The sequence below is a fragment of the Heptranchias perlo genome, chromosome 29 (genome assembly GCF_035084215.1).
Source record: "Heptranchias perlo isolate sHepPer1 chromosome 29, sHepPer1.hap1, whole genome shotgun sequence".
Taxonomy (NCBI): Eukaryota; Metazoa; Chordata; class Chondrichthyes; order Hexanchiformes; family Hexanchidae; genus Heptranchias; species Heptranchias perlo.
Window position 1 is genome coordinate 9420825 of NC_090353.1, and position 72089 is coordinate 9492913.

Below are 72089 nucleotides of genomic sequence, written 5' to 3' on the forward strand. Positions count from 1 at the left end.
CTTCACAAAATGCCATGAAGAATCCTTAAGAATAATAGTTTGTTTGGTAGAAGGAATAAGCACAATGGATCTAAACTAACGCTGCTGTGGAATTCTTCCTAGTTGATAAAATGGATCCAGTCCATCATTATTGGGGTCTTTGTCACCATCAGGAAAATGGACCCAGCTCAGAATTGGCCCGATTCTTCTCACAGCTTCCAAAGTGGGAGTCTGTGGAAAATATAGAACTGGAAGAGGGGCATCACAGTCATTGCTCAGCAAGGCAGAAGCAGCCTCTTCTCAACCCATAGGATTAGACATGAGGGGGGTTAAATTGGATAAGGCCCAATATCGGGTGCGGGAGTCGCTGTGCGCGGTGCACGGTTAACCAGCGCCTGGTGTTACCGATGCAGGCAGCATGCAAGACGTTGCAGAGTAAGCGAGCTTGCTGGTGCTTTGGATATGGGGCTTGAGCAAAAGGCTGAGGATGGAATATAGGGATTCACGCAGGGTGACGCGGAAAAGAGGAAGGAGAAGCCATTGCTGAAAATGTGCTGGTTACATTGGAACAGGTTGGATTGGAACCACGCAAACCCGTCCTGTGGGGATGGAGCTCAGAAGAGAAGGTTATCATGATCAACTGTGTCAAAGGCCTTGCAGAGGTCAAAGATGACAAATAGGGATAATGTGCTGTGGTCACAGTCATGAAGGATATTATTAGTGACTTTGACCAGGGTGTTCTCTGTGCTTTGAGAATGGCAGAAGCTAAACTGAAGAGAATCAAAGAATTTGGGAGAGTTGAGCATGGAGTTTGGAGGCAACAAAATATTCAATGTTTTGGAGTTAAAATGGAGGTTAGAGATGAGGAAGTAGTTGGGGAGGACAGAAATTTTGAGGGTGAGATTTTTGAGGTGAGATAGTGGCAGCAGTTTTGAAGGGAAGGTCAATCGGCATCTGATAGAAAAAGCTCGATTAAAATGGGGCCTTTTATCAATACATGGTGAAAATTACTCCAGAAACACCTTCTCTTTCTGATCTGCTGAACAGTTAAGACATTATTCATTAACAGGAAGTTAAAATGAAAATAAAAACAGAATACTTTCTTTAACAAAGGTCACAACTATAATCTGACAGGATCTTTGTAAGGACAGAAGTCAAAGGCTATTTCAAGGTCCTTGTGTTGGACCAGCTCAGACCATTTTTATCTCCATCCTACCTTCATAAACCCAATATATTGTGGATCTACAATGATCTCACTTTATAACACTGGCTTCCATATTACACGCCAATCTACAAAACTAGCAAAAACTGACCAGCAGCTTCAAAAAAGCTGATAGAGCACCAAAAACTTGACAACTCGAAAGCATATGAAAAAAATCATTCCACTGAGAGTACAACAGGACATGGACATACAGCTATAGCTTTACCCAATGTTCTTTTACTCCAACTAGGAGGGGGAGCAATAAATACATGTAAGGCTGAGGGTGACTCAAGTGTTGAAGGAACAAGATTTATTTTCTGAGATGATCTGGGTGCAACCTTCCCGTAGCAAATTGTGATAAAGAGAAAATAGTTAGAAGCAGCCATCATGGATTTCAAAAGGGACGATCATAACTGGCAAATCTCATAGAATTTTTTGAGGATGTAACAGACATGATGGATGGGGGAAGTGCAGTGGAATTAGTGTAGGTGGGTCTAGAAATCCAATCGCGACCGGAAACGGGCCCGCTGGGGGTGGGGCGCACACTGCACGCACCTGCTACTGTTGACTCAGGCAGCACATAATATTCATGCCTGCACTACCAGTGCTACTCATTGTCTGTATGCCTATTGGGGGAGCCGGATATCAGGCATCTCTGACCCCACTTAAAGGCAGCCAGCACCTCTTAAAGGGGAGCTGCACTCTGTCAACATTCATCGGGAAAACACTTGTAAGGAGGGAAATGGATGAAACAAGCATTGAGAGAGCACAAAGGTTCTCTGATGCTGCCTTGGAGTCCTTGGTGTAGGCAGTGGACAGGAGGAAGGACAACCGTTTCTCCCTCGGGGGTAGAAAGGCCTCCAGGCATCAACTCCCCCAACAGTAGGAGGAGATCACAGAGCATGTCAGTCCAAGGAGTTTAGCAGCCAGGACATGACTGCCATGCTGTAAGAAGTTCAATGACCTCACCAAAGTTGTCAAGGTAACAATCCTGCTCTCTTACTCTGTGCTCACATCTCCAACATGTCCAGCCTCACTACTCACAGGATTCCACTCCCAGGCTACCTTTCATTCTCCTACTATCACTGCAATACACCACTGCACCTCCTTTTCTTCACACTCACACACTTTTATCGCTATTCTAACCCTCATTTCTAGGGTTAATGGTTGAGTCAGAAACTAAGGCTTCGATATTAATCCCCCCCTTGACATGTGGAAGGAGGTCGGGGTGGAGGGGTTCAATCCTAAAAATCAGGGAACGTAGCCCAACCCGACGTGTATGCATTCATTGCCATTTTTACGGCAGTGGATAGTGAGACGTGCGAGTGTCCTGTCTTGGAGAAGCAGGACACTTCATTATCATATTTAAATCAGGCTGCCATAGTGCAATTGGGAGCCTGATTTAAATTTAACAGCTGCCGCGCGGGTCTCCCAGGATCTAGCAAACCCGGCAGCAAAAGCGAGGCGGGAGCTGAGGGCTCCAGAGGGTAAGTGCTTTTTATAGCACTCCTTGGTGGGCCTGGAGGAGCAGGAGTGCTCCCTTCGGCCCCTCAAGGTAGCCCTCAGCCTTCCATCTGCTGATCACAGTCTTTCTCTCGCCCTTGTGACCTCCCTCACTCCAGCCCTGATCTGCAGCCTGCCCCACGCTGACGATTGCCGTCTCCAGGGCCTCCTGCTGCTGGTTGTCCCGTCCAGCAGCCAGCCAGCCTGTCTATTTGGCCGGCTGCCGGTCGGCAAATGGAAGAAAAAGATTATAATGTAGTCCTGCCATTAAATTCGGAAGGACCTCCATGTCTCCGGCCTCTCCGGATGTCTCCCGCGCTCCCCCTCAACCTCTCTGCCTCCCTCCAACTATCGGAGCCTATCTCAACACTCAATATTAGATCGGATAGGCGGATGAAGGAAAAGGGGATGAAGAGATATGGGAACTGGGAGTTAATGTGATTAGGACAATATGCTCACGGTAAACGCCGGAGGGTAAATGCTGACATGGACTGGTTGGGCCAAATGGCCTGTTTCCGTGTTGTACCCTCTATGTATTTTGTTCTATTTCTAAATATTTATCAGTTTATTTGATGCATTTTCCAATATTTTGTCATCAGCGATGACTATGAGCATGGCACTGTTTCTCCTCCTGAAAAGGAGGGGACATTTTGTAGAAAATTGGACCCCGAAATTCCTCGGGGGCTCTGCTGGACTCCAACCATAACTCTGGTGGGAGACCTGTGGAACCCATTGGAAGAAGGCAGGGTTTCTGACATTTGCAGGATTTTCTGGGCAGCCTTGTTAAGGGGCTGATCATCTGCCCAGCCCTTACGAGGCAAATGGTGTTGGGGCACCCCCCACATCAGGACTTCCTGCTTCCCCCGCTCAGTCAGGACCCAGTGTTGAACAGGATGCTATTACGCTAAGTAAGATGAGGCAATCCAGCATCCAGATGAGTGGAAGTGGGCCCCACCTTTGGAGGACCCAGGGCCTGGGAGCCTGCCTGGACCCCCAGAGGCTGTCCAATTAAAAAAAATATCGGGATTGGGCCCCAGAGGCTGAGGGGATATTCCATTAGACCGGGGTGAGGGGCATGGAGGTGCCAAATTTTCTGCCTAAATGGGGCAGGTGGATTTTTTTTTTATTCGTTCATGGGATGTGGGCGTCGCTGGCGAGGCCAGCATTTATTGCCCATCCCTAATTGCCTTGAGAAGGTGGTGGTGAGCTGCCTTCTTGAACCGCTGCAGTCCTGTGGTGACGGTTCTCCCACAGTGCTGTTAGGAAGAGAGTGCCAGGATTTTGACCCAGCGACGATGAAGGAACGGCGATATATTTCCAAGTCGGGATGGTGTGTGACTTGGAGGGGAACATGCAGGTGGTGTTGCTCCCATGTGCCTGCTGCTCTTGTCCTTCTAGGTGGTAGAGGTTGTGGGTTTGGGAGGTGCTGTCGAAGAAGCCTTGGCGAGTTGCTGCAATGCATCCTGTGGATGGTACACACTGCAGCCACAGTGCGCCGGTGGTGAAGGGAGTGAATGTTTAGGGTGGTGGATGGGGTGCCAATCAAGCGGGCTGCTTTGTCCTGGATGGTGTCGAGCTTCTTGGGTGTTTTTAGAGCTGCACTCATCCAAGCATGTGGAGAGTATTGTTGACTGCAGGCACTGTTGGAGATGGTGAAGTGGGAGGGCCTGTGGCAGCTGCAGGTTTGTCAGGCCCACAAGGACCTTTAACGATGACTTGTGGACCAGAGCACCCATCCAAGAAACCTGACCGGTCTTGTGCAAATGCAGCCGATGAGATTTCCAGTAAACAGCCCAATTTCTAATATTTTTTCCTTTGTTTTCCCCCTTAGATGAGTCACGGCACGATGCAGTTGAGGAGCAGGAGGAGGAGGTGGAAGACATCAAAGGAGGACCGCACCCTTTTACCTCTGCCCTAACAACCCTCTCATCACTCACCCATTCGTTCACCCTTTCTCCCTCACTCCCCAACCCAGAGAAATCCATCCAGGATGAGCGAGATAGTTGGGAGGAGGGTTTGTCACTGGGTCAGTCATAGAACTAGAGGGAACTGGAGGAATCTGATAGTGGGGAGTGGAGATATCACAGAACTCAGCCCCTGGATCCAGTGCCTCAGCACTCAGATCTCAGGTGTCCTGCTCTAAAAAGAAGATTGTTGGATGAGCAATGCACCGTATGGAAGCTCCATTCCCATTGTAGTCCTCCCAGTTAATTCCTAGTAAATTAAAGACCCCTATGACCATTGCATTTGTGATCAAATATACCTCCCTAATCTGTTTGTACATTTCAGCATCTGTAACCTCTGTCTGACTCAATGACCTTTAACACCTCCCAACAACTGGCATCTTATCTCAATCCATAATAGCAGATTTAATTATTTCCTTTACCATCAAATCTTCTTTCATATTAAAAGCAAACCCCCTCCCCCCCACCCCGGCCTATCCCCACTGTTCTTGCATATGAATCTATATCCTTTGAGTTGCGTCCCCTCATTCTACGTCCTTATTTATCCATGATCCTGTAGTATGTACAAGATCATAATCCTCGTGATCAGCATTGAGCTCCAGATTTCCTGATTTATTCTTGATAGCGCTGTGCCATGTCTGGACTCAGGTGTGATAACGCTGTGCATTATCTGGACTCACAAATGTTAGTGCTGTGCCTTGGTCTGAACTCAGGAGTTTTGCTGCTGTGCTGTGCTGTGCAGCTGCCTGCCAGTGACTGGATCAAATTATACATGTCCCCCTTGTCTGAACTCGCTCTTGCAGCGAACTTGCCAGTCTACAGCCAGACTGGATCAAATTACACAATCGAGGAGGGGTGCTGGGTGAGCACTGTCCAATTAAATCTTACACTTCCCGGTGGTGCCAAGAGACTCCACCCTCTGGCATCTGATGGAGATACAAGTCCTCTGGATGCCGTTTACATTCAGAATAGCCCACATCTTACATTCCACATACATCCTGTGGGCCGCCTGCCCCTCCATTTCTAATGTTATGAACTCAACTTATTGACTTACTCTCAACCAAACCCCTCAAGAATAATTTTAAGCCAATTGATCTCCGAAAGTAACTCTAAATGGGCCATTATGTGGGACTTTTCCAAATTAGGCCCAATTTGTAGAAAGACAGACTTACTTAGAATGACAAATGTTCCTTTTATGCACATGTGTCACCTGCCATCTGGTCATTTCAAATTAAACTAGACAATTCAAGCTGGAAAAAATTCATGCATTAGATTCCTTTGGAATAAAAAAGACTCTCAAAGTGATCGCTGGTAGCGTTTATTGTATTGCTCGGCATTACAGGTCTCTACACGTGTTAGATAATGTAGTCACTCAGATCATTAGTACATTACTGTGACTACATAGATCAAATACACAATAGGATTGGCCTTTATGCTAAACCATAGATATACGTAGAATTTATTATCATTCCACTGCCCACACTTTAAAAATTGCAGCAGACAGTTAAAGCAATGGTGTAGAATGAGTAAGCGTCAGCAGAAGCATTTCCACCATTCTTTTGGGTGGAGTTCCAGGAAGCTCTGGTTGAACACGTGAGCCCTTACACTATTGGAAAGACTGAGTAGCTGGCAATTCCACAGTGATTCCTCATGTCCTTAGCCATGTTGATGTAACCGTTTAAGCCCCAACGTCTTCCCCAACTGAAAAAAAACAAAAATATGATGTTAACATCACAGTTCAGTTCAAGTGACAGGCTTGGAGAACTGGGGCTTTTTATTCTGGAAAATAATGATAGTATGAAAAGCGAAGATTTCGAGAGGATATGATTGAGATCTTTAAAATAATGGAGGGATTGGATTCTGTCCAAGCACATGGGTTATTTGAGCTAGTTCGCTGGGCAGAACTAGACTACATCAGTACGAGTTGTGAAAACATAAAGTAAGGTTAGGTGACAGGAAGTACTTCTTTTCTTTTTGACCTCTGAAATAAGTTGCCAGTCTGTGCGGTGAGTGTGGATTCACTACAGGCCTTCAAAAGGGAGTTGGATGAGATCCTGTGAGAGGAGGACATCTTGAGCAATGGAAGGTAGGTGGGTTAGTGGGGACTCGTGATTTCAGTCACCGTGGTGTCCTGGAGCTTGCCTAATTGCCTTATGGGGAGAAGAATTTCCCAGAGTTTTTACTGACATCGTCCTAAGATTGCCTCTCGAAGGAGATTGTGTGACTGTGGAGGGAGTTGATGGTGCATGTAGGTTACATCATGTCAGGATGGGACAGGTTTAATGGACCAGCTGGTCTTATCCTGTCCTTTTTTGTATGCTTGTATCCTGCCCTCTTAGGATGTTACATCCTAACGACTTGCTTCCAAATGTTATCAGAGTTCTACAGCCCAAAGCATTGAGTAATTGCAAGAACAGCTCGTAATTTTCCTCTTCAAAAATGATAGGTGGTATGAAGTGCTACAACATGGTTTGGTGCTGTGTCAGATCTCTGCCAATAACTTTCTTGTACCCATTATTGAAAGGTGTATGGGAGTTGGTTAGGGTTACTTTAATTCAATAGGGTGCCGACAGAGAAATCATCTCCTCTGGGAGGGAATCCAGAATAAGAGGGCATCACCTTAAAATTAGAGTTAGGCCATTTAGGAGGGAAATCAGGAAGCATTTTTCACACAAAGGGTAGTGGAAATCTGGAACTTGCTCCCCAAAGGACTGTGGATACTGAGTCAATTGAAATTTTCAAGACAGAGATTGATAGATTTTTGTTGGGTAAGGGTATCTAGGCGGGTAAATGGAGTTGAGGTACAGATCAGTCACGATCTAAATTCAGCTCGAGGGGCAGAATGGCATGCTCCTGTTCCTACGTTTCTATATTTGTACCCTGATTTTCCCCTCTGTAAGTAGAAGGGGGTGTCTGGCTTCTTTCTAGAATTTCTTTCCTTGGGGCACGGAGACTTCCTGTCTTTGATGCAAAATGGATGTGGCCCCACGCTCCAGCAATCCATGTATTGTTGGGTTCTGACGTAAGGGCATCGACTTAAAACATTAACTCTACCTTCCGCTCCCCACAGATGCTGCCTAATCCCCTGAGGGTTTCCAGAATTTTCAGTTTTCATTTCAGATTTCCAGCATCTACAGCACTTAGCCATTTTCCCCATCCATTTCAGTGTTTGTTTAAAAATCTGTTTTATCCATTACAACTCCATGTTCTACCCACCCTGGCACCACCCCATCGAACCCTGATATTATCCACCTCACCCAACCATTCTGATTACATGGAATTTACAGCACAGAAGCAGGCCATTCGACCCAACTGGTCTATGCAGGTGATTATGCTGAACATGAGCCTCCTCCTCCCTACTTCATCCAACCCGAACAGCATATCCTTCTATTCCTTTCTCCCTCATGTCATAGAGTCATAGAGTTATACAGCACGGATAGAGGCCCTTCGGCCCATCGTGTCCGCGCCGGCCATCAAGCCCTGTCTACTCTAATCCCATATTCCAGCATTTGGTCCGTAGCCTTGTATGCTATGGCATTTCAAGTGCTCATCCAAATGCTTCTTGAATGTTGTGAGGGTTCCTGCCTCCACAACCCTTTCAGGCAGTGAGTTCCAGACTCCAACCACCCTCTGAGTGAAAAAGTTCTTTCTCAAATCCCCTCTAAGCCTCCCGCCTTTTACCTTGAATCTATGTCCCCTTGTTATAGAACCCTCAACGAAGGGAAAAAGCACCTTCGTATCCATCCTATCTGTGCCCCTCATAATTTTGTACACCTCAATCATGTCCCCCCTCAGCCTCCTCTGCTCCAAGGAAAACAAACCCAATCTTCCCAGTCTCTCTTCATAGCTGAAGCGCTCCAGCCCTGGTAACATCCTGGTGAATCTCCTCTGCACCCTCTCCAAAGCGATCACATCCTTCCTGTAGTGTGGAGACCAGAACTGCACAAGGTACTCCAGCTGTGGCCTAACCAGTGTTTTATACAGCTCCATCACAACCTCCTTGCTCTTATATTCTATGCCTCGGCTAATAAAGGCAAGTATCCCATATGCCTTCTTTACCACCTTATCTCTCTTTAATGCATCTATGCTAGTCGCCTCAACTACTCCTTGCGGTAGTGAGTTCCACATTCTAACCACTCTCTGGGTAAAGAATTTTCTCCTGAATTCCCTATTGGATTTATTAGTGACTATCTTATATTTATGGTCCCAAGTTCTGGTCTCCTCCGCACATGGAAACAGCTTCTCTACGTCTACCTTATCAAACCATTTCATAATCTTAAAGACCTCTATCTGGTCACCCCTCAGTCTTCTCTTTTCTAGAGAAAAGAGCCTCAGCGAGCTCAATCTTTCCTGATAGGTATAACCTCTCAGTTCTGGTATCATCCGATTAAATCTCTTTTGTACCTTCTCCAGTGCCGCCATATCCTTTCTATAATATGGAGAACAGAACTGTTCACAGCACTCCAATTGTGGTCTAACCAAGGTTCTATAGAAGTTCAACATAACTTCTCTGCTTTTCAATTCTATCCCTCCGGAAATGAACCCCAGTGCTTGGATTGCTTTTTTAACCTGTGTCGCTACTTTTAGTGATTTGTGTATCTGTACCCCCAGATCCCTATGTTCCTCTACCCGACTTGACTTTTATGCAAGCAGTATGTGGACTCTTATTCTTCCTTCCAAAATGTACTACTTATCTATATTGAAATTGATTTGCCAATTACACGCCAATTCTGCGAGTTTATTGATGTCGTCCTGTATTTTCTCGCAGTCCTCCTCAGTATTAAATATACCCCCAATTTGGTATAGTTCGCAAATTCTACTTCCGATTCCCGAGTCCAAATCGTTTATGTAAATGGTGAACAACAGTGGTCTCAGCACCGATCCTTGTGGAACACCACTTCGCAACATTTGCCAGTCTGAGTAACTACCTTTAACCCCTACTCTTTGTTTTCTGTTTTGTAGCCAGCTTGCTATCTATTCTGCCATTTGTCCCTGTCTCCACATGCTCTGACCTTAGGCATGTGTCTGATATGCGATACCCTATCAAAGGCCTTTTGAAAATCCAAATATATTACATGTGCCATTCTACCACCTCAGCGAACCCTGATCTCATCCACCTCACCCAACTCTGCCATCAACCCTTCACATCCACACAAACACATTTCCAGTTGTTAGTTACATAGATACATAGATGCAATGGGCATGATTTTAGCCCGGAGCCAGGAACCCAGCGCATCCGTAGATATTCGTGTGGCGAACCCGGAAGCCAAATGAATGTGTTGCAATCTGCGATCGCAACTCAAATGCAGGTAGGTACTTGTGCTTCTGGGTTTCCCAGGCAGCCAGATTGACAGGCTGGCTGCCTGTCGGGAGGGAAAGGAGCCACAAATCAGAGAGGTGGGTGGGAGGGAGCGAGAGATTGTGAGCCATGGAAGAAATTGGAGGGGTGGTGGGGTGAGGTGGGGGACCGTGGATGACAGTGAGTGGTCCTTGGAGAAGATCGGGGGGTCCACCATTGGGGGGTGTCCAGCGTTGGTGGGGGGGTTCCAGCATTGGTGGTGGGGGGGTCCAGCATCGGGCGGGGGGTGGGGTTTCAGCATTGGGAGGGGTCCAAAATCAGTGAGGCGATCCAACATTGAGAGGGGTGTCCACCATGGGGGATGGGTCCACTATTGGAGGGGAATGAGGTTCAGCCGATCATGGGGTCCTGTCGCGCCAGGTGAGCTTGTTGGGCCTGGAAGAAGCATTCCTGCTCCTCCGGGCCCACAAGCAGTGCAATAAAGGCACTCTCTCACCTCATGGATCTGGCCCTACCTGCCTGCTTTTACCTGATGTGAATCAGAAGCAATAGGAAACCCGAACAGAAAAGGTTAAATTTGTTTGACATTTCTAATACACAAAAAATTAAGTGCCTCACCTATCATGATGAGATACATTGCCCCTTTAAGTTTTGGCACACCGGTTTTAAGTGGGGATGGGGCTTCCGGGTTTCTGTTGTAAGTGCGCATCCAAACGTGCCTGGGTTAAACTCGGAAGTGGGTGCAATCTCGCTCCAAAAATCAACTATTTTTACTGCCCACCCACCCCCAACCCACATAAAGTCTACAGCACAGAAACAGGCCATTCAGCCCAACTGGTCTATGTCAATGTTTATGTACACAGAAGCCTCCTCCCACCTTCTATTCCTTTCTTTCTCATGAGCTGATCTAGCTTCCCCTTAACCACAACAAAACAACTGGAATTTATATCGCACCTTTAACATAGTAAAAAGTCCCAAGGTATTTCACAGGAGTGTTATGAAGCAAAATTTGACACTGAGCCACACATTAGGACAGATGACCAAAAGCTTGGTCAAAGAGGTAAGTTTTAAGGAGCGTCTTAAATGAGGAGAGAGAGGTAGAGAGATGGTAAGGTTTCAGGAGGGAATTCCAGAGCTTAGGACCTAGGCAGCTGATGGCACGGCTGCCAATGGTGGAGCGATTAACATCGGGGATGGGCAAGAGGCCAGAAATGGAAATGCACCTATGCTATTCACCTCAGCTGCTCTTTGTGGTAGCGCGTTTCACATTCTTACCACTCTTTGAGTAAAGAAGTTTCTCGTGAATTCCATATTGAATTTATTAACAACCATCTTATATTTGTGACCTCTAGTTTTGGACTTCCCCACAAGTGGAAACATTTTCTCTACATCTACTCTATCAAACTCATTCATAACCTTAATGACCTCTATCAGATCACCCCTCAACCTTCGTCTTTCCAGAGAAAGGAGCACCAGCCTGTTCAACCTTTTCTGATAAGTATATCCTCTCAGTTCTGGTTTCATCCTTGTGAATCTTTTATGCACCTTCTCCAGTGCCTCTGGATAGTAATCAGCAGTGGGAATTTTGGCAGATTTGTCCTCCTACCCCAGGAACACCGAGACCAAATGCAATGTCCCTGCCATTGCCCCAGCTGTGATCAGTTGTAATTCATTTTTTAAAGTACGTACCTGTTTTTAACAATCCAATAATTACGTCTACCACTACGTCCATATCCAACCACCAGCACTGCATGGTTCAGCCTCCGACGGTTGCAATTTTGGTCGTAGTAGATTCCTGTAAGCAGACACTTATTCTTAATATGATATAATTGTAAAATGTACAATTAACGTCACCATTAGTCCCTTCCCACAGATATTTGCTCTGTCATTTTTCTCGCTCCAATTATCTTCCAGTCTACGGTCTTGTTTACAAACCCTGTTGTCATATTTTTGTCACTTTTGTTGACTTTTTCTGTGAAAATCCCAATGTCCATCTTGATAATGGAAAATGTCCATATAAACTGGTCGTGCTGTAATTACACCCTCCCACCAGCAGTGGTGCGGCAGCACCTCAGGTTTGCATCTCCCAGCCCCTCGGCCTGTGCTGTGGAGAAAGTCCTGCTCTCCAACCAACTCTAATTTCAAAATTGCTCAAACTTTGCTAATTAACTACAAATAATAGTATAAAATCAAAGTATCAAACAAAGTTAAGAACAGCATAGACAACTTTAACCCCACTTCAACTGAAGACTACACTTAGACTCGATTCACCATGTTTATTGACTGGTATATTAAAAATCATGTGTAGGGTGCACACTTCCTGTTGTCATAATTTTTAGTCATAATTTTGTGTCAATATTTACGATTGCCCACATTTCCCATTCAGATTTGCAGTCAACCATCACAATGTAGTTGCGAGCTCTGGCCAATAGGTGGTTTGGTGGAGCAACTTCCTGAAACTCTCAACTCCATCACATCTCAGAAAAAAAGAAACTTCTGTTCTTCAACTGACCATGGACAGTACCAAGGACAATTTACTAGAAATCTGTTAAAACTCCTGCACATAGCATGCACTTCCTGTAAATTCATGCGACAATAACCAAGCTTTCTGTTTTTTAAAAATTATTTTTTGGATTCTTTGGTCAATATCAGTTTCTACAAGTTACATTACACGCTGGAATGCAAAAGGGCCACTCAATGCATTGTTCAATAAAGCATTTCTTGACATCTTTCTGCTTAGATGTCATTCTATTCACTTTGGTCAGCCTGACATGTTGGTCAAATTCAGACAGACAGACTGAGAGGTGTCTTCGAACCGACCTGTAATGGCAGATGTATTTTTGTAAATGAACATTCTGTGTAATTGGTAATCCGTGAATGGTTGTTTACCTAATGTAATTATGGGAGATACAGTTGTCTAATGCCCTTTGTTCATTATATCTACAAAAGGATGTTGAATGATACATTTGAGACTGACTTTACCTTTAGCTACATCATTAAATAAATTTAAAATGGAAATCGACAGTTTCCTAGAAGTAAAGGGAATTAGGGGTTATGGGGAGCGGGCAAGAAATTGGACATGAATTTAGATTTGAGGTTAGGATCAGATCAGCCATGATCTTATTGAATGGCGGAGCAGGCTCGAGGGGCCGATTGGCCTACTCCTGCTCCTATTTCTTATGTTCTTATGTTCTTATGTAAAAGTCAGTCAGGAAGTTAGAAGGCAACAGGGAGACTGAGCTTGATCCGAAGTGTTAGTGTTTCACCACTTAAGAAGTGAGCTATTGTGTTTCTAGGATCACAGGGACACAGATTGGAACCACAATACTTCGATGTTTGTACTCAATACTGTACATTTACCTGTTTAATGTTCAATTAATTTTGATTGTGATTTATATCCTAAGCTTTGGTTTGATAAAATATGTAGTCATCATCTTACTGAAGATTGTTACCATATATTAATTGATGTACATAGTTAATTTTATCTCTTACCTTCAAATCCTGGAATACAGAAGACAGTAGGAAGATGTTCCAGGGTACAGGTAGATTACAGGTCCTGCACATAGTCCCACTGGGGGGAATCGAGGTGTGGGAGGAATGGGAGTAGGGCAGGGTAAGACAATAGTGACAGGAGGGTCTCGAACTCAGGTAGAAGTGGGATGGCAGTGGTTTGTTGTAGGAGTAGAGCGGGGTTTCTGTGTTGTGGCAGTGCTGGGAAGGTGATGTTGGGTTGTGATGTTGGCATCAGGGTGCTGGTCCTGAGTGTGAGAACACTGGGCAGTCAAGGTGTGGGACAATTGAGAGTGTGGGTCATGGGGTATGGGAATATCAGGGAGGGTGGGGGAGATGCTGAGACCTATGTGGGGGTGGGGGTGGGGATCTTGTGGGATATGGGATCACTGGGATGGAGTTGTGGTGTTTGACAGCACTGGAAAGCATGTGCCAGGGTGTGGTAGGACTTGGAGGAGGTGTAGTTGTGTGGCAGTTTCTATTATCGATGTTGAAAAAGAATTGATAATGAAAAAAAAGTTGACAGAGGAAGTGTGCGCAGATGTAAAATTTTTAATATTTTATATAGAATAGGTTGATAGGCTTATTTATGCATATCATCCATAGCTTCTGTGTCTTACCATTTCGATAAAGCTGGAAGGACCTGTGACCTGCGTCAATGGCAACAGCTATGGGTCCAATATATTTCACTGCTCTTGCTAAACAAGGTTCGCAGTTTCTTCGGACAAATCGGTAACTCGTGCAGGTGGCAGCAACACTATTCCCCTTAAACCTGCAGCGTCCGTCCTAAGTGATAAAGAAAATGTTAAAAGTTAAAGTTCATTAATACCATGTGATGCTTTTCCAATTACCAGCGATATCTTTGCGGGGTCTTTAACAGCCCCTTGGACCTTAAAGATGCTGCATTGATGAAATAACCATTGTTACCATGTTCAAATGGAAAGGGAACAACTATGAACATAGAAACTATTGAAGCATCTCCTTCTTGCCCACTGGTGGGAAGATTTTGGCCAGTGTGCTTCTCAGTTTCCTTCTCACCAGTTGGTGTAGCTCCTAAAGCACAGAGTGGATTCAAAGCAAAGGGAAGCGCAATCAACAGATTATTGATGCATGTTATATATAGAGAGGCGATTGCTCTCATTCAGTTGCTTCTTAGGCAGATGAAAGGGTGAGTCAGGGGACAGCACAGTGCGAGGTAGCACGCTGATCTCAAAGTCTGCCTTGTAGTTGTGGTCTCAGGTCTCCTCTCCAACAGTGGCAGCAGACAGAAACAGCATCAGCACCAAAGGCAATTTACACAAATAATCACCTAAGAATAGTTTTAAAACAAGTAGGTTCTCAATCCCAACCCAATATTCAAAACTTTGAACTTATCAAGTTGCAGCTTAAATTGCATTCCTAAAGTGTATATTTCTCTATCAAATGATCATACTTTCACATAGGCTGTCCTTTCAAACAGCTGACACCCCAAATTTGAACCTTCCCACCAAACATTAATATCTTGCACACAGGCCACGCCACAGACTTAAACTGTTTCTTTCGTGCTTTAAAAGACGCTACCTATATTTGAGTAACTGACCAGCCAAATGGACTGGATGGGAGAGCCAGACGGACGAAAAGAATCTTTTCTAGTCCTGATCTTCCAGTCCTCTACATCCCTATGTTGCTGTGGTAACCGTTGTACTGGGTGATGTTGAAAGTTCCACAGATCAAGCATAGAACATGGCAGATGATGTGTTGTCTCAGCTCACTGGCACACCAACACTCTGGGTCACAGAATGATGAGCAATAGGGTAATATATATGAACTTAAACGCTCTCAACTCCTCATCCGAATTGTATGACAGAGGGAGGTGTTGAGTTGAGATTTGATAAACCCATACAATATAAGGGGGGAAATGAAAGGGAGAGCTAGCCCCTTCCTGAAAGGCAACACTTTCGCACTCTTCCAAGTGCTGGTTGTACAGTTGTAAGGAATCTTACAACACCAAGTTATAGTCCAACAATTTTATTTTAAAATCACAAGCTTTCGGAGATTATCCCCTTATCATGAAGGGGATTATCACGAAGGGGATAATCTCCGAAAGCTTGTGATTTTAAAATAAAATTGTTGGACTATAACCTGGTGTTGCAAGATTCCTTACATTTGTCCACCCCAGTCCATCACCGGCATCTTCACATCCTGGTTGTACAGTGGCATTGGCAGAAGCCTGGGAGCAGATTCCCAAGGGAAGAATTGATCCAAAGTAGGGCGTCAGCTGATATTCTTTTTTTTTATTTGTTCATGGGATGTGGGCATCGCTGGCAAGGTCAGCATTTATTGCCCATCCCTAATTGCCCTTGAGAAGATGGTGATGAGCTGCCTTCTTGAACCGCTGCAGTCTGTGTGTTGAAGGTTCTCCCACAGTGCTGTTAGGTAGGGAGTTCCAGGATCTTGAACCAGTGACGATGAAGGAATGGCAATATATTTCCAAGTCGGGATGGTGTGTGACTTGGAGGGGAACGTGCAGGTGGTGTTGTTCCAATGTGCCTGCTGCCCTTGTCCTTCTAGGTGGTAGAGGTCATGGGTTTGGGAGGTGCTGTCGATGAAGTCTTGGTGAGTTGCTGCATTGCATCCTGTGGATAGTACACACTGCAGCCACTGTGCGCCGGTGGTGAAGGGAGTGAATGTTTAGGGTGGTGGATGGAGTGCCAATCAAGCGGGCTGCTTTGTCCTGGATGGTGTCGAGCTTCTTGAGTGTTGTTGGAGCTGCACTCATCCAGGCAAGTGGAAAGTATTCCATCACACTCCTGACTTGTGCCTTGTAGATGGTGGAAAGGCTTTGGGGAGTCAGGAGGTGAGTCACTCGCCGCAGAATACCCGGCCTCTGACCTGCTCTTTTAGCCACAGTATTTATATGGCTGGTCCAGTTAAGTTTCTGGTCAATGGTGACCCCCAAGATATTGATGGTGGGGGATTCGGCGATGGTAATGCCGTTGAATGTCAAGGGGAGGTGGTTAGACTCTCTCTTGTTGGAGATGGTCATTGCCTGGCACTTGTCTGCTGCGAATGTTACTTGCCACTTATCAGCCCAAGCCTGGATGTTGTCCAAGTTTTGCTGCATGCGGGCTCGGACTGCTTCATTTTCTGAGGGGTTGTGAATGGAACTGAACAATGTGCAATCATCAGCGAACATCCCCATTTCTGACCTTATGATGGAGGGAAGGTCATTGATGAAGCAGCTGAGGACGGTTGGGCCGAGAAGACTGCCCTGAGGAACTCCGGCAGCAATGTCCTGGGGCTGAGATGATTGGCCTCCAACAACCACCACCATCTTCCTTTGTGCTAGGTATGATTCCAGCCATTGGAGAGTTTTCCCCCTGATTCCCATTAACTTCAATTTTACTAGGGCTCGTTGGTGTCACACTCAGTCAAATGCTGCCTTGATGTCAAGGGCAGTCTCTTTCACCTAACCTCAGGAATTCAGCTCTTTTGTCCATGTTTGGACCACGGCTGTAATGAGGTCTAGAGCTGAGTGGTGCTGGCGGAACCCAAACTGAGCATCGGTGAGCAGGTTATTGGTGAGTAAGTGCCGCTTGATAGCACTGTCGACAACACCTTCCGTCATTTTGCTGATGATTGAGAGTAGACAGAAGGGGCAGTAATTGGCCGGATTGGATTTATCCTGCTTTTTGCGGACAGGACATACCTGGGCAATTTTCCACATTGTCGGGTAGATGCCAGTGTTGTAGCTATCCTGGAACAGCTTGGCTAGAGGCGCGGCTAGTTCTGGAGCACAAGTCTTCAGCACTACAGCTGGGATGTTGTCGTGGCCCATAGCCTTTGTTGTATCCAGTGCACTCAGCCGTTTCTTGATATCAGGTGGAGTGAATCGAATTGGCTGAAGACTGACTTCTGTGATGGTGGGGATATCGGGAGCAGGCCGAGATGGATCATCCATTTTATGGACTGGGCTCTGCTGACTAATGCCGTGAATGCTGTGAAGATATTCGGCTGGTTATTAACTCCGAGGCGGAAAGGGAATGGGGCGGGGTGGGGGCTAGGATTTGTGGATGGAAAACTCGGAATTAAGGGTTTCCCTCAAGTCCTGACAATTTTGACGGTAGGATCTATTTAAAATTTTTTCAACAGGTTTCATGCCTGATAACCAGCCAGATTGACAGGCTGGCTGTCTGTCAGGCGGGAAAGCAGTCGGGGAGAGATCAGGATCTTCGGTGTTTGGATCACAGGGGTCGGGGAATGTTGGTGAACTTCGGGGTTTTGATAGCAGGGGGGGAATCGGACATTGCGGCGGGGGGAAGTCGGACATTGAGGGGGGAAGTCGGAAATCGCGGGCGGGAGTAGGACATCACGGGGGGACATCGGACATTGCAGGCGGGGAGTCGGACATCGCGGGGGGGGTCGGACAGTGCAAGGGGGAGTCGGACTTCACGGGGGGAAGTCGGATATCACGGGGGGAGGATGGACATTGCAGTGGGGGAAGTCGGACATCGCAGTGGAGGATGTCAGACATTGCATGGGGGTATGTCGGACATGGCGAGGGGGGATGTCAGACAATGCCGGGGTGGGGGGCGGAGTCGGACATTGCTGTGGGGTGCCGGCTGATCCAGGGGCGATTCGGCCGATCGCGGGGGTCCCATCACAGGGTGTTTAAAAGGTACATTTGGTGGGCCAGGGGGATGCACTCCTGCTCCTCCTCGCCCACTACCATCGCAGTAAAGGCACTTGCCTCATGGATCCGGCCCTTCCAGCCTCCTTTCATCTTCCGGGAATCCCGGACCCCAGGAGTTAAATATATAACTTGAGTTAAAATGGAGGCACGCAGCCTCCTTAAAATATTTTAGTGACCGACCTGCTTACTGAGAGGGGTTGGTCACTCACGCCCATCCCCCACCAACCCTCCTCCCTTTAAACCGGAAATGGGCAGGTTGGAGGTGTGTTTCCTGTTTTATTTTTTTTTAACGTCCCACCTGCTTCCTCCCCCACCCGCCCTGGTGGGTTAAAATTACCCCCATTGTACCTGGTCAACTTGGAAACAAGTTTAAAAGAGATTTACCCGTCCAGTGTATGGATAAGTTGCAGCAGAGTTTATGCCTCTGTTTCTCATCACATATCTGTAGGCTAGATGCATCCATCCACCCCTACATCCATAGGTTCCATATCTTCGGCTACAATCAACCAGGTTCTGTTCACTCAGAGAAACCAGTTTTCTTGTTCTCCTAAACATTTGTCCTTCGAGGGCACCATTCGCACTAAAAGCCCAGCACGAGCCACAGCGTCCCTGATAATTACAGAAATACAATCATATTAAAAACATTCTGATATAAAAATAAAATCTTCTTTCCATCTCTTATAAGGTGTACAGATTTACACTGATGTTATTCCATCTTCTTTGGTGAGGTGTATAGGACACACACGAGAACAATGAGTGTCTGTGTGCCACAGCTGGGAGGGCCGTGCTTGTGCTCTTGCTTCTTAGAGCTGAGACATGATTCACTGCAGAATAATTTAAATAAGAAGGACTAGGTATGGAGCCAGGGGCACAGTAGGTTAGCATGCTGGTTGTGACCCAGGTTTAAATCCAGCTCAGACTGATAGGGTGATAATCTCTCTGCGGGCTATAAGGGTCATACATGAAATTGGGCAGTCTCCACCCACTTCTTAAGAAGCATGAGATCAAGGTGCAAAAATGCTCACAAATTGGCGCTAAATTAGCAATCTCACTCACAGAGTCAAAAAGGATGGTTGGGGTGGGAAATGGAAATGTCACACTGGTGCAGGAGGAGGTGTTCACCTGAGAGTAGAGTTAAAGTATTTTGTTGGGGAAGAATACAGGAAGCTTCAACGTGCATCAAACCAATGCAGTTCCTGACCGGGGAGTGCTTGACGCCGACACTAGGTTCAAAAAGTAGAAAAGACAGACACGGGGAAGGTTGGTGTGAGAAATGGAAATGTCAAACTGGTGTAGCTGAGGGTGTTCATTGGAGGGTGTTGCTAAGCCCACTGAGGGCAGAGTAGAGGGAGCTTTACTCTCCTGCAGTTGAACCTGACCTGGGAGTGCTTGGCAGTGGGTGGCTGAATTAGAAAAGTGTTCTGTCCTCAGTACTAACACCCTTCACCTCAATCAACACAAATTAACTGAAAATATTAAAGCAAAGAAACACATGAAAAAGAATTATATTAAAATCGTTGAAATTATTAGACACTTATAGTGAGAGCAAGTCAAGCAAATCTGTGTATTTTGTCAGAAACTGTAAAGGAAGAGGTTTAAATACTGTTAATAATTTTATACCTGTTAGGTTGTTTGAGCTTAAGAGCTAATTGCATTTTATAGATGAATTAAACCAGTGTCTTTATGAGTTCTTCATTAGTGTCCTACAATCGAACTAATAATTGTTGGAGAGTGAGGCATTAAATCTTTAAATGGATAATAAATGGAAAAAATTGCATACAGCTGTGATATAAACACTGTGGATGGCCAGGGCAGGGGGAACATTTTGAGTACAGACAAGTACCATGTGCAAAATATCACAGGTTGTGTCCCCTTCAACCCTCCAAACCTTTTTCTCTCTGCTCAGATCTCCAGTCTCTCTCCTTCCCCTCACTTTCCTTTTTACCTCTATCTTCAACTTAAAATTGTTCCAGTTTCCCCCTTATTCTCTTTGTCCATTTTCCTTTAATTCCTCTTTGGTGATTGTTCCATTTTATTTCAAACTAGATTTTTTTCTGGGAACTTGCTTTGCATCTCACTTCTGTTTTCGCTATTTTCTGGTCTTGTATTTTCTTCTTTACTTCCAGCTCTGTTTTAAATATCCCATGTCTATTATTCATGCCTAGCCATAACCAGCGAACGTGAACAGCTGCGCTGAGTTACGAGGAGAGACAGTTTCAGGCAAATACGAGCTAAAGCCAAAGCTGCATCTTCCTTACAGGTTCCTACAAGCCTGTCATAACTTCAATATTTCCTCAGAACCTTACACTTAATAATCACTGGAAAGATTCCTTCCTATTTTTACCTGGTTCTTTACTGGAGTAACATAGCCTTTCGTGCGCCAGTCGACATTTACACCCTGTACACCATCATTACTTTCATCATCTGCATCATCTTCATCATCTCCATCAACTACATCATCTCCATCAACTACATCATCTTCAATATATAAATCATCTTTATCATATTCATCATCTTTGTCAACTTCTTCTTCAGTCGAGTTATCAGCTTCGACTTGGAGGAATCCATTCATGAGTTTATTGAACTCTTCAGTGGTCTAGAAAGTCAAGTACATGGACATTCATTAATAAAGTGACTGATTATTAACGAGCAGGAGGAGGGTTGATAGCCTCCAAGGGCTACATTTTCATCCATTCACTGAGTTTATCAAAAAAGAGCGATATGAGTATCAAGCACTGCTCACACTCCATACTCATGTCTAATCTTGGATTGAAATGAAGAAATGCAGCAAAACACGGCCCATAGTGGAATGAGTCCATCCATTTCCTCACAGTCCAATAAAAAGGGGGGTGGGCAGCTTGAAGCTGATAAAGCATCTCTCTGGTCCACAGTACAACAATCAAAATGGCAGCAGTTATTACCCATGCCCCTTATTTTAGGTGAAACCATTTGATAATCTTCTACGGTAATTGTAATCTTATAGAGCACCCTCACTAGTGAGGAGAATGGGTAATAAGCTGCCATTCCCCCTTGATGACTGAGTTGATTGAGTCTCAGGTTTCATCACCAGCCTGTGCTTAATTAACTGATCTCAGCTGGGGCTGCAGTTGGGGGCTACGATCGGCCTCAGTGCCGTTGGACTTAGAGGAGAAGGTCAGGCAGGATTCTCATTTCTGATCACAATTCAGTGCACTGGCAAATGGCTGTTGCACAAGGATCAGGTTTGGCTTTGATGCCCCCCCATTGTCAATTACCCTGCCCACACTAACTGTTGAGGCTCACACATAAAGACTGAGACAACCAAGGGTGTCTGTGGACCTAGCTCCCATGAGTCATTGCCCTCATGGGGTGGGTGGGGAGAAGCTGCCATTTTCAACTGTGATCCAACATTCCACATTCAGACTTTATTTCACTTTCACAATCCAATTTGTTTCTCACCAATTTTCCAACAGTTGAATTGATTTTAATGATAAAAAATAATGACATTGAGTCTAAATTTCCATTGATCTCAGTGTTGGGTTTTAGTCCATCACCGTGGGGAGGGTAGGGCCAAGGAAAGCCCCCCAAATTATACATTTTGTACACACCAGGTCTCCAAACTGATTCATTCCCACAGTAAATGTGTGCTTCCCCATTGAGTGTTCCAGGTTGTGCTGTTCGATGTATCTCATGTTGTCTTCCCAAATTATTCTCCTGTGGGTGTCCTCATCCTGTAAAATGACATTAAGGCAAAGTCAAGCTCCAGCGCCTTTCATCAGTAGCTTTAGAAATCCCTGTGCAAAAGGTGAAATGATATTTTACAGTCAGGTTTCCATCCCTCATCGATATCAGAGAGGGTTTACTCATTCCTCTTCCCACACACAAACACAACTCAAAACCAGATTGAACTCTCAGTCTGAGAGATCAACACTAAAGGTACAGTAGGAACAACTGTGCAAGATCTTTATTCCTGGACATAATATTTTGGAGTGAGCAACAGAGAAATGGGATAATAGAGGAACGACATAGGAACATAAGAACAGGAGTAGGCCATTTAGCCTCATGAGCCTGTTCCGCCATTCAATGAGATTATGGCTGATCTGTGACCTAACTCCATATACCCGCCTAAGCCCCATATCCCTAAATACCTTTGGTTAATAAAAATCTATCAATCTCCGATTTATTAACAACTGAGCTAGCATCAACTGCCGTTTGCAGAAGAGAGTTCCAAACTTCTACCAACCTTTGCGCCTTGAAGTGTTTCCTAACTTCACTCCTGAAAGTCCTGGCTCTAATTTTTAGGCGATGTCCACTAGTCCTAGACTCCTCAACCAGCAGAAATAGCTTCTCTCTACCTACCCTATCAGTTCCCTTTAATATCTTGAAAACTTTGATTAAATTACCCCTTAATCTTCTAAATTCCAGGGATTACAATCCTAATTCGTGCAATCTCTCCTCGTAATTTAACCCTTGGAGTCTAGGTATCATTCTAGTAAATCTATGCTGCAATCCCTCCAAGGCCAATATATCTTTCCTAAGGTGCGGTGCCCAGAACAGAACATAGTACTGCAGGTGTGGTCTAACCAGGGCTTTCTATAGCTGTAGCATAACTTCTGTCCCCTTGTATTCTAGTCCTCTCGATATAAAGGCCAGCATTCCATTAGCCTTTTTGATTATTTTCTGTACCTGGCCATGACATTTTAATGATCTATGTACATGGACCCCTAAGTCTCTTTGGACCTCCACTGTTTCAAGCTTTTCACCATTTAGAAAGCAGACTGTTCTATCATTTTTAGGTCCAAAGTGGATGACCTCACACTTGCCTACATTGAAATCCATTTATCACAGTTTTACCCATTCACTTAATCTATTAATGTCCCTCTGTAATTTTATGCTTCCATCTACACTGCTTACAATTCTGCCTATTTTTTTGTCATCAGCAAACTTGGATATGTGGCTCACTATCCCATCATCTAAGTCGTTAATAAATACAGTGAATACTTCATTTAACCCGATCAGCATACCCTTCTATTCCTTTCTTCCTCATGTGCTTATTTAACTTCCCCTCAAATGCATCAATGCATTTTGCCTCAACTACTCCTTGTGGTAATGAATTCCATGTTCTTACCACTCGTTGGGTAAAGACATTACTCCTGAATTCCCTCTTGGGTTTATTAGCGACTATTTTATATTTATGACCTTTAGTTTTGGACTCCCCCACAAGTGGAAACATTTTTTCTAACCTATCAAATCCTTTCATTATCTTAAAGACAGGTCACCCCTCAGCCTTCTCTTTGATAGAGAAAAGAGCTCCATCCTGTTCTGCCTTTCCTGATAAGTATATCCTCTCAGCTCTGGTATCATCCTTGTGAATCTTTTTTGCAACTTCTCCAATACCTCTATTTCCTTTCCAGCACTCCATGTGTGGTCTAACCAAAGTTCTATACAAATTTAACATAACTTCTCTGTTTTTCAATTCTATCCCTCTAAAAATGAACCCCAGTGCTTCATTTGTCTTTTTCAAGGCCCTATTAATCTGCGTCATTGCTTTTAGTGATTCGTGTATCTGTACCCCTAGATACCTTTGCTCCTACATCGTATTTAGATTCTTATTATCCAAGCAGTATGTGGCCTCCTTATTCTTCCTACCAAAATGCACCACCTCACATTTATCTATATTGAAATTCATTTGCCAATTATATGCCAATTCTGCAAGTGTTAACTACATCCCCCAATTTGCAATTCCCAAATTCAAATCATTAACGTAAATTGTGAGCAGCAGTGGTCCCAACACCAATCCCTATGGAATGCCACTTCCCACCTTTTGCCAATCTGAGTAGCTACACTTAACCCCTACTCTTTGTTTTCTGTTTTGTAGGCGACTTGTTATCCACTCTGCTACCTGTCCCCTGACTTCACATGCTCTGACCTTAGTCATGAGACTGCATTGAAGTACCTTATGAAAGGCCATTTGAAAATCCAAATATATTACATCTACTACATTACCCCTTTTTGTTACTTCTTAAGTATTCCATTAATGGGGGAAGATATGTTCTGATTGCTGTGTGTGGTGACAATGTTGATATATTTCAAAAAAAGTGAAGCTTTGCTAGGGGTTTTTATGATCTCTGTGGTAACTTCAGCAGGAGACCAGCAGAACCCGCAGTAAACTGAGTTACACCAAGTCTCTGCTGTTTCCCTGTGAGTTCTGCCAGTCTCCTACTGGAGTTACAGAGTCTGGGAGAAGTCCCATGGAATTTCAGTGCCAATGTATTTTCAATTTCACCTCACATAGCCATTCCACACAACAGGGAATTCACTGTTCCCGTGTTAAATCGAAGTGGGAATTCTCAATAATTTAGCAAGTGTGTGGAAATTCTTTCCACTCCTGAGTGAGGTGAACGTTTGGAGCAGGTTCTGTACTAGAACAAATTCCCTTTTACCTCCGTGTACTGCTTCTCATGCTCTGATTTCCAGTTCTTCCAGTCATCATCCAGTGTTGAATCAAATGTGGAGCCTGAGGCTACAACCAGAACAGACACCACCACACAGCCCACAAACAAAGAGAACTTCATGATGGACAATCTAATGGAGCAAAACCAATGGCATTAAACATAGAGTGGACAGTATTAATAGATTACTATGAAAATAGTTAAGAACATAAGAAATAGAAGCAGGAATAGGCTATACGGTCCTCGAGCCTGCTCTGCCATTCAATAAGATCATCGCTGATCTTCTACCTCAACTCCACTTTCCCGCCCCATCCCCATATCCCTTGATTCTCTTAGTGTCCAAATATCCATCGATCTCAGTCTTGAATATACTCAACGACTGAGATCACAACCCTCTGAGTGAAGACATTTTTCCTCATCTCGGTCCCAAATGGCCGACCCCTTATCTTGAGACTGATTTGTTGTGTAAAGTTACTCTACATGGAGAGAAAGATACACAGATATTATTCTGCTCAATCATCTTTCAATTCCTCTCACTTTTTTGCATCTTGGCTTCACTGAACAGAAAAGTACTTCACGATCATAATCTGTGGATTGGAATCCTCCTGCCCATTAAGTCTATTTAAATAATATTGCTCAAAATCCCAATACTGAATTTAAAAGTGCCTCACTCCAGACAAGGACAAAGAGGAGAGTTCCGTTCTCTAAATCCTGGGTTGACATTCAATGGGATACTTGCAACCAATGGGAACAGAGTCCTCCAGCCCCACCCCAATCATACCCCAGTGTGTCGAACAGAACTCCAGCCTCTGAATACTCGATTGTGCTGTTTCACCATAAATGTATTACAATTGGTCTGTTCTGATTATTATATATATAAATATATGCACTGACATGTACACATTCTATACAATGTAAATACTTACACATAATTACACACAATGTACACATATTTATTGTAGACATTGTACTATTATGGTCAGTCTCTCCTCGATCTTCCCCTTTGTTCCTCCTAAGTTCCAAATACACTACCCTACACACAACTCCTCCTCTGCCACTGTCTGAAATCAATGGATAGAAATTACAGTTGTTGATGTTATTGAATGGATACTGAGTGCACTGATACCCAATCCCTTTCTCTGCTGCTTTGCAATAAATGGCTTAATGTCTTTCAAAATATGGTGGAGTCAAGAATTTGTTGTGAGTTCATTCAATGTTTGTACAATAACATCGGCAATGGTTATTTCTACCCTTAGGATTCATCACCATCTCCTCCTCCACTTCATTTTTTACCAGTGTCTCAAAACTGTTGAACTCCTTACCTCCCTTGGGCTTCCCTTCCCCCTACAATCTTCAGGATCGTCTAATCCAAGCTTGGCATCACCCAACCACTCCTTGATTTAGCTTCCCTTTCCTCCTATTCTTTTTCAAACTTGTGGTCCGATGTGAATTGTCCCTTCACCTTGGTTCCTGAATTTAAAAATAAAACCCCTCCTTATGCTCGCACATGCCCATTTACAGTGTACACCATTGACCAGAAGCTGGACTGGACCAACTATATCAACACCTTGTCTACAAGTACAGGGCAGAAGCTGGGTACTCTGAGACAAGTGCCTCACCTCTTCACCCCTCAGAGCCTGTCCAAAATCTACAAGGTTCAAATCAGGTGTGATGGAATAATCACCACTCGCCTGGATGTGTGCAGCCGCAACAACATTCAAGCAGTTCAACATCATTCAGGACAGAGCATTTCACTCGATTGGTGCCACTGCTACTAGACTCAGTATCCACCACCCCCCTCCAACACCGGTGCACTATGGCTGCAGCATTTAGTATCTACAGGATGCATTGTAGTAAATTACCAAAGTTATTCTCTGCCCTGCAACCTCTACCCCACAAAAGGACTAGAGCAGCAATGTCTTGGGTACACCACCAACTCCAACATCCCCTCCAAGTCATACACATATATGTCCTGAACATATTTCGCCATTCCCTTGTCATTGGGTCAATATCTTGGAACTCCCCAGCTAACACCATTGTGGCAGCACCTTCACCATAAGATCTGCAGCAGTTCAAATAGAAGCCCACCACCACCTTTTCAAGGTAGCCAAGGATGGGCGATAAATGCCAGCCTTGCCAGCGTCACCCACATCCTGAGAACAAATATTAAAAACACACAGAAGGGGAGAAGTTCATTAACCTGGTGATTTGAAACAAGTAAACTATCTTGCTAAAATACTGAAACTAAAAATACTATGGAATTTGTACCTTGTTTCATCTGGACCTACATACAAAATGTGTACAGATCCCATGCCATTGCATCTTATCCCATCCCATCCCATCCCATCCCATCCCATCCCATCCCATCCCATCCCATCCCATCCCAATCCATCAATGAACATCAGAAGGAATGAGACAGAGGCCTTGCATTTGCAAACTCACCTCAGAGTGATTTTGCCCTCTGAATGCAGCTCCACCAAACAGTTGGTGTCCTCCCACTTTATATACACACACAGCCTTCCAGGACCCACCCCTCAAGTCCTTTGGCAACATCATTGATTGGGAAATGGAAGAAAGTAATGAACTAATTAATTGGGATTGTTCAATGTCTTTGGGATTGTTCAATGTCTTTCAGGGTGTTGCTTAAGAATCAAATTCCTCTTTGACAAGGATACAAAGAAACAATGGTTTGAAATGTATTATTCACATTACATCCTCTTTATATTATTTCAAAAAATTTTTGACTAATTTTCTTTTTATCTTGATGTCAGCACTAGGTGCTTTTAAGGTTGGTTCAGAGTCTTTAAGGGCTACTGATGCCAGATAGCCTGCCCATTAACCTTGCTGTGCTCTTAATACATCATGCGCTGTGCAACGGGGCATCTCGCTTTCTAACCAGTATTCAATTCCGAATATTGGTGAGGGAAAAGGCTCCCATGGGGAGTGCAGCCAGAGCCAAGACCACAGCACCATGTGTGGCTCAGCTGTACAGAGGAGAGGAGAAAGGTCAGGAGAGCAGTAGTGATAGGGGATTCTATAGTTAGGGGAATAGACAGGCGTTTCTGCAGCTGCAGACGTGATTCCAGGATGGTACGTTGCCTCCCTGGTGCCAGGGTCAAGGATGTCACTGTGTGGCTGCAGAACATTCTGGAGGGGGAGGGTGAACAGCCAGAGTTCATGGTCCATATCGGTACCAACGACATAGGTGGAAAGAGTGATGAGGTCCTGCAGACAGATTTTAAGGAGTTAGGAAAGAGATTAATAAGCAGGACCTCAAAGGTAGTAATCTACGGTTTACACCCGGTGCCACGTGCTAGCGAGTATAGAAATAGAAGGATAGAGCAGATGAATGTGTGGCTGGAGAGATGGTGCAGGAGGGAGGGCTTTAGATTCCTGGGGCATTGGGACCAGTTCTGGGGGAGGTGGAACGTGTCCAGGCCGGATGGGTTGCACCTCAACGGAGCTGGGACCAATGTCCTCACGGGTAGGTTCACTCGTGCCGTGGGGTCGGGGGGTGGGGGGTGGGGTTAAACTAATTTGGCAGGGGGATGGGCACCAGGATGTAGCATTGGAAAGGAGAAACAAGGTACACAAAGGATTGGGAGAGAAAGAAAGCAGTAGATTAAGAAATAATACGGTATTAGGTGGGATCAGACTAAAAGAGAGTACAAGAAGGTCTACAATTGGTTTCCAGTGCATGTGTGTAAACGCACGAATCTTGGTAAACAAGGTTGGTGAGCTGCAGGCGCAAATAGCCACATGGGAATATGATGTTGTGGCAATTACGGAGACCTGGCTCAAAAATGGCAGGATTAGGTACTAAATATTCCTGGATACAGGGCATTCAGGAAAGATAGAGAAGGAAAGAAGGGGGGAGGTGGCAGTATTGATTAAGGAGAATCTTGCAGTGTTGGAGAGAAAGGAAGAAAAAGATTATAATGTAGTCCTGCCATTAAATTCGGAAGGACCTCCATGTCTCCGGCCTCTCCGGGTGTCCCCCACGCTCCCCCTCAACCTCTCTGCCTTCCTGCAACTATCGGAGTTTATCTCAACACTCAATATTAGATCGGATAGGCGGATGAAGGAAAAGGGGATGAAGAGATATGGGAACTGGGAGTTAATGTGATTAGGACAATATGCTCACGGTAAACGCCGGAGGGTAAATGCTGACATGGACTGGTTGGGCCGAATGGCCTGTTTCCGTGTTGTACCCTCTGTGTATTTTGTTGTATTTCTAAATGTTTGTCAGTTTATTTGGTGCATTTTCCAATATTTTGTCATCAGCGATGACTATGAGCATGGCACTGTTTCTTCTCCTGAAAAGGAGGGGACATTTTGTAGAAAATTGGACCCCGAAATTCCTCGGGGGCTCTGCTGGACTCCAACCATAACTCTGGTGGGAGACCTGTGGAACCCATTGGAAGAAGGCAGGGTTTCCGACATTTGCAGGATTTTCTGGGCAGCCTTGTTAAGGGGCTGATCATCTGCCCAGCCCTTACGAGGCAAATGGTGTTGGGGCACCCCCCACATCAGGACTTCCTGCTTCCCCCGCTCAGTCAGGACCCAGTGTTGAACAGGATGCCAGTACGCTAAGTAAGATGAGGCAATCCAGCATCCAGATGAGTGGAAGTGAGCCCCACCATTGGAGGGGCCAGGGCCTGGGAGCCTGCCTGGAAGAGGCTGTCCAATTAAAAAAAATATCGGGATTGGGCCCCAGAGGCTGAGGGGATATTCCATTAGACCGGGGTGGGGGGCATGGAAGTCCCAAATTTTCTGACTGAATGGGGCAGGTGGGTTTTTTTTTATTCATTCATGGGATGTGGGCGTCGCTGGCGAGGCCGGCATTTATTGCCCATCCCTAATTGCCCTTGAGAAGGTGGTGGTGAGCCGCCTTCTTGAACCGCTGCAGTCCTGTGGTGACGGTTAGGAAGAGAGTTTTAGGATTTTAACCCAGAGATGATGAAGGAACGGTGATATATTTCCAAGTCGGGATGGTGTGTGACTTGGAGGGGAACGTGCAGGTGGTGTTGCTCCCATGTGCCTGCTGCTCTTGTCCTTCTAGATGGTAGAGGTTGTGGGTTTGGGAGGCGCTGTCGAAGAAGCCTTGGTGAGTTGCTGCAATGCATCCTGTGGATGGTACACACTGCAGACACAGTGTGCTGGTGGTGAAGGGAGTGAATGTTTAGGGTGGTGGATGGGGTGCCAATCAAGCGGGCTGCTTTGTCCTGGATGGTGTCGAGCTTCTTGAGTGTTGTTGGAGCTGCACTCATCCAAGCATGTGGAGAGTATTCCATCACACTCCTGACTTGTGCCTTGTAGATGGTGGAAAGGCTTTGGGGAGTCAGCGAGTCACTCGCTGCAGAATACCCAGCCTCTGACCTGCTCTTGTAGCCACAGTATTTATATGGCTGGTCCAGTTAAGTTTCTGGTCAATGGTGAACCCAAGGATGTTGATGGTGGGGGATTTGGCAATGGTAATGCTGTTGAATGTCAAGGGGAGGTGGTTAGACTCTCTCTTGTTGGAGATGGTCATTGCCTGGCACTTGTCTGGTGTGAATGTTACTTGCCACTCATGAGCACAAGCCTGGATGTTGTCCAGGTCTTGCTGCATGCGGGCCCGGACTGCTTCATTATTTGAGGGGTTGCGAATGGAACTGAACACTGTGCAATTATCAGCGAACATCCCCATTTCTGACCTTATGATGGAGGGAAGGTCATTGATGAAGCAGCTTAACACGGTTGGGCCTAGGACACTGCCCTGAGGATCTCTTGCAGCAATGCCCTGGGGCTGAGATGATTGACCTCCAACAACCACTATCATCTTCCTTTGTACTAGTTATGGCTCTAGCCACTGGAGAGTTTTCCCCCTGATTCCCATTGACTTCAATTTTACAAGGGCTCCTTGGTGCCACACTCGGTCAAATGCTGCCTTGATGTCAAGGGCAGTCACTCTCACCTCACCTCTGGAATTCAGCTCTTTTGTCCATGTTTGGACCACGGCTGTAATGAGTGGTCCTGGAGCTGAGTGGTCCTGGCGGAACCCAAACTGAGCATCGGTGAGCAGGTTATTGGTGAGTAAATGTTGCTTGATAGCACTGTCGACGACATCTTCTATCACTTTGCCAATGATTGAGAGTAGACTAATGGGGCGGTAATTGGCTGGAGTGGATTTGACCTGCTTTTTGTGGACAGGATGCTGGATATACACCTGTAGTGGATCATGTGCCCACAGGCCCTGTGTAAATTAGGAGCCCTCCTGATGACCCTGAACTCAGGTGGGGTCAGTGCTGGAGGGCACTGGCGGATGTGATCCCAGCGTAACTGCAGGGATTGCAGCCCACTGGATTGTCAACAGACCAACCAGACACCAGTGTCCCCAAATGTTACCTCAACAGTGACTCACCACATCTGAACCCCTCAGTTCACTTAGATGCTCTACCCCTTCCAGACTCAGTTCACAGAGGCACTTTACCCCATCCAACCGCCACCCCACTCTTTCACAGGGACACGCCTTCTCTTTCCATCTTCCCAATTTACGCTGGCACTCCACTCCCTCACTCCCTCAGTTCAACCTAACCTTCTTCCCCACCTCATAGTGGCACTCTTGTTCCACTCCACCTCCTCACTTCAAGCTAACACTCTTCCACCCCTCTCCCAATTTAACCTGTCACTCTTCTCTCCCTCCCTCCATTTTAACCTGTCACTCTGCTCTCCCCACTCCAGTTTCTCATGGCACTCTTCTTCCCAACCCCTGCAATTAACCTGGCACTCTCCACCTTTCCTCCATTTCTTTTATCCATTCCCAGTTCTTGTTCGCAATCTCTTCTTCCTCCTGTCCTCAGTTAATGCTGGCACTAGACAGCTCTACTTCTGACTTCCTTCTTCCCCCTCCAAAGCGCTGATCTCAGAATCTCCACTTTCCCCTCCCTCAAAACGGCGCTCTCGTTTTTGTCCCAGTCTTGCCCCCAAGCACCACTCCTTCGCTCCCATCTCCTGGTGCTCCTGCAGTAAGTAATTGGCTCCTGATCTTCTGCAATGACATTAATCACTTCCAGGAGCGGCAGGACCCAGTGCTTGCGGGGGGAGCGAACTTGATCTGTGCTGATCTGTGCTGGGAACCCCAGTACGCTGATGTCTGTGTCAAATGCGATGGTTCTAATGTATGATTCTATTTTATATCAGTAAATTGGAGAATAAACTTTGTCTTACCTTACATTTTGGGAAGTCCCAGTGTTCAAAAGATTTAGAAATTCTGACCATGATAGAATTTCACTTTTTTCTATTTTTACCTGACCACAAAACCAGACGAAATGAATTTGGGTAAGTATGTTTCTCAACCATTCTTAGCAACGGTTGGATTGAGCTTGGATGGAGTTATGAAAAATAGACTATGGGGCTGATGATGTGATCTTGGTGCCACAAGCTTCTGTACATCAGACGCTGGAGCCCATGTTATAATTTATTGGCTGCCGCTTCCCAGACTCATAAAAAGTCTGAAAAGCCTAATGCTGTCCTGGCTGCATGACGTAGTCTGAGTGGCTGATCGGTGCTCCGGACGCCCAGTGTCCAAGTAAAATGGGCACTGAATGGGATGCAAGGGTCCCCCTTCCTCTTCAAAAAAGCTGACAGCACAAAAACAGCCCCGAATGTCGGCCTCACGACAGGTAAAGATGAAAAGTTACATTGAAAGTGCAGTGGGACATGGGCTGGTCATTACTTAAGCTGTAGTTGTATCCTACGTTGCATGACTTTTATTGCAGAGGTAAAACTAAATTACACAAAAATAGAGGCTGCAGCAATGGTGCATTTAGAAACTGCTGAAGGGGAATCTGCGTAATAAAGGAAGGAGATTTATTTTCCAGCGGGATCTGGGGGCTTTTTTAAATAATTTATCCTCAGGATGCTGGGCTCACTGGCAAGGTTGCTTTTATTGCCCATCCCTATTTGCCCTGAGAAGGTGGTGTTGGGTCTTCTTAAACCGCTGATGGTAGCGGTTTGATACAACTGAGTGGCTTAATAGGCCACTTCAGAGGACACTTAAGAATCAGCTACATTGGTGTGAGACTGGAGTCATATGTCGGTCAGACCAGGTAAGGATGGCAGGTTTCCTTCCCTAAAAGGCGTTCGTGAACCAGTTGGGATTTTATGACAATCTAACAGCTTTCCGGTCACGTTTACTGATACCAGCATTTTATTTCCAGATTTTTTTTTAACTGATTTCAAATTCTCAAACTGCTATGGTGGGATGTGAACACTTGTTCCCTGGATTATTAGTCCAGGCCTCTGGATTACTAGTCCATCCTCCAAGAAATTCCAGATTTTTGATAATTTATTTTGTGCTTTTTTCTGATCTTTAAAACTTACCCAAATTCTCCCTTTCAAGCCAAAAACAGTTTCTCCCTGGAGGGATTACGTATATCTGAAATATGAAAATAAAAGTAGCTGTACGCACTTCAGTACAGTTTTACAGGGTAAAGTTAAAATAAACAGGTCAGTGCTCTCTTAAAGTAACTGAGCAAGGAATGTCAAATGAACGTCTTACTGTTATTATCATCAATAGGAATGTTGTGTTTACATTCCTCTTTTGAATCAACTAAAAAAGGTTCATTTTCCATACTGGAAATAAAAATGTTTTCATAATAACTAAAGTGCACAAAAATGTGGTTTACAGGAAAAGGCATGGGGGCTTAATTTTGTGCTGTTGAGTTTGTCTGATTGACTGCCTCCTGTCTGGGGTTTACAATCTATTATACTTTTATGTTGGGAATTTCCTGGAAGCAGCTCCTCTCAGGTGCCGTAAGTTCACCTGAAGTGCGGGTGAAACTCTGTTTACGCACGGATAGCGAGCAGTTATCTTCAGCTGTGGTCGGGAACTAGAGAGACAAGATACAAATTTAGCCCCTGCATGTCTTATTGAGAGACACGTGGACAGCAAGAGAACTTGAAAGAGAGAGTGTGAGAAAGGCATTAAAAAGGGAGATGTTTGTGCCCACCATAGTAACACACACTCAATCCCAACAAACCTAATTCTGTATTCTCTACAAGCTCCTGAAATATAAGTCACTAGTTACACAGCGCTTACAGATTTGGGGACAACATTTCTGGTGCAGTTGTAACCATTTAAAGGGCTGCAGCTGCCGCTTCTAGGGCAGGTCACTTTTTTCCAAGCAATCCTTAGGAAGATTTAGTTAATAGTTTGCTGTCTACAGACTTATAATGGAACATCAACATGGCATCGTCCTCGGGATTTCTTATTCTGCGATAGAACTGCTGCTGCAAGAAGTGCGGAAATGAAATGTTACAATTCAGGCAACTTCCTAATACTCTTAACATTCTTTGATTTAGTTCGTTATAACCTCTAACCACAATTTCCAAACGTCTTCTATTACTGCTGCCAGTTCTCTATTAGTACTGTTCTGACCTTTCTGTAACTGTTAAAATTTCTACCTGTACACTTTGAGCTTCAAGCGAAAAGCAATAAGAAAAAAATTATTTTATAATCTCAGAATTCACACTATCCATCAGAACGCAATAATAGATTTGCTGTTCAATGACGGTACCAACCTTTCTGCCCAAACTTCCTTATTCCCATTTATGTTGGTTTGTTAAAAGTCACTAAGAATTCACCTACATTGTCCTTTTGTTTAAAATTTGGTTCACAGTTAGATTTAGTCAAGGTATTCCCCATGGACTCTGTAAGGTAACTCTACCCCTCTGCCAATGATCGACATGACACCAATATGGTACATGGAGTTTCATTAAGTTTCACACAAGGTTCACGGTGTGCGGACAACACAGTGTGAACTGAGAGTTTGGTATGTGTGGGAGTTTAAGGGTTAATCTCTTTAAAATCTAGTGCATATTGCTATCAACTGTTTAAGTTCAATTTTAAAGTTTAAATTTTTAAGTTTCTGTCAGGCTTCAGCAGAGAGAGCTGCTGTAGCAAGTTAATTGGTTAGCTAGATTAAACTGGTAGCTGAAGGTGGGGCAGGCCTGACTCATCTGAGTCACAAACTGTAGAAATACAGGGGCCTGTCAGTGCGACAGCACGGTGTGCGGACAACACAGTGTGAACTGAGAGTTTGGTACGTGTGGGAGTTGGGGGAAGGAGGTGCTGCTTTGCCTTGCTTTTCCTAACTTTTTCCCCAGAGCAGCAGTGGACCTGAGAGTAGAAGACTGAGATTGGGGAATAAAAGCAGCAGCAGACCTGCAACAAGAGACAACTACTGTGCGACGTCACAGGTGAGGCAGGAGAGTCCGAGAGGTGAGCACAGTATAAAAGGAGAGACCAAGAGCGGGAGGAGAGTCTGAGAGTCTAAGGCAAGTCATGGCAGCACAGCTCGCACCCGTGATATGCTCCTCCTGCACTATGTGGGAAGTCATGGACACTACCAGTGTCCCTGGCGACCATGTGTGCAGGAAGTGTGTCCAGCTGCAGCTACTGGCTAACCATCTTTCGGAGCTGGAGCTGCGGGTGGATTCACTGTGGAGCATCCGCGATGCTGAGACTATCGTGGATAGCGCGTTCAGTGAGGTGGTCACACCGCAGGTAAAGATTACGCAGGCAGAAAGGAAATGGGTGACCGTCAGGCAGAGTAAAAGGACTAGGCAGGTAGAGCAGGAGTCCCCTGGGGCCATCTCCCTCTCAAACAGATATTCTGCTTCAGATACTGTTGGGGGAGATGGCTTATCAGGGGAAAGCAGCAAGAGCCAGGTTCAGGGCACCACGGGTGGCTCTGCTGCACAGGAGGGGAGGAAGAAGAGTGGCAGGGCTATAGTGATAGGGGATTCAATTGTAAGGGGAACAGATAGGCGTTTCTGCGGCCGCAAACGTGACTCCAGGATGGTATGTTGCCTTCCTGGTGCTAGGGTCAAGGATGTCACAGAGCGGCTGCAGGGCATTCTGGAGGGGGAGGGTGAACAGCCAGTAGTCATGGTCCATATTGGTACCAACGACATAGGTTAAAAAAAGGGATGAGGACTTGCAAGGTGAATTTAAGGAGTTAGGAGATAAATTAAAAAGCAGGACTTCAAAGGTAGTGATTTCAGGATTACTACCGGTGCCACGTGGTAGTGAGTATAGGAACAGGAGAATAGACAGGATGAATGCGTGGCTGCAGGGATGGTGCAGGAGGGAGGGATTTAGATTCCTGGGGCATTGGGACCGGTTCTGGGGAAGGAGAAACCTGGACAAGCGTGACGGGTTACACCCGAGCAGGACCGGGACCAATGTCCTCGCGGGGGTGTTTGCTAGTGCTGTTGGGGAAGGTTTAAACTAGAGTGGCAGGGGGATGGGAACTTGAGCGGGGAGTCAGAAGGGAATAAAGTTGAGAGCAGCAAGAGAGGGGAAGACCCAGGGGAAATCTACAATACAAATAGTACAAACAGTTGTTCAAGAACAAGTGAAAGGGAAAAGCGTAGAGCAGCGGAAAGAAAGTGTACTTTAGGCACGACAGATAAAATAAAAACTAGAAGGCGTATGGCGATTAACCCAGCATCAAAGCTGTGGCAGGGGGTTGGGAACCTGAGCAGGGAGACAGAGGAAAGCGTGTCAGGAAGGGACAGAAGGTATGGAGTAAAAGGTAAAGTGTTAAAAAAGGAAAAAGCAGGAACTAAGTGTCACAAAACATATTTGAAAGTTCTTTATCTGAATGCACGAAGCTTTCGTAACAAAATGGACGAGTTAACGGCACAAATAACTACGTATGGGTATGATCTTGTGGCTATTACAGAAACATGGCTGCAGGGTAACAACGACTGGGAATTAAATATGCCAGAGTATTTAACAATCAGGAAGGACAGGCAGGAAGGAAGGGGAGGTGGGGTGGCTATGTTAATAAAGGAAGGAATCACTATAATACAGAGAAATGATATTGGGACAAAGGATCAAGATAATGAAACAGTTTGGGTAGAGATAAGGAATAATAAGGGGAAAAAAACACTAGTGGGCGTAGGATATAGGCCTCCTAATAGTTGCAACTCTACTGGAAGAAGTATTAATCAGGAAATAGTCGGGACATGTAATAAGGGAACAGCTATAATTATGGGGGATTTTAACTATCATATTAACTGGACAAATCAAATTGGGCAGGGCAGCCTTGAGGAAGAGTTTATTGAGTGTATTAGGGATGGATTTCTTGAGCAGTATGTAACTGATCGTACAAGGGGGCAGGCAACCTTGGACCTGGTCCTGTGTAATGAGCCAGGATTAATTAATAATGTCCTAGTTAAGGATCCCCTTGGAATGAGTGACCATAACATGGTTACATTCCATATCCAATTAGAGGGTGAGAAGGTTGGTTCTCAAACAAGCGTACTGAGCTTGAATAAAGGAGACTATGATGGTATGAGAGCGGAATTGATTAAAGTGGACTGGGAAAATAGATTAAAGGGTAGGATGGTACATGAGCAGTGGTGTTCATTTAAGGAGTTATTTTACAACTTTCAAAAAAATTTATATTCCACTGAGGAAAAAAGGGTGTAAAAGAAATGACAGCCATCCATGGCGAAGTAAAGAAATTAAGGATAGTATCCGACTAAAAACAAGGACATATAAGGTAGCCAAACTTAGTGGGAGGATAGAAGATTGGGAAGTCTTCAAAAGACAGCAAAAAGTAACTAAAGGATTGATTAAGAAAGGGAAGATAGATTATGAAAATAAATTAGCAAAAAATATAAAAACAGATAGCAAGAGTTTCTACAGTTATATAAAAAGAAAAAGGGTGGCTAAGGCAAACGTAGGTCCCTTAGAGGATGAGACTGGGAAATTAATGGTGGGAAACATGGAGATGGCAAAAATGCTGAACAAATATTTTGTTTCAGTCTTTACGGTAGAGGACACTAAGAACATCCCAACACTGGACAAACAGGGGGCTCTAGGCGGGGAGGAGCTAAATACGATTAAAATACGATTAAGGAATTGGTACTCAGTAAATTAATGGGACTCAAGGCGGATAAATCCCCTGGACCTGATGGCTTACATCCTAGGGTCTTGAGGGAAGTGGCAGGAGGGATTGTGGATGCTTTGGTAATAATTTTCCAAAATTCTCTGGACTCGGCAAAGGTCCCGGCAGATTGGAAAACTGCTAATGTAACAGCCTTATTTAAAAAGGGTAGTAGGCAGAAGGCTGGAAATTATAGACCAGTTAGCCTAACATCTGTGGCGGGTAAAATTTTGGAGTCTATTATTAAGGAGACAGTAGCGGAACATTTGGATAAACATAATTTAATAGGATAAAGTCAGCAAATCTTTATGAAGGAGAAGTCATGTCTGACAAATTTGCTTGAGTTCTTTGAGGACATAACGTACAGGGTGGATAAAGGGGAACCAGTGGACGTAGTATATTTAGACTTCCAGAAGGCATTCGACAAGGTGCCACATAAAAGATTATTGCTCAAGATAAAGAATCACTGGATTGGGGGTAATATTCTGGCATGGGTGGAGGATTGGTTTTCTAACAGGAAGCAGAGAGTTGGGGTAAATGGTTCATTCTCGGACTGGCAACCAGTAGCCAGTGGTGTTCCGCAGGGGTCGGTGCTGGGTCCCCAACTCTTTACAATCTATATTAACGATTTGGAGGAGGGGACCGAGTGTAACATATCAAAGTTTGCAGATGATACAAAGATGGGAGGGAAAGTAGAGAGTGAGGAGGACATAAAAAACCTACAAGGGGATCTAGACAGGCTGGGTGAGAGGGCGGAGATTTGGCAGATGCAATACAATATTGGAAAATGTGAGGTTATGCACTTTGGCAGGAAAAATCAGAAAGCAAGTTATTATCTTCATGGCGAGAAACTGGAAAGTACTGCAGTACAAAGGGATCTGGGGGTCCCAGTGCAAGAAAATCAAAAAGTTAGTATGCAGGTGCAGCAGGTGATCAAGAAGGCCAACGGAATGTTGGCTTTTATTGCTAGGGGGATAGAATATAAAAACAGGGAGGTATTGCTGCAGTTATATAAGGTATTGGTGAGACCGCACCTGGAATACTGCATACAGTTTTGGTGTCCATACTTAAGAAAAGACATACTTGCTCTCGAGGCAGTACAAAGAAGGTTGACTCGGTTAATCCCGGGGATGAGGGGGTGGACATATGAGGAGAGGTTGAGTAGATTGGGACTCTACTCATTGGAGTTCAGAAGAATGAGAGGCGATCTTATTGAAACATATAAGATTGTGAAGGGGCTTGATCGGGTGGATGCAGTAAGGATGTTCCCAAAGATGGGTGAAACTAGAACGAGGGGGCATAATCTTAGAATAAGGGGCTGCTCTTTCAAAACTGAGATGAGGAGAAACTTCTTCACCAGAGGGTAGTAGGTCTGTGGAATTTGCTGCCCCAGGAAGCTGTGGAAGCTACATCATGAAATAAATTTAAAACAGAAATTGACAGTTTCCTAGAAGTAAAGGGAATTAGGGGTTACGGGGAGCCGGCAGGAAATTGGACATGAATTTAAATTTGAGGTTAGGATCAGATCAGCCATGATCTTATTGAATGGCGGAGCAGGCTCGAGGGGCCGATTGGCCTACTCCTGCTCCTATTTCTTATGTTCTTATGTTCTTATCTCTGATTTTAATCGCTGCACCATTGGCTGCCTAGGCCCTAAGCGCTGGAAATCCTTCCATAAACCTCTCTGCCGCTCTACTTCTCTCTCCTCCTTTAAGACTAGTTGCACATGTCACTCCGCTTTTTAAGAAAGGAGAGAGAGGGAAACCGGGGAATTATAGACCAGTTAGCCTAACATCTGTTGTGGGGAAAATGCTAGAGTCTATAATTAAGGCTAGGGTGACTGAACACCTCGTGAATTTTCAGTTAATCAGAGAGAGCCAGCATGGATTTGTGAAAGGTCGGTCGTGCCTGACAAACCTGATTGAATTTTTTGAAGAAGTGACTAAAGTAGTGGACAGGGGAATGTCAATGGATGTTATTTATATGGACTTCCAGAAGGCATTTGATAAGGTCCCACATAAGAGACTGTTAGCTAAGATAGAAGCCCATGGAATTGAGGGAAAAGTACGGACTTGGTTAGGAAGTTGGCTGAGCGAAAGGCGACAGAGAGTAGGGATAATGGGTAAGTACTCACATTGGCAGGATGTGACTAGTGGAGTCCCGCAGGGATCTGTCTTGGGACCTCAATTATTGACAATATTTATTAAAGACTTAGATGAAGGCATAGAAAGTGTCATATCTAAGTTTGCCGATAATGACGATCCGGATTCTTTCCCCTCAGTCTGGTTCAGTAAAAACTGACGTCGAATACATTTTAAAGTTCATCACAACTTTAATAGCAGGGTTCTTAGTCTGCAGCATTGATTTGGACTCCTGATAGAGTCCCTCTATGCTGGCAGAGCAAGAACAAAAACATACAGAAATCCACACGTTTTTATGCAGATCAATAGGGGTTGGAACATACTTAACGAGGGTCAACACCAATCATAAGCCGGGCATAGGTTGCCATGTGAGGTTACATTATTGCCGGCCAATCATAGATCGTCCATGTGCTGATCATGCTGCTGTTAGACATCAAAGGGGATACTTCCTCACCTTCCAACCTGGAATGTTCTTTCCTGTTCCTTCTGTTCCTTATCTCCCAACTTGGAATGTCTTTCAACTTTGCCTAAGCTCGTTACCTATATTGATCTGCCATAAACATGGAGACATTCAGACCAGTCCTTGAATCACATCAAAGACTCTACATTGATAAGACAATGCAAACCTGCTGACTACGCAAACATATGGCCCAGCAGGAGGCCAGGCCACCTGTACCAATCTCAGTTACTAACTAATTAACCCTTTCTAACCATTTTGCATTCTGCTTCTTTGCCACATAGGCATCTTAATATTTTACTGAAAACTGACCACGTAGGGATTCTCAATGACACAAAGATTGGTCCAACAAATTTATTTTAAATTCCACAAGCTTTCGGAGGCTTCCTCCTTCCTCAGGTGAATGGTGTGGAACCTGAGGAAGGAGGAAGCCTCCGAAAGCTTGTGGAATTTAAAATAAATTTGTTGGACTATAACTTGGTGTTGTAAAATTGTTTACAATTGTCAACCCCAGTCCATCACCAGCATCTCCACATCACAAAGATTGGTGGCATTGTAAGCAGTGTTGATGAAAACATAAAATTACAAAGGGATATTGATAGATTGGGTGAATGGGCAAAACTGTGGCAAATGGAATTCAATGTAGACAAATGTGAGGTCATCCACTTTGGATCAAAAAAGGATAGAACAGGGTACTTTCTAAATGGTAAAAAGTTAAAAACAGTGGATGTCCAAAGGGACTTAGGGGTTCAGGTACATCGATCATTGAAGTGTCATGAACAGGTGCAGAAAATAATCAATAAGGCTAATGGAATGCTGGCCTTGATATCCAGAGGACGAGAGTACAAGGGGGCAGAAGTTATGCTGCAGCTATACAAAACCCTGGTTGGACCGCACCTGGAGTACTGTGAGCAGTTGTGGGCACCGCACCTTCGGAAGGACATATTGGCCTTGGAGGGAGTGCAGTGTAGGTTTACTAGAATGATACCCGGACTTCAAGGGTTAAGTTACGAGGAGAATTTACACAAATTGGGGTTGTATTCTCTAGCGTTTCGAAGGTTAAGGGGTGATCTGATCGAAGTTTATAAGATATTAAGGGGAACAGATAGGGTGGATAGAGAGAAACTATTTCCGCTGGTTGGGGATTTTAGGAGTTGGGGACACAGTCTAAAAATTAGAGCCAGACCTTTCAGGAGCGAGGTTAGAAAACATTTCTACACACAAAGGGTGGTAGAAGTTTGGAACTCTCTTCCGCAAACAGCAATTGATACTAGCTCAATTGCTAAATTTAAATGCGAGATAGATAGGTTTTTGGCAAGCAAAGGTATTAAGGGATATGGGCCAAAGGCAGGTATATGGAGTTAGATCACAGATCAGCCATGATCTTATGAAATGGCGGAGCAGGCACGAGGGGCTGAATGGCCTACTCCTGTTCCTATGTTCCTAAGACGCTTCTTAAAACCTACCTCTTCGATCAAGCTTTTGGTCATCTGTTCTAAAACCTCCTTATGTGGCTTGGTGTGAAATTTTGTTTGATAAGACTCCTATGAAGTGCCTTGGAACATTTTACTACGTTAAAGGCACTATATAAATGCAAGTAGTTGTTGCTGTTGTTGTTGTTGTGCAGTGCTAAATAACATTAACTGCAACAAAGCTGCAATAGTAACACTGTGTGGAGGCAATGCAACTGCAATAAAACAAACTAATGTTGTTATACGAGGGTTTGCTAATGTTTTTGGGCCTCCTGATGGTGCTAGGAGTCTGAATTCTCTTTGTGGCAATTGATATACCTGACAACACTGTCCTTAAAGGCAATGACAGCTGACACCAGTTTCCCATTAACCCAATGGAAGTTTCCTGTAAAGCAGTATGTTTTCTGAAGTGTTTCTTAAATATATTGACAAATTTGGACTTTTAACACTAAATGCCCCACTTTTGTGTTGCACTGGCAGAGACAAGTTCCTAGACACCTAATTATATGGGGCTTTAATACTCTCTGCGCACTACTTTTAGCTTGCTGGTTAATGTGTTCACACTAAATTCCTGCCTGTACTATTTTAACACAGTGTATAACCCGGGTTAATGATGGTGTTAAAACAGTGCAGGCAGGAATTTAGCATAAAGGTATCAACTAGCAGACTAAATATGGAAGAAATTAAACCACAATGATCATCGGCTGGCACAAACACGATGGGCTGAATGCCTCCTTCTGTGCCTTAAATTTCTATGATTCTATGATTCAGAACTCTAGTCTGTGGTGCATTCTTCCTCCTCGTCCTTCTTTATCTCTCTGCAGTCTTTGATGCGGTTGACCACACTCTCCTTCTCCAAAGCCTCTCTTCTGTTGTCCTGCTTAGTGGGACTGCCCTTGTTTAGTTCCACTCTTACCTATCTGATCGTAGCCAGAGCATTTCCAGCAACGGCTTCAATTCCCACCCCCATTATCTCAGGAGTCCCACAGAAATCCTTCCCTTGGTCCCCTCCTCTTTCTTATCTACATGCCGCCCCTTGGCGACATCATTCGCAGATATGGGGTCAGCTTCCATATGTTCGCTGATGATACCCAGCTCTACCTCTCCGCCACCTCTTTTGGCCCCTCCCATGCCTCTGTGTTGCTACACAGCTAGTCCAAAATCCAGTCTTGGATGGGCTTCAATTTCTACCAGCTAAACATTGGAAAGACTGAAGGTTTCATCTTTGGCTGCTGCCACAAATCTTTCCCATCACCTGGATTTCATCCCCCCTCTCTAGTCTCTGTCCACAGACTGTTTGCAACCTCAGCGTCTTCTTCCACCCCAAGCTGAGCTTCCAGCTCCATGTCCTTCATAAAGATTGCCTATTTCCACCTCTACAACATCGCCCGTCTCCACTCCTACCTCAGCCTATCTTCTGCTGAAACCCTCATCCATGCTGTTGCCACTTCCAGACTCAACCATTCCAAGACTCTCCCATCCTCCACCCTCTCTAAACTCCAACTCATTCATAACTGCTGCCCACACCCTATTCTGCCCAAAGTCCTGCTCACCCATCATCTCTATCCTAGCCAACCTGCTTTGACTCCCAATCCCCCAAATTTTAAATTTTCATCCTTGTGTTCAAACCCCTTTATGGTCTTGCTGCTCCCTTTCTCCGTAAGCTTCTCCAGCCCTATAACTCGCCACTCCCCCCCAAACTCTCTGTTCCTCTGACTCTGGCCTCTTGTACATCCTCCCCTCCCTTCGCCCCATCACTGGCGACTGTTACTTCAGCTACCTCGGCCCCATTCTCTGGAATTCTCATGCCAATCCCTCCACCCACCTCTCCTCCTTAAACCCCACCTCTCTGACTAAGCTTATGGTCACCCCTTCTGTTCTCTCCTTCTTTGCCTGGGCACCTATTGTTTTGCTTACAGCTCTGTGAAGCAGTTTGGAATATTTTTCTACTTTAAAAGTGCTATGTAAATGCAAGTTCTTGTTGTTGTCAATGTAAGTCATAATACCTGTGAAACTGGAAAGAAAGAAGTATGTGCATTTATATAGCGCCTTTCATGACCTTTACAGCTGTAGGATATTTCCAATCGTGTGAGGGTCGTTCAACCTTGCTGGTCACAACCAAACTCACTTATTTACAGTCGAAGGTCTGGGCTTATCCTTAGGAATCACACTGAAGGATGAGGAATAATGCAATGGAGACAGGTTTCAGATTTTGAACAGTAAAAGTATGTTTAATATGTGCAGCAAATCTCAATATGGCAAAACCGATGCTAATGTTCCTACATGACTATGAACAAATAGATTACTTCTCCTTGGACTTCTTAAACTAAGCCCCTCTGTGTTCCCTTACTCAAGGCTGTTAACTCCCAACACCACACTGCTAAGGTTTGGTCAGGACATGCAGAGGTAACTCTCCACACGGCTGTGAGTTGAGTATTCTGCAGGCTGCGGTTGAAATGCTCACCCTGCTGACTTTGGCTGCCGGGTCGTGTCTTCTACGATCGAAGTCCTTGGGGCCATACCCGTTCCTTGGGGCATGCGACTTCCTTCGGTCCTGGTTGTAGAAGGAACGGCCTGCTCTGATCTTCTGATGTTGTAGAGCTGTGTGTCTGGTGTCCGTTTGACATCCACTGTTCGACCCCCTCCTTCCTGACGCTGCAACAGTTATACTGTTTTCTGGCTGATCTAGTCAGACGGTGCAAAATGCTACGATTGGTCCCTGAAGAGAAAGCTTTGTTTGAATGTGTATTATTTTCCTGTCTCTCATCCGGCTGGTTTTGGGGGACAATGGGAACTGCCGATCTTGCGTACTATATGAGGTGTGAACTGTTTTCAGATGGGTTCTGTTGTCCCGACCGACTGACTTAATTGTATCAACCGGTGGATTACATTGTCTCCTTCGCCATCTTGGAGCCGGTGATGATGTGGGGTTGGGTGGGGTGGGTTTTAGTTCAAAAGCTTGTCCTTTCTGCTCTGGGAACTGTGTTTTAAACAGGGTCCTTTTCGCAGCCATTTTCCCAAAACTGGGGTTTTCCCCTGGTGAATAAAATCTTGGATTAAAAATGATAATCCTAAACAGCCAATGAAGTAATTTTGGAGTGTAGTCTCTGTTGTAATGTAGCAAATGCGGTAACAGGACTAGGTAACAGGATATATTGAGCTGGTCCTCCTCTTCAGATCATAAGAACATAAGAAAATAAGAATTAGGAACAGGAGTAGGCCATATGGCCCCTTGAGCCTGCTCTGCCATTCAATAAGATCATGATGTGGAGATGCCGGTGATGGACTGGGGTTGACAAATGTAAACAATCTTACAACACCAAGTTATAGTCCAACAATTTTATTTGAAAATCACAAGCTTTCGGAGGCTTCCTCCTTCGTCAGGTGAGTGTCAAGAAATCCTTGAACCTTTCGCATTTATATTCAGAGAACAATACCTGGTGATTACAGATAATCATTCCAACTGCCTGTGGTCAAGGCAATCAAAGTGTTCAGACAGGACCTACAGGACCACCGAATATACAAACGGCCAGAACACAAAACAGAGAGAGAGAGGGAGAAACATCCGAAAGGAAGAGAAAGACTGAAAATGACCCGTTGAATTAAAAACAGATAACTTTTATTCGCTGGTGGGGTTACGTGTAGCGCGACATGAACCCAAGATCCCGGTTGAGGCCGTCCTCATGGGTGCGGAACTTGGCTATCAATTTCTGCTCGACGATTTTGCGTTGTCGTGTGTCTCGAAGGCCGCCTTGGAGTACGCTTACCCGAAGATCGGTGGCTGAATGTCCTTGACTGCTGAAGTGTTCCCCGACTGGGAGGGGACCCTCCTGTCTGGCGATTGTTGCGCGGTGTCCGTTCATCCGTTGTCGCAGTGTCTGCATGGTCTCGCCAATGTACCATGCTCCGGGGCATCCTTTCCTGCAACATATGAAGTAGACAACGTTGGCCGAGTCACAGGAGTATGAACCATGTACCTGGTGGGTGGTGTCCTCTCGTGTGATGGTGGTATCTGTGTCGATGATCTGGCATGTCTTGCAGAGGTTGCCGTGGCAGGGTTGTGTGGTGTCGTGGAGCGGAGAAACTACGCCATGTTCTCCGCAGCCTTCAACATGTCATCGATGACGACGAACACCTCGCTAAGGCCATCCCCACACCTCCACTACTCGCCTTTAAACAGCCACCCAACCTCAAACAGACCATCGTTCGCAGCAAATTACCCAGCTTTCAGGAGAACAGCGTCCACGACACCACACAACCCTGCCACGGTAACCTCTGCAAGACATGCCAGGAAAGGATGCCCCAGAGCACGGTACATTGGCAAGACCATGCAGACACTGCGACAACGGATGAACGGACACTGCGCAACAATCACCAGACAGGAGGGTTCCCTCCCAGTCGGGGAACACTTCAGCAGTCAAGGACATTCAGCCACCGATCTTCGGGTAAGCGTACTCCAAGGCGGCCTTCGAGACACACGACAACGCAAAATCGTCGAGCAGAAATTGATATCCAAGTTCCGCACCCATGAGGACGGCCTCAACCGGGATCTTGGGTTCATGTCGTGCTACACGTAACCCCACCAGCGAATAAAAGTTATCTGTTTTTAATTCAACGGGTCATTTTCAGTCTTTCTCTTCCTTTCGGATGTTTCTCCCTCTCTCTTTCTGTTTTGTGTTCTGGCCGTTTGTATATTCGGTGGTCCTGGAGGTAACACCTCTCTGCCTGAACACTTTGATTGCCTTGACAACGGGCAGTTGGAATGATTATCTGTAATCACCAGGTATTGTTCTCTGAATATAAATGCGAAAGGTTCAAGGATTTCCTGACATTCACCCGACAAAGGAGGAAGCCTCCGAAAGCTTGTGATTTTCAAATAAAATTGTTGGACTATAACTTGGTGTTGTAAGATTGTTTACAATAAGATCATGGCTAATCTTCTACCTCAACTCCACTTTCCCACCCTATCCCCATATCCCTTGATTCCCTGAGTGCCCAATAATCTATCGATTTCAGTCTTGAACATACTCAATGGCTGAGCATCCTCAGCCCTCTGGGGTAGAGAATTCCAAAGGTTTACAACCCTCTGAGTGAAGAAATTTTTCCTCATCTTGGTCCTAAATGGCCGACCCCTTATTTTTAGACTATGACCTCTAGTTCTAGACTCTCCAGCCAGGGGAAAAAGCCTCTCAGCATCTACCCCGTCAAGCCCTCGAAGAATTTTATACGTTTCAATGAGATCAACTCTCATTCTTCCTGACTCCAGAGAATATAGGCCCGTTCTACTCAATCTCTCCTCACAGGACAACCCTCTCATCCCAGGAATCAATCTAGTGAAAATTTTGCACCCCCTCTAAGTATATCCTTCCTTAGGTAAGGAGACCAAAACTGTACACAGCACTCCAGGTGTGGTCTCACCAAAGTCCTATATAATTGCAGCAAGACCTCCTTACTCTTGTACTCCAACCCCCTTGCAATAAAGGCTAACATACCATTTGCCTTCCTAATTGCTTGCTGTACCTGCATGTTAACTTTCTGTGATTCGTGAACAAGGACACCCAAATCCCTCCGAATACCAACATGTCTTAGTCTCTCACCTTTTAAAAAATATGCTGCTTTTCTATTCTTCCTACCAAAGTGGATAATTTCACATTTCCCCACATTATACACCATCTGCCACCATTCTCGGCCACTCACTTAACCTGCCTATATCCCTTTACAGACTATTCGCATCCTCCTCACAGCTTACTTTCCCACCTAGCTTTGTATCGTCAGCAAACTTGGATACATTACACTCGGTCCCTTCATCGAAGTCATTAATATCGATTGTAAACAGCCGAGGCCCAAGCATTCAAGCAGAGTCGGAATGCTGTGGTGTGACTTCTGCCTGTCCCTCCCTTTTTGCCCCAGACCCATTTCCCTGGGATGAGGGGGTCATTGAATATGCACGGCAAGATTCCCGCTGCCAAGCAGGAGCCTGCAGTGCACCCTTGTAGGTCTCGGCAGAGATTGAGGCCTACACAGGTAAGTGAGTCGTTTCATTCCCTGACTTCAGAGTCACTACACTCGATACCATGGGCCTATTGCCACCTTTCACGTGACGATCCAGGAAGCAGCAGTAACTTGGTTGGACGGGAGGGAAATGGGCAGGACCTGGGCCCCGCTCCCCATTCTGAAATTCGCATGTGGCGGGACAGCGAGCAGTGATCACACTGGGAGCGAGCTGTGGGAAGGGCGGGGGTTGGGGGAATTTCCGATCTGGGCAGGAGGCCGTGATAGGTGTCACCAGCAGGAAAATCAACACTTTGGTTGACAAAACCATTACACCAAGACTGAAAGGCAGCAACTTATTGATGAAGTGTGGTGTCCATCATTAAAATATCCCCTCCCTTACCTTCTAGAAACGCTAAACTTCACAGTATAAATTGAAAAGAATTTTCAGTTTATATTGAGCTATTTTCAGTCCTGCCGTCAGTCAGTCTGTGAGCACCATCTAGTGTTGTGTTACATATAAAATCCAGATTTACCTTCCTGTCATGAGTAAAGTTTTCTTCTCACCAGTAGCAGTAAATATTGTGCTTATCTGCACACTGAACTAAATCCCTCAAGGCATCAATAAACAAATCTCTGCCCAGATTTTCATCTCGACTGACTCCACATAAAGCCTGAAAGGATATCGGAGCCGAGTCCTGAAGGACATAGCTGCCAGACTGGGCATACGGCAGGTGGTGAGCGAACCAACACGAGGGAAAAACTTACTTGACCTCGTTCTCACCAATCTGCCTGTCGCAAATGCATCTGTCCAGGACAGTATTGGTAGGAGTGACCACCGCAGAGTCCTCGTGGAGATGAAGTCCCGTCTTCGCACTGAGGACACCATCCAACGTGTTGTGTGGCACTACCACCATGCTAAATGGGATAGATTCAGAACAGATCTAGCAGCTCAAAACTGGGCATCCATGAGGCATTGTGGGCCATCAGCAGCAGCAGAATTGTATTCCAGCACAATCTGTAACCTCATGGTCCGGCATATTCCTCACTCTATCATTACCAACAAGCGAGGAGATCAACCCTGGTTCAATGAGGAGTGTAGAAGAGCATGCCAGGAGCAGCACCTAAAAATGAGGTGCCAACCTGGTGAAGCTACAACTCAGGACTACATGTGTGCTAAACAGTGGAAGCAACATGCTATAGACAGAGCTAAGCGATTCCACAACCAACGGATCAGATCAAAGCTCTGCAGTCCTGGCACATCCAGTCATGAATGGGGTTGGACAATTAAACAACTAACGGGAGGAGGAGGCTCTGCAAACATCCCCATCCTCAATGATGGCGGAGTCCAGCACGTGAGTGCAAAAGACAAGGCTCAAGCGTTTGCAACCATCTTCAGCCAGAAGTGCCGAGTGGATGGTCCATCTCGGCCTCCTCCCGATATCCCCACCATCACAGAAGTCAGTCTTCAGCCAATTCGATTCACTCCACGTGATATCAGGAAACGGCTGAGTGCACTGGATACAGCAAAGGCTATGGGCCCCGACAACATCCCAGCTGCAGTACTGAAGACTTGTGCTCCAGAACTAGCTGCGCCTCTAGCCAAGCTGTTCCAGTACAGCTACAACACTGGCATCTTCCCGACAGTGTGGAAAATTGCCCCGGTATGTCCTGTCCACAAAAAGCAGGACAAATCCAATCCGGCCAATTACCGCCCCATCAGCCTACTCTCAATCATCAGCGAAGTGATGGAAGGTGTCGTCGAAAGTGCTATCAAGCGGCACTTACTCACCAATAACCTGCTCACCGATGCTCAGTTTGGGTTCCGTCAGGACCACTCGGCTCCAGACCTCATTGCAGCCTTGGTCCAAACGTGGACAAAAGAGCTGAATTCCAGAGGTGAGTTGAGAGTGACTGCCCTTGACATCAAGGCAGCATTTGACCGAGTGTGGCACCAAGGAGCCCTTGTAAAATTGAAGTCAATGGGAATCAGGGGGAAAACTCTCCAGTGGCTGGAGTCATACCTAGCGCAAAGGAAGATAGTAGTGGTTGTTGGAGGCCAATCATCTCAGCCCCAGGACATTGCTGCAGGAGTTCCTCAAAGCAGTGTCCTAGGCCCAACCATCTTCAGCTGCTTCGTCAATGACCTTCCCTCCATCATAAGGTCAGAAATGGGGATGTTCGCTGATGATTGCACAGTGTTCAGTTCCATTCGCAACCCTTCAAATAATGATGCAGTCCGAGCCCGCATGCAGCAAGACCTGGATAACATCCAGGCTTGGGCTCATGAGTGGCAAGTAACATTTGCGCCAGACAAGTGCCAGGCAATGACCATCTCCAACAAGAGAGAGTCTAACCACCTCCCCTTGACATTCAATGGGATTAGCATCGCCGAATCCCCCACCATCAACATCCTGGGGGTCACCATTGACCAGAAACTGAACTGGACCAGCCATATAAATACTGTGGCTACAACAGCAGGTCAGAGGCTGGGTATTCTGCGGCGAGTGACTCACCTCCTGACTCCCCAAAGCCTTTCCACCATCTACAAGGCACAAGTCATGAGTGTGATGGAATACTCTCCACTTGCTTGGATGAGTGCAGCTCCAACAACACTCAAGAAGCTCGACACAATCCAAGATAAAGCAGCCCGCTTGATTGGAACCCCATCCACCACCCAAAACATTCACTCCCTTCACCACCGGCGCACTGTGGCTGCAGTGTGTACCATCCACAGGATGCACTGCAGCAACTCGCTAAGGCTTCTTCAACAGCACCTCCCAAACCCGCGACCTCTACCACCTAGAAGGACAAGAGCAGCAGGCACATGGGAACAATACAATCTGCACGTTCCCCTCCAAGTCACACACCATCCCGAATTGGAAATATATCGCCGTTCCTTCATCGTCGCTGGGTCAAAATCCTGGAACTCCCTTCCTAACAGCACTGTGGGAGAACCGTCACCACACGGACTGCAGCGGTTCAAGAAGGCGGCTCACCACCACCTTCACAAGGGCAATTAGGGATGGGCAATAAATGCCGGCCTCGCCAGCGACGCCCACATCCCATGAACGAATAAAAAAAAAGATCTTGATCGCGTAATAACAGAGGACAAATGCAGGGTAGTTTGAAGACAAAAGCCTGACAACCACCACAGGCAGTAAAATGTGAGAGGGCCAGTGACAATCATGCACTGCACATACCACACCCACACAAACCCTACAGAATTCATTGCTCCTTGTCTGATGACTGCTGGAGCAGCTGTGGGCAGATGAGTACATTTCTACACACCATCTGGTAATGAACCAGATCCAATCATTCTCAGCAATAGCCCTGGATCCCCATGGAAAAGCCATGACTGACACTGTACTCCAACAACAACAACAGCTTGCATTGATATAGCGCCTATAATGTCCCAAGGCGCTTCACATGAATGTAATCAGACAAAAATTGACACTGAGCCAAAGGAGACATTAGGACAGGTGACCCAAAAGCTTGGTCAATGAGGTAGGTTTCAAGGAGCTTCTTAAAAGAGGAGAGAGAGGTGAAGAGGTTTAGGGAGGGAATTCCAGAGCATATGGTCTAGGCGGCTGATAGTACGGCCGCCAATGGTGGGGCAAAGGAAGTGGGAGATACGCAAGAGGCCAGAATTGGAGGAAGGCAGAGTTCTCGGAGGGTTTTAGGGCTGGAGGAGTTTACAGAGATAGGGAATGACTCCCCTTAGATTCAGTCTCTTGCTAACTTGCCTTGTGGGAATATTTGCTCATTATTCAAATATTCAGTCGCCTGGAGGCTGCGTACATTCAGCTTACAACATCAGAGTTATGCTGAGTTGGGAGATGGGGGGATGGAAACATGTGGGGAGGCAGGAAAAACACTATAGATGAGCTCTGAATGATTGGAACATTGGGATAAGGAGGAAAGAGTCAGCATTAACATGGTGGGCTGAATGGCCTCCTTCTGTGCTATATCATTTTATGATTCTATGATTCTATGAAACAGCTTGGGAGAGGCTGGGGCAGCAGCATGTTATAAAACCTGCTGCAGTTTAAAGGTTGTAATTGCGGCATTAGAGGAAGGAACACAACTGGGAATATGGTTGAGAGGCCAACAGGAGAGCTTTCAACCTCAGGGAGACTGCAGTCCATATTTTGCAGAGAAAGCTTAGAAGAAAAAGTGACTGGCTGTTTGGGGTCAGGAGTACTGAACCTCTATGACAGGAACACGAGGCAATGTGGAAGGAGATTGCACTGGGGGTCAGTGCTTCATTGGTCACACCAAGGGCTACTCTCCAGTGTTGAAAGATATCTAATGACTTCAGTGGAACAGCAAAGGCAAAGTATCTGTGACCTATAACCCTTCCCTGTGCTCAATGTACATGTGTCAAGTGAACCGTAGTTAAATGTCAGTGACGTCCACCGTATTGACCCTCACTGTGTTTAGGGATCAAATGTTACATTATCAGTAACCAGCAGAAATGTCAACATTAAGATTAACCCTCCCTCTTAGGAACATAGGAACAGGAGGAGACCATTTAGCTCCTTGAGCCTGTTCCGCTATTCAATTAAATCATGGATGATCTATGACCTAACTCCATATTCCCGCCTTAGGATTGCTAGCTGTCCCTCCCCCCCAACCCCCCAACACATACGAATTTCAGAAGAGGGATCAGGGCCCTGGTCTCTGGCCTATTTCCTGAGTGATATACACCAGCATGCCCCCCAAATGCCAGCACTTGAGGTGAACAGGTCTGAAATTGCGGGGTGGAGCTTGTAGAAGAACCCTCCTCACTCATCCCACAATGTCCTGTTCTCTTTTGTCCTCCATCATAACAACAACTTGCATTTATATAGCGCCTTTAACAAAGTAAAATGTCCCAAGGCACTTCACAAGAATATTATCAGACCAAATTTGACACTGAGCCATATAAGGAGATATTAGTCTCCTTGCTGGAAAATTGTGAGTTGATGAATGGAGAAGTGAAGACAAAGTAACAACAGGAAAATAATTTTTTAATATAATTAATTTTTAATTTTGTTCTTCTTGGTCAAAGAGGTAGGTTTTAAGGAGCGTCTTTAAAGTTTAAGGAGGGAATTCCAGAGCTCAGGGCCAAGACGACTGAAGGCATGGCCGCCAATGATGGGGCGAAGGAAATTGGGATGCACAAGAGTCCAGAATTGGGGGAACACAGAGTTCCCGGAGGGTTGTAGTGCTGGAGGAGGTTATAGAAATGGAAAGGGGCAAGGCCATGGAGGGATTTAAACACAAGGATGAGAATTTTAAAATCGAGGAGTTGTCAGACCGGGAGTCAATGTAGATCGGTGAGCAACAGGGGTGATGGGTGAACAGGACTTGGTGTGAGATAGAAGATGGGAAGCAGAGTTTTAGGTGAGCTCAAGTTTATGGAGAGTGGAAGATGGGAGGCCGGCCAGGCGAGCTTTTGAATTGTCGAGTCTGGAGGTAACAAAAGCATGGATGAGGGTTTCAGCAGCAGATGGGCTGAGGCAGGGTTGGAGACGGGTGATATTACAGAGGTGGAAGTAGGCGGTCTTGGTGGTGAAGAGGATATGTGGTCAGAAGCTCAGCTTAAGGTCAAATAGGATGCCGAGATTGTGAACAGTCTGGTTCAGTCTCAGACAGTGGCCAGGGAGGAGGATTGAATCGGTGGCAAGGGAGTGGCATTTGTGACGGGAGAAGGTTACTCATAACGATTGCAAGCCACATGCGATTGGTAGAGGCCTACCCAACATTCGCCCTTGATGCCACAGAGTATAGAAGTGTTGTTGACTGCAGGCACTGTTGGAGATGGTGAAGTGGGAGGGCCTGTGGCAGCTGCAGGTTTGTCAGGCCCACAAGGACCTTTAACGATGACTTGTGGACCAGAGCACCCATCCAAGAAACCTGACCGGTCTTGTGCAAATGCAGCCGATGAGATTTCCAGTAAACAGCCCAATTTCTAATATTTTTTCCTTTGTTTCCCCCCTTAGATGAGTCACGGCACGATGCAGTTGAGGAGCAGGAGGAGGAGGTGGAAGACATCAAAGGAGGACCGCACCCTTTTACCTCTGCCCTAACAACCCTCTCATCACTCACCCATTCGTTCACCCTTTCTCCCTCACTCCCCAGCCTAGAGAAATCCATCCGGGATGAGCGAGATAGTTGGGAGGAGGGTTTGTCACTGGGTCAGTCATAGAACTAGAGGGAACTGGAGGAGTCTGATAGTGGGGAGTGGAGATATCGCAGAACTCAGCCCCTGGATCCAGTGCCTCAGCACTCAGATCTCAGGTGTCCTGCTCTAAAAAGAAGATTGTTGGATGAGCAATGCACCTTATGGAAGCTCCATTCCCATTGTAGTCCTCCAAGTTAATTCCTAGTAAATTAAAAATGCCTATGACCATTGCATTTGTGATCAAATATACCTCCCTAATCTGTTTGTACATTTCAGCATCTGTAACCTCTGTCTGACTCAATGACCTGTAACATCTCCCAACAACTGGCATCTTATCTCAATCCATAATAGCAGATTTAATTATTTCCTTTAACATCAAATCTTCTTTCACATTAAAAGCAAACCCTCTCCGCCACCACCCCCCACCCCCACCCCGGCCTACCACCACTGTTCTTGCATATGAATCTATATCCTTTGAGTTGCGTCCCCTCATTCTACGTCCTTATTTATCCATGATCCTGTAGTATGTACAAGATCATAATTCTCGTGATCAGCATTGAGCTCCAGATTTCCTGATTTATTCTTGATAGCGCTGTGCCATGTCTGGACTCAGGTGTGATAACGCTGTGCATTATCTGGACTCACAAATGTTAGTGCTGTGCCTTGTCTGAACTCAGGAGTTTTGCTGCTGTGCTGTGCTGTGCAGCTGCCTGCCAGTGACTGGATCAAATTATACATGTCCCCCTTGTCTGAACTCGCTCTTGTAGCGAACTTGCCAGTCTACAGCCTGACTGGATCAATTTACACATTCCAGGAGGGGTGCTGGGTGAGCACTGTCCAATTAAATCTTACACTTCCCGGTGGTGCCACTACACTTGTTCATTAATTGCACCGGGCAGTGTCAGAAAATGCAGCCCCGAATAATGCTCTAAGCATTTGAGTACATTATTTTAAGACACTTACTGCTACTCTCTTACTTTAATCCAACTTCTGAAAATCTTGCAGGATCTCCAATCTTTTCTTGCCCATTTCAATGGCTACCACAAGAAGCAGACCCATTGGCTGCTCCCCCTTCCTTGTTAGGTTTGTCAAGCTGCTGCACGATATCCTTCCCGCTGCTACAAGGGAGGCAACAGACCTTGAGACACTCACGGTCACGGTTACAGGGCATGCTATATATTTCTCTGATTACGGAATGCCTTACTACAACTATCTTAGTCTTCTTTGCAACTTTCCCCTCCCTCCCTTGGGTTGTCCTTTCACTATGGTGCCAAAGTCTTGATTATGACCACCCTCCCCCAGTCATTGTTGCTGTCCTCCTAATAGCTATCCCAAACCATGTAGCTATTGGACAGCTGCAGGAATTGAGGGTTTCCTGCACTTGTCTCTCCCTGCTCTCCCTATGGATGATCACATTCAAGAGACTCCACCCTCTGGCATCTGATGGAGATACAAGTCCTCTGGATGCCGTTTACATTCAGAATAGCCCACATCTTACATTCCACATACATCCTGTGGGCCACCTGCCCCTCCATTTCTAATGTTATGAACTCAACTTATTGACTTACTCTCAACCAAACCCCTCAAGTATAATTTTAAGCCAATTGATCTCTGAAAGTAACTCTAACTGGGCCATTGTGTGGGACTTTTCCAAATTAGGCCCAATTTGTAGAATGACAGACTTATTTAGAATGACAAATGTTCCTTCTATGCACATGTGTCACCTGCCATCTGGTCATTTCAAAATAAACTAGACAATTCAAGCTGGAGAAAAATCATGCATTAGATTCCTTTGGAATAAAAAAGACTCTCGAAGTGATTGCTGGTAGCATTTATTGTATTGCTCGGCATTACAGGTCTCTACACGTGTTAGATAATGTAGTCACTCAGATCATTAGTACATTACTGTGACTACATAGATCAAATACACAATGGGATTGGCCTTTATGCTAAACCATAGATATACGTAGAATTTATTATTATTCCACTGCCCACACTTTAAAAACAGTTAAAGCAATGGTGTAGAATGAGTAAGCATCAGCAGAAGCATTTCCACCATTCTTTCGGGCGGATTCCAGGAAGCTCTGGTTGAACACGTGAGCCCTTACACTATTGGAAAGACTGAGTAGCTGGCAATTCCACAGTGATTCCTCATGTCCTTAGCCATGTTGATGTAACCGTTTAAGCCCCAACGTTTTCCCCAACTGAAAAAGAACAAACATATGATGTTAACATCACAGTTCAGTTCAAGTGACAGGCTTGGAGAACTGGGGCTTTTTATTCTGGAAAATAATGATAGTATGAAAAGCGAAGATTTCGAGAGGATATGATTGAGATCTTTAAAATAATGGAGGGATTGGATTCTGTCCAAGCACATGGGTTATTTGAGCTAGTTCGCTGGGCAGAACTAGACTACATCAGTACGAGTTGTGAAAACATAAAGTAAGGTTAGGTGACAGGAAGTACTTCTTTTCTTTTTGACCTCTGAAATAAGTTGCCAGTCTGTGCGGTGAGTGTGGATTCACTACAGGCCTTCAAAAGGGAGTTGGATGAGATCCTGTGAGAGGAGGACATCTTGAGCAATGGAAGGTAGGTGGGTTAGTGGGGACTAGTGATATCAGTCACCGTGGTGTCCTGGAGCTTGCCTAATTGCCTTATGGGGAGAAGAATTTCCCAGAGTTTTTACTGACATCGTCCTAAGATTGCCTCTCGAAGGAGATTGTGTGACTGTGGAGGGAGTTGATGGTGCATGTAGGTTACATCATGTCAGGATGGGACAGGTTTAATGGACCAGCTGGTCTTATCCTGTCCTTTTTTGTATGCTTGTATCCTGCCCTCTTAGGATGTTACATCCTAACGACTTGCTTCCAAATGTTATCAGAGTTCTACAGCCCAAAGCATTGAGTAATTGCAAGAACAGCTCTTAATTTTCCTCTTCAAAAATGATAGGTGGTATGAAGTGCTACAACATGGTTTGGTGCTGTGTCAGATCTCTGCCAATAACTTTCTTGTACCCATTATTGAAAGGTGTATGGGAGTTGGTTAGGATTACTTTAATTCAATAGGGTGCCGACAGAGAAATCATCTCCTCTGGGAGGGAATCCAGAATAAGAGGGCATCACCTTAAAATTAGAGTTAGGCCATTTAGGAGGGAAATCAGGAAGCATTTTTCACACAAAGGGTAGTGGAAATCTGGAACTTGCTCCCCAAAGGACTGTGGATACTGCGTCAATTGAAATTTTCAAGACAGAGATCGATAGATTTTTGTTGGGTAAAGGTATCTAGGCGGGTAAATGGAGTTGAGGTACAGATCAGTCACGATCTAAATTCAGCTCGAGGGGCAGAATGGCATGCTCCTGTTCCTACGTTTCTATATTTGTACCCTGATTTCCCCCTCTGTAAGTAGAAGGGGGTGTCTGGCTTCTTTCTAGAATTTCTTGCCTTGGGGCACGGCTGATATTGACGACTTACTGTCTTTGAGGCAAAATGGATGTGGCCCCACGCTCCAGCAATCCATGTATTTTTGGGTTCTGACCTAAGGGCATCGACTTAAAACATTAACTCTACCCTCCGCTCCCCACAGATGCTGCCTAATCCCCTAAGGGTTTCCAGAATTTTCAGTTTTCATTTCAGATTTCCAGCATCTACAGCACTTAGCCATTTTCCCCATCCATTTCAGTGTTTGTTTAAAAATCTGTTTTATCCATTACAACTCCATGTTCTACCCACCCTGGCACCACCCCATCGAACCCTGATATTATCCACCTCACCCAACCATTCTGATTACATGGAATTTACAGCACAGAAGCAGGCCATTCGACCCAACTGGTCTATGCGGTGATTATGCTGAACATGAGCCTCCTCCTCCCTACTTCATCTAACCCTAAAAGCATATCCTTCTATTCCTTTCTCCCACATGTGTTTATCTCTCTTTAATGCATCTATGCTAGTCGCCTCAACTACTCCTTGCGGTAGTGAGTTCCACATTCTAACCACTCTCTGGGTAAAGAATTTTCTCCTGAATTCCCTATTGGATTTATTCGTGACTATCTTATATTTATGGTCCCAGTTCTGGTCTCCTCCGCACATGGAAACAGCTTCTCTACGTCTACCCTATCAAACCCTTTCATAATCTTAAAGACCTCTATCTGGTCACCCCTCAGTCTTCTCTTTTCTAGAGAAAAGAGCCTCAGCGAGCTCAATCTTTCCTGATAGGTATAACCTCTCAGTTCTGGTATCATCCTATTAAATCTCTTTTGTACCTTCTCCAGTGCCGCCATATCCTTTCTATAATATGGAGAACAGAACTGTTCACAGCACTCCAATTGTGGTCTAACCAAGGTTCTATAGAAGTTCAACATAACTTCTCTGCTTTTCAATTCTATCCCTCCGGAAATGAACCCCAGTGCTTGGTTTGCTTTTTTAACCTGCGTCGCTACTTTTAGTGATTTGTGTATCTGTACCCCCAGATCCCTATGTTCCTCTACCCGACTTGACTTTTATGCAAGCAGTATGTGGACTCTTATTCTTCCTACCAAAATGTACTACTTATCTATATTGAAATTGATTTGCCAATTACACGCCAATTCTGCGAGTTTATTGATGTCGTCCTGTATTTTCTCGCAGTCCTCCTCAGTATTAAATATACCCCCAATTTGGTATAGTTCGCAAATTCTACTTCCGATTCCCGAGTCCAAATCATTTATGTAAATGGTGAACAACAGTGGTCTCAGCACCGATCCTTGTGGAACACCACTTCGCAACATTTGCCAGTCTGAGTAACTACCTTTAACCCCTACTCTTTGTTTTCTGTTTTGTAGCCAGCTTGCTATCTATTCTGCCATTTGTCCCTGTCTCCACATGCTCTGACCTTAGGCATGTGTCTGATATGCGATACCCTATCAAAGGCCTTTTGAAAATCCAAATATATTACATGTGCCATTCTACCACCTCAGCGAACCCTGATCTCATCCACCTCACCCAACTCTGCCATCAACCCTTCACATCCACACAAACACATTTCCAGTTGTTAGTTACATAGATACATAGATGCAATGGGCATGATTTTAGCCCGGAGCCAGGAACCCAGCGCATCCGTAGATATTCGTGTGGCGAACCCGGAAGCCAAATGAATGTGTTGCAATCTGCGATCGCAACTCAAATGCAGGTAGGTACTTGTGCTTCTGGGTTTCCCAGGCAGCCAGATTGACAGGCTGGCTGCCTGTCGGGAGGGAAAGGAGCCACAAATCAGAGAGGTGGGTGGGAGGGAGCGAGAGATTGTGAGCCATGGAAGAAATTGGAGGGGTGGTGGGGTGAGGTGGGGGACCGTGGATGACAGTGAGTGGTCCTTGGAGAAGATCGGGGGGTCCACCATTGGGGGGTGTCCAGCGTTGGTGGGGGGGTTCCAGCATTGGTGGTGGGGGGGTCCAGCATCGGGCGGGGGGTGGGGTTTCAGCATTGGCAGGGGTCCAAAATCAGTGAGGCGATCCAACATTGAGAGGGGTGTCCACCATGGGGGATGGGTCCACTATTGGAGGGGAATGAGGTTCAGCCGATCATGGGGTCCTGTCGCGCCAGGTGAGCTTGTTGGGCCTGGAAGAAGCATTCCTGCTCCTCCGGGCCCACAAGCAGTGCAATAAAGGCACTCATTCACCTCATGGATCTGGCCCTACCTGCCTGCTTTTACCTGATGTGAATCAGAAGCAATAGGAAACCCGAACAGAAAAGGTTAAATTTGTTTGACATTTCTAATACACAAAAAATTAAGTGCCTCACCTATCATGATGAGATACATTGCCCCTTTAAGTTTTGGCACACCGGTTTTAAGTGGGGATGGGGCTTCCGGGTTTCTGTTGTAAGTGCGCATCCAAACGTGCCTGGGTTAAACTCGGAAGTGGGTGCAATCTCGCTCCAAAAATCAACTATTTTTACTGCCCACCCACCCCCAACCCACATAAAGTCTACAGCACAGAAACAGGCCATTCAGCCCAACTGGTCTATGTCGATGTTTATGTACACAGAAGCCTCCTCCCACCTTCTATTCCTTTCTTTCTCATGAGCTGATCTAGCTTCCCCTTAACCACAACAAAACAACTGGAATTTATATCGCACCTTTAACATAGTAAAAAGTCCCAAGGTATTTCACAGGAGTGTTATGAAGCAAAATTTGACACTGAGCCACACATTAGGACAGATGACCAAAAGCTTGGTCAAAGAGGTAAGTTTTAAGGAGCGTCTTAAATGAGGAGAGAGAGGTAGAGAGATGGTAAGGTTTCAGGAGGGAATTCCAGAGCTTAGGACCTAGGCAGCTGACGGCACGGCTGCCAATGGTGGAGCGATTAACATCGGGGATGGGCAAGAGGCCAGAAATGGAAATGCACCTATGCTATTCACCTCAGCTGCTCTTTGTGGTAGCGCGTTTCACATTCTTACCACTCTTTGAGTAAAGAAGTTTCTCGTGAATTCCATATTGAATTTATTAACAACCATCTTATATTTGTGACCTCTAGTTTTGGACTTCCCCACAAGTGGAAACATTTTCTCTACATCTACTCTATCAAACTCATTCATAACCTTAATGACCTCTATCAGATCACCCCTCAACCTTCGTCTTTCCAGAGAAAGGAGCACCAGCCTGTTCAACCTTTTCTGATAAGTATATCCTCTCAGTTCTGGTTTCATCCTTGTGAATCTTTTATGCACCTTCTCCAGTGCCTCTGGATAGTAATCAGCAGTGGGAATTTTGGCAGATTTGTCCTCCTACCCCAGGAACACCGAGACCAAATGCAATGTCCCTGCCATTGCCCCAGCTGTGATCAGTTGTAATTCATTTTTTAAAGTACGTACCTGTTTTTAACAATCCAATAATTACGTCTACCACTACGTCCATATCCAACCACCAGCACTGCATGGTTCAGCCTCCGACGGTTGCAATTTTGGTCGTAGTAGATTCCTGTAAGCAGACACTTATTCTTAATATGATATAATTGTAAAATGTACAATTAACGTCACCATTAGTCCCTTCCCACAGATATTTGCTCTGTCATTTTTCTCGCTCCAATTATCTTCCAGTCTACGGTCTTGTTTACAAAACCTTATTCCCTGTTGTCATATTTTTGTCACTTTTGTTGACTTTTTCTATGAAAATCCCAATGTCCATCTTGATAATGGAAAATGTCCATATAAACTGGTCGTGCTGTAATTACACCCTCCCACCAGCAGTGGTGCGGCAGCACCTCAGGTTTGCATCTTCCAGCCCCTCGGCCTGTGCTGTGGAGAAAGTCCTGCTCTCCAACCAACTCTAATTTCAAAATTGCTCAAACTTTGCTAATTAACTACAAATAATAGTATAAAATCAAAGTATTAAACAAAGTTAAGAACAGCATAGACAACTTTAACCCCACTTCAACTGAAGACTACACTTAGACTCGATTCACCATGTTTATTGACTGGTATATTAAAAATCATGTGTAGGGTGCACACTTCCTGTTGTCATAATTTTTAGTCATAATTTTGTGTCAATATTTACGATTGCCCACATTTCCCATTCAGTTTTGCAGTCAACCATCACAATGTAGTTGCGAGCTCTGGCCAATAGGTGGTTTGGTGGAGCAACTTCCTGAAACTCTCAACTCCATCACATCTCAGAAAAAAAGAAACTTCTATTCTTCAACTGACCATGGACAATACCAAGGACAATTTACTAGAAATCTGTTAAAACTCCTGCACATAGCATGCACTTCCTGTAAATTCATGCGACAATAACCAAGCTTTCTGTTTTTTAAAAATTATTTTTTGGATTCTTTGGTCAATATCAGTTTCTACAAGTTACATTACACGCTGGAATGCAAAAGGGCCACTCAATGCATTGTTCAATAAAGCATTTCTTGACATCTTTCTGCTTAGATGTCATTCTATTCACTTTGGTCAGCCTGAAATGTTGGTCAAATTCAGACAGACAGACTGAGAGGTGTCTTCGAACCGATCTGTAAGGGCAGATGTATTTTTGTAAATGAACATTCTGTGTAATTGGTAATCCGTGAATGGTTGTTTACCTAATGTAATTATGGGAGATACAGTTGTCTAATGCCCTTTGTTCATTATATCTACAAGAGGATGTTGAATGATACATTTGAGACTGACTTTACCTTTAGCTACATCATTAAATAAATTTAAAATGGAAATCGACAGTTTCCTAGAAGTAAAGGGAATTAGGGGTTATGGGGAGCGGGCAAGAAATTGGACATGAATTTAGATTTGAGGTTAGGATCAGATCAGCCATGATCTTATTGAATGGCGGAGCAGGCTCGAGGGGCCGATTGGCCTACTCCTGCTCCTATTTCTTATGTTCTTATGTTCTTATGTAAAAGTCAGTCAGGAAGTTAGAAGGCAACAGGGAGACTGAGCTTGATCCGAAGTGTTAGTGTTTCACCACTTAAGAAGTGAGCTATTGTGTTTCTAGGATCACAGGGACACAGATTGGAACCACAATACTTCGATGTTTGTACTCAATACTGTACATTTACCTGTTTAATGTTCAATTAATTTTGATTGTGATTTATATCCTAAGCTTTGGTTTGATAAAATATGTAGTCATCATCTTACTGAAGATTGTTACCATATATTAATTGATGTACATAGTTAATTTTATCTCTTACCTTCAAATCCTGGAATACAGAAGACAGTAGGAAGATGTTCCAGGGTACAGGTAGATTACAGGTCCTGCACATAGTCCCACTGGGGGGAATCGAGGTGTGGGAGGAATGGGAGTAGGGCAGGGTAAGACAATAGTGACAGGAGGGTCTCGAACTCAGGTAGAAGTGGGATGGCAGTGGTTTGTTGTAGGAGTAGAGCGGGGTTTCTGTGTTGTGGCAGTGCTGGGAAGGTGATGTTGGGTTGTGATGTTGGCATCAGGGTGCTGGTCCTGAGTGTGAGAACACTGGGCAGTCAAGGTGTGGGACAATTGAGAGTGTGGGTCATGGGGTATGGGAATATCAGGGAGGGTGGGGGAGATGCTGAGACCTATGTGGGGGTGGGGGTGGGGATCTTGTGGGATATGGGATCACTGGGATGGAGTTGTGGTGTTTGACAGCACTGGAAAGCATGTGCCAGGGTGTGGTAGGACTTGGAGGAGGTGTAGTTGTGTGGCAGTTTCTATTATTGATGTTGAAAAAGAATTGATAATGAAAAAAAAGTTGACAGAGGAAGTGTGCGCAGATGTAAAATTTTTAATATTTTATATAGAATAGGTTGATAGGCTTATTTATGCATATCATCCATAGCTTCTGTTTCTTACCATTTCGATAAAGCTGGAAGGACCTGTGACCTGCGTCAATGGCAACAGCTATGGGTCCACTATATTTCACTGCTCTTGCTAAACAAGGTTCGCAGTTTCTTCGGACAAATCGGTAACTCTTGCAGGTGGCAGCAACACTATTCCTCTTAAACCTGCAGAGTCCGTCCTAAGTGATAAAGAAAATGTTAAAAGTTAAAGTTCATTAATACCATGTGATGCTTTTCCAATTACCAGCGATATCTTTGCGGGGTCTTTAACAGCCCCTTGGACCTTAAAGATGCTGCATTGATGAAATAATCATTGTTACCATGTTCAAATGGAAAGGGAACAACTATGAACATAGAAACTATTGAAGCATCTCCTTCTTGCCCACTGGTGGGAAGATTTTGGCCAGTGTGCTTCTCAGTTTCCTTCTCACCAGTTGGTGTAGCTCCTAAAGCACAGAGTGGATTCAAAGCAAAGGGAAGCGCAATCAACAGATTATTGATGCATGTTATATATAGAGAGGCGATTGCTCTCATTCAGTTGCTTCTTGGGCAGATGAAAGGGTGAGTCAGGGGACAGCACAGTGCGAGGTAGCACGCTGATCTCAAAGTCTGCCTTGTAGTTGTGGTCTCAGGTCTCCTCTCCAACAGTGGCAGCAGACAGAAACAGCATCAGCACCAAAGGCAATTTACACAAATAATCACCTAAGAATAGTTTTAAAACAAGTAGGTTCTCAATCCCAACCCAATATTCAAAACTTTGAACTTATCAAGTTGCAGCTTAAATTGCATTCCTAAAGTGTATATTTCTCTATCAAATGATCATACTTTCACATAGGCTGTCCTTTCAAACAGCTGACACCCCAAATTTGAACCTTCCCACCAAACATTAATATCTTGCACACAGGCCACGCCACAGACTTGAACTGTTTCTTTCGTGCTTTAAAAGACGCTACCTATATTTGAGTAACTGACCAGCCAAATGGACTGGATGGGAGAGCCAGACGGACGAAAAGAATCTTTCCTAGTCCTGATCTTCCAGTCCTCTACATCCCTATGTTGCTGTGGTAACCGTTGTACTGGGTGATGTTGAAAGTTCCACAGATCAAGCATAGAACATGGCAGATGATGTGTTGTCTCAGCTCACTGGCACACCAACACTCTGGGTCACAGAATGATGAGCAATAGGGTAATAGATATGAACTTAAATGCTCTCAACTCCTCATCCGAATTGTATGACAGAGGGAGGTGTTGAGTTGAGATTTGATAAACCCATACAATATAAGGGGGGAAATGAAAGGGAGAGCTAGCCCCTTCCTGAAAGGCAACACTTTCGCACTCTTCCGAGTGCTGGTTGTACAGTTGTAAGGAATCTTACAACACCAAGTTATAGTCCAACAATTTTATTTTAAAATCACAAGCTTTCGGAGATTATCCCCTTATCATGAAGGGGATTATCACGAAGGGGATAATCTCCGAAAGCTTGTGATTTTAAAATAAAATTGTTGGACTATAACCTGGTGTTGCAAGATTCCTTACATTTGTCCACCCCAGTCCATCACCGGCATCTTCACATCCTGGTTGTACAGTGGCATTGGCAGAAGCCTGGGAGCAGATTCCCAAGGGATGAATTGATCCAAAGTAGGGCGTCAGCTGATATTCTTTTTTTTTATTTGTTCATGGGATTTGGGCATCGCTGGCAAGGTCAGCATTTATTGCCCATCCCTAATTGCCCTTGAGAAGATGGTGATGAGCTGCCTTCTTGAACCGCTGCAGTCTGTGTGTTGAAGGTTCTCCCACAGTGCTGTTAGGTAGGGAGTTCCAGGATCTTGAACCAGTGACGATGAAGGAACGGCGATATATTTCCAAGTCGGGATGGTGTGTGACTTGGAGGGGAACGTGCAGGTGGTGTTGTTCCAATGTGCCTGCTGCCCTTGTCCTTCTAGGTGGTAGAGGTCATGGGTTTGGGAGGTGCTGTCGATGAAGTCTTGGTGAGTTGCTGCATTGCATCCTGTGGATAGTACACACTGCAGCCACTGTGCGCCGGTGGTGAAGGGAGTGAATGTTTAGGGTGGTGGATGGAGTGCCAATCAAGCGGGCTGCTTTGTCCTGGATGGTGTCGAGCTTCTTGAGTGTTGTTGGAGCTGCACTCATCCAGGCAAGTGGAAAGTATTCCATCACACTCCTGACTTGTGCCTTGTAGATGGTGGAAAGGCTTTGGGGAGTCAGGAGGTGAGTCACTCGCCGCAGAATACCCGGCCTCTGACCTGCTATTTTAGCAACAGTATTTATATGGCTGGTCCAGTTAAGTTTCTGGTCAATGGTGACCCCCAAGTTGTTGATGGTGGGGGTTTCGGCAATGGTAATGCCGTTGAATGTCAAGGGGAGGTGGTTAGACTCTCTCTTGTTGGAGATGGTCATTGCCTGGCACTTGTCTGCTGCGAATGTTACTTGCCACTTATGAGCCCAAGCCTGGATGTTGTCCAAGTTTTGCTGCATGAGGGCTCGGACTGCTTCATTTTCTGAGGGGTTGTGAATGGAACTGAACACTGTGCAATCATCAGCGAACGTCCCCATTTCTGACCTTATGATGGAGGGAAGGTCATTGATGAAGCAGCTGAGGACGGTTGGGCCGAGAAGACTGCCCTGAGGAACTCCGGCAGCAATGTCCTGGGGCTGAGATGATTGGCCTCCAACAACCACCACCATCTTCCTTTGTGCTAGGTATGATTCCAGCCATTGGAGAGTTTTCCCGCTGATTCCCATTAACTTCAATTTTACTAGGGCTCGTTGGTGTCACACTCAGTCAAATGCTGCCTTGATGTCAAGGGCAGTCTCTTTCACCTAACCTCAGGAATTCAGCTCTTTTGTCCATGTTTGGACCAAGGCTGTAATGAGGTCTAGAGCCGAGTGGTGCTGGCGGAACCCAAACTGAGCATCGGTGAGCAGGTTATTGGTGAGTAAGTGCCGCTTGATAGCACTGTCGACAACACCTTCCGTCATTTTGCTGATGATTGAGAGTAGACAGAAGGGGCAGTAATTGGCCGGATTGGATTTATCCTGCTTTTTGCGGACAGGACATACCTGGGCAATTTTCCACATTGTCGGGTAGATGCCAGTGTTGTAGCTATCCTGGAACAGCTTGGCTAGAGGCGCGGCTAGTTCTGGAGCACAAGTCTTCAGCACTACAGCTGGGATGTTGTCGTGGCCCATAGCCTTTGTTGTATCCAGTGCACTCAGCCGTTTCTTGATATCAGGTGGAGTGAATCGAATTGGCTGAAGACTGACTTCTGTGATGGTGGGGATATCGGGAGCAGGCCGAGATGGATCATCCATTTTATGGACTGGGCTCTGCTGACTAATGCCGTGAATGCTGTGAAGATATTCGGCTGGTTATTAGCTCCGAGGCGGAAAGGGAATGGGGCGGGGTGGGGGCTAGGATTTGTGAATGGAAAACTCGGAATTAAGGGTTTCCCTCAAGTCCTGACAATTTTGACGGTAGGATCTATTTAAAATTTTTTCAACAGGTTTCGTGCCTGATAACCAGCCAGATTGACAGGCTGGCTATCTGTCAGGCGGGAAAGCAGTCAGGGAGAGATCAGGATCTTCGGTGTTTGGATCACAGGGGTCGGGGAATGTTGGTGAACTTCGGGGTTTCGATAGCAGGGGGGGAATCGGACATTGCGGCGTGGGGAAGTCGGACATTGAGGGGGGAAGTCGGAAATCGCGGGCGGGAGTAGGACATCACGGGGGGACATCGGACATTGCAGGCGGGGAGTCGGACATCGCGGGGGGGGTCGGACAGTGCAAGGGGGAGTCGGACTTCACGGGGGGAAGTCGGATATCGCGGGGGGAGAATGGACATTGCAGTGGGGGAAGTCGGACATCGCAGTGGAGGATGTCAGACATTGCATGGGGGTATGTCGGACATGGCGAGGGGGGATGTCAGACAATGCCGGGGTGGGGGGCGGAGTCGGACATTGCTGTGGGGTGCCGGCTGATCCAGGGGCGATTCGGCCGATCGCGGGGGTCCCTATCACAGGGTGTTTAAAAGGTACATTTGGTGGGCCAGGGGTTGCACTCCTGCTCCTCCTCGCCCACTACCATCGCAGTAAAGGCACTTGCCTCATGGATCCGGCCCTTCCAGCCTCCTTTCATCTTCCGGGAATCCCGGACCCCAGGAGTTAAATATATAACTTGAGTTAAAATGGAGGCACGCAGCCTCCTTAAAATATTTTAGTGACCGACCTGCTTACTGAGAGGGGTTGGTCACTCACGCCCATCCCCCACCAACCCTCCTCCCTTTAAACCGGAAATGGGCAGGTTGGAGGTGTGTTTCCTGTTTTATTTTTTTTTAACGTCCCACTTGCTTCCTCCCCCTCCCGCCCTGGTGGGTTAAAATTACCCCCATTGTACCTGGTCAACTTGGAAACAAGTTTAAAAGAGATTTACCCGTCCAGTGTATGGATAAGTTGCAGCAGAGTTTATGCCTCTGTTTCTCATCACATATCTGTAGGCTAGATGCATCCATCCACGCCTACATCCATAGGTTCCATATCTTCGGCTACAATCAACCAGGTTCTGTTCACTCAGAGAAACCAGTTTTCTTGTTTTCCTAAACATTTGTCCTTCGAGGGCACCATTCGCACTAAAAGCCCAGCTCGAGTCACAGCGTCCCTGATAATTACAGAAATACAATCATATTAAAAACATTCTGATATAAAAATAAAATCTTCTTTCCATCTCTTATAAGGTGTACAGATTTACACTGATGTTATTCCATCTTCTTTGGTGAGGTGTATAGGACACACACGAGAACAATGAGTGTCTGTGTGCCACAGCTGGGAGGGCCGTGCTTGTGCTCTTGCTTCTTAGAGCTGAGACATGATTCACTGCAGAATAATTTAAATAAGAAGGACTCGGTATGGAGCCAGGGGCACAGTAGGTTAGCATGCTGGTTGTGACCCAGGTTTAAATCCAGCTCAGACTGATAGGGTGATAATCTCTCTGCGGGCTATAAGGGTCATACATGAAATTGGGCAGTCTCCACCCACTTCTTAAGAAGCGTGAGATCAAGGTGCAAAAATGCTCACAAATTGGCGCTAAATTAGCAATCTCACTCACAGAGTCAAAAAGGATGGCTGGGGTGGGAAATGGAAATGTCACACTGGTGCAGGAGGAGGTGTTCACCTGAGAGTAGAGTTAAAGTATTTTGTTGGGGAAGAATACAGGAAGCTTCAACGTGCATCAAACCAATGCAGTTCCTGACCGGGGAGTGCTTGACGCCGACACTAGGTTCAAAAAGTAGAAAAGACAGATACGGGGTAGGTTGGTGTGAGAAATGGAAATGTCAAACTGGTGTAGCTGAGGGTGTTCATTGGAGGGTGTTGCTAAGCACACTGAGGGCAGAGTAGAGGGAGCTTTACTCTCCTGCAGTTGAACCTGACCTGGGAGTGCTTGGCAGTGGGTGGCTGAATTAGAAAAGTGTTCTGTCCTCAGTACTAACACCCTTCACCTCAATCAACACAAATTAACTGAAAAAATTAAAGCAAAGAAACACATGAAAAAGAATTATATTAAAATCGTTGAAATTATTAGACACTTATAATGAGAGCAAGTCAAGCAAATCTGTGTATTTTGTCAGAAACTGTAAAGGAAGAGGTTTAAATACTGTTAATAATTTCATACCTGTTAGGTTGTTTGAGCTTAAGAGCTAATTGCATTTTATAGTTAAGAAGATAAATTAAACCAGTGTCTTTATGAGTTCCCCATTAGTGTCATACAATCTAACTAATAATTGTTGGAGAGTGAGGCATTAAATCTTTAAATGGATAACAAATGGAAAAAATTGCATATAGCTGTGATATAAACACTGTGGATGGCCAGGGCAGGGGGAACATTTTGAGTACAGACAAGTACCATGTGCAAAATATCACAGGCTTTACATCTCACTTCTGTTTTCGCTATTTTCTGGTCTTGTATTTTCTTCTTTTCTTCCAGCTCTGTTTTAAATATCCCATGTCTATTATTCATGCCTCGCCATAACCAGCGAACGTGAACAGCTGCGCTGAGTTACGAGGAGAGACAGTTTCAGGCAAATACGAGCTAAAGCCAAAGCTGCATCTTCCTTACAGGTTCCTACCAGCCTGTCATAACTTCAATATTTCCTCAGAACCTTACACTTAATAATCACTGGAAAGATTCCTTCCTATTTTTACCTGGTTCTTTACTGGAGTAACATAGCCTTTCGTGCGCCAGTCGACAATTACACCCTGTACACCATCATTACTTTCATCATCTGCATCAACTACATCATCTTCATCAACTACATTATCTTCATCATAATCATCATCTTTGTCAACTTCTTCTTCAGTCGAGTTATCAGCTCTGACTTGGAGGAATCCATTCATGTGTTCATTGAACTCTTCAGTTGTCTGGAAAGTCAAGTACATGGACATTCATTAATAAAGTGACTGATTATTAACGAGCAGGAGGAGGGTTGATAGCCTCCAAGGGCTACATTTTCATCCATTCACTGAGTTTAGCAAAAAAGAGCGATATGAGTATCAAGCACTGCTCACACTCCATACTCATGTCTAATCTTGGATTGAAATAAAGAAATGCAGCAAAACACGGCCCATCGTGGAATGAGTCCATCCATTTCCTCACAGTCCAATAAAAAGGGGGGTGGGCAGCCTGAAGCTGATAAAGCATCTCTCTGGTCCACAGTACAAGAGTCAAAATGGCAGCAGTTATTATCCATGCCCCTTATTTTAGGTGAAACCATTTGATAATCTTCTACGGTAATTATAATCTTATAGAGCACCCTCGCTAGTGAGGAGAATGGGTAATAAGCTGCCATTCCCCCTTGATGACTGAGTTGATTGGGTCTCAGGTTCCATCGCCAGCCTGTGCTTAATTAATTGATCTCAGCTGGGGCTGCAGTTGGGGGCTACGATCGGCCTCAGTGCCGTTGGACTTAGAGGAGAAGGTCAGGCAGGATTCTCATTTCTGATCACAATTCAGTGCACTGGCAAATGGCTGTTGCACAAGGATCAGGTTTGGCTTTGATGCCCCCCCATTGTCAAATACCCTGCCCACACTAACTGTTGAGGCTCACACATAAAGACTGAGACAACCAAGGGTGTCTGTGGACCTAGCTCCCATGAGTCATTGCCCTCAGGGGGTGGGTGGGGAGAAGCTGCCATTTTCAACTGGGATCCAACATTCCACATTCAGACTTTATTTCACTTTCACAATCCAATTTGTTTCTCACCAATTTTCCAACAGTTGAATTGATTTTAATGATAAAAAATAATGACATTGAGTCTAAATTTCCATTGATCTCAGTGTTGGGTTTTAGTCCATCACCGTGGGGAGGGTAGGGCCAAGGAAAGCCCCCCAAATTATACATTTTGTACACACCAAGTCTCCAAACTGATTCATTCCCACAGTAAATGTGTGCTTCCCCATTGAGTGTTCCAGGTTGTGCTGTTTGATGTATCTCATGTTGTCTTCCCAAATTATTCTCCTGTGGGTGTCCTCATCCTGTAAAATGACATTAAGGCAAAGTCAAGCTCCAGCACCTTTAATCAGTAGCTTTAGAAATCCCTGTGCAAAAGGTGAAATGATATTTTACAGTCAGGTTTCCATCCCTCATCGATATCAAAGAGGGTTTACTCATTCCTCTTCCCACACGCAAACACAACTCAAAACCAGATTGAACTCTCAGTCTGAGAGATCAACACTAAAGGTACAGTAGGAACAACTGTGCAAGATCTTTATTCCTGGACATAATATTTTGGAGTGAGCAACAGAGAAATGGGATAATGGAGGAACGACATAGGAACATAAGAACAGGAGTAGGCCATTTAGCCTCATGAGCCTGTTCCGCCATTCAATGAGATTATGGCTGATCTGTGACCTAACTCCATATACCCGCCTTAGCGCCATATCCCTAAATACCTTTGGTTAATAAAAATCTATCAATCTCCGATTTATTAACAACTGAGCTAGCATCAACTGCCGTTTGCAGAAGAGAGTTCCAAACTTCTACCAACCTTTGCGCCTTGAAGTGTTTCCTAACTTCACTCCTGAAAGTCCTGGCTCTAATTTTTAGGCGACGTCCACTAGTCCTAGACTCCTCAACCAGCAGAAATAGCTTCTCTCTACCTACCCTATCAGTTCCCTTTAATATCTTGAAAACTTTGATTAAATTACCCCTTAATCTTCTAAATTCCAGGGATTACAACCCTAATTTGTGCAATCTCTCCTCGTAATTTAACCGTTGGAAGTCAAGGTATCATTCTCGTAAATCTATGCTGCAATCCCTCCAAGGCCAATATATCTTTCCTAAGGTGCGGTGCCCAGAACAGAACATAGTACTCCAGGTGTGGTCTAACCAGGGCTTTCTATAGCTGTAGCATAACTTCTGTCCCCTTGTATTCTAGTCCTCTAGATATAAAGGCCAGCATTCCATTAGCCATTTTGATTATTTTCTGTACCTGTCCATGACATTTTAATGATCTATGTACATGGACCCCTAAGTCTCTTTGGACCTCCACTGTTTCAAGCTTTTCACCATTTAGAAAGCAGACTGATCTATCATTTTTAGGTCCAAAGTGGATGACCTCACACTTGCCTACATTGAAATCCATTTATCACAGTTTTACCCATTCACTTAATCTATTAATGTCCCTCTGTAATTTTATGCTTCCATCTACACTGCTTACAATTCTGCCTATTTTTTTGTCATCAGCAAACTTGGATATGTGGCTCACTATCCCATCATCTAAGTCGTTAATAAATACAGTGAATACTTCATTTAACCCGATCAGCATACCCTTCTATTCCTTTCTTCCTCATGTGCTTATTTAACTTCCCCTCAAATGCATCAATGCTATTTGCCTCAACTACTCCTTGTGGTAATGAATTCCATGTTCTTACCACTCTTTGGGTAAAGACATTTCTCCTGAATTCCCTATTGGATTTATCGGCGACTATTTTATATTTATGACCTTTAGTTTTGGACTCCCCCACAAGTGGAAACATTTTTTCTAACCTATCAAATCCTTTCA

The 72089-nt window shown here is 45.2% G+C and overlaps 2 protein-coding genes across 4 annotated transcripts in view; both read right to left on the reverse strand.

The window, feature by feature from the left end:
* Positions 1 to 5949: 5949 nt before the first annotated feature.
* LOC137299376 (procathepsin L-like) lies at positions 5950 to 27074 on the reverse strand. The gene is made up of 8 exons (XM_067968075.1): positions 27002 to 27074; positions 24551 to 24692; positions 21716 to 21838; positions 20473 to 20724; positions 18513 to 18737; positions 14077 to 14242; positions 11636 to 11741; positions 5950 to 6348 (listed from the first exon to the last, which is right to left on the reverse strand). Exons 2-8 carry the CDS (start codon positions 24680 to 24682, stop codon positions 6249 to 6251), a joined length of 1104 nt encoding a protein of 367 aa, XP_067824176.1. The 5' UTR covers positions 24683 to 24692; positions 27002 to 27074; the 3' UTR covers positions 5950 to 6248.
* A 28475-nt stretch (positions 27075 to 55549) lies between these two features.
* Positions 55550 to 72089, reverse strand: part of LOC137299377 (procathepsin L-like) — a 22193-nt gene continuing 5653 nt past the window's right edge. For all 3 annotated transcript variants that reach the window (XM_067968077.1, XM_067968078.1, XM_067968076.1), the window contains exons 3-8: positions 70438 to 70560; positions 69231 to 69446; positions 67465 to 67689; positions 63029 to 63194; positions 60580 to 60685; positions 55550 to 55937 (exon numbers count right to left, since the gene is read on the reverse strand). In XM_067968077.1, the coding sequence (XP_067824178.1) occupies positions 55838 to 55937; positions 60580 to 60685; positions 63029 to 63194; positions 67465 to 67689; positions 69231 to 69446; positions 70438 to 70560 (936 nt within the window). In that variant the 3' untranslated portion in view covers positions 55550 to 55837. The remainder of the gene's footprint in view (positions 55938 to 60579; positions 60686 to 63028; positions 63195 to 67464; positions 67690 to 69230; positions 69447 to 70437; positions 70561 to 72089) is intronic.

What these genes read in the sequence shown, in the direction of transcription:
- LOC137299376 (XM_067968075.1), bottom strand. Translation starts at nt 24,682, where the DNA reads ATGAAGTTCTCTTTGTTTGTGGGCTGTGTGGTGGTGTCTGTTCTGGTT. An exon ending in TTACTCCAGTAAAGAACCAG is followed by an intron (nt 18,738 to 20,472) that starts GTAAAAATAGGA and finishes TGTAATTATCAG; the next exon opens with GGACGCTGTGGCTCGTGCTG. An exon ending in CTTATCCATACACTGGACGG is followed by an intron (nt 14,243 to 18,512) that starts GTAAATCTCTTT and finishes TTTATCACTTAG; the next exon opens with GACGGACGCTGCAGGTTTAA.